Source organism: Aquarana catesbeiana, linkage group LG03 (assembly GCF_042186555.1).
Source record: "Aquarana catesbeiana isolate 2022-GZ linkage group LG03, ASM4218655v1, whole genome shotgun sequence".
NCBI classification, from domain to species: Eukaryota; Metazoa; Chordata; class Amphibia; order Anura; family Ranidae; genus Aquarana; species Aquarana catesbeiana.
In genome coordinates, this window is record NC_133326.1 from 545,685,422 (window position 1) to 545,757,510 (window position 72,089).

The following is a 72,089-nucleotide window of genomic DNA, read 5'->3' on the forward strand; positions in this document are numbered from 1 at the left end:
TTACTGTGACACTTTCCCTCTGTGTAGGAGGTTCTTGTAATAAAGACCGGTCACTGCAGCTCTCTCTCCTTGTGCAGGGTGACTGGACTTGTCTCCGCCCCCCAGTAGTTTTCTGCAGGCAGCCTGTAGTGGGCAGAGCTTTCCGTGTCCCTCCCATATCTCTTCTCTCTGCACAAGTTATGTACATCACAGTGATGATGTCACTGCTACTTTTAGGCCCATTGCACATATGGCTGTCCAGCTGTAGTGCATCCCTTATAGCGGTTTAATGCATGCAGACAAGATCCCCAAACACTGATGCCGCGTACACACGATCGGAATTTCCGACAACAAATGTTTGATGTGAGCCTGTTGTCGGAAATTCTGACCGTGTGTAGGCTCCATCGAGCATTTTTTGTCGGACCAACAAAATTTGAGAGCTGGTTCTCAAATTTTCTGACAACAAAATCCGTTGTCGTAAATTCCGATCGTGTGTTCATAATTCCGACACACAAAATTCCACGCATGCTCGGAATCAAGCAGAAGAGCCGCACTGGCTATTGAACTTCCTTTTTCTAGTCCTGTCATACGTGTTGTATGTCATAGCGTTCTTGGCGTTTGGAATTTCCGACATTTGTGTGACCGTGTGTATGCAAGACAAGTTTCAGCCAACACCCGTCGGAAATAAATCCATGGTTTGGTTGTCGGAAATTCTGTTCGTCTGTACGCAGCATAAGAGTTCTAAATGCTGGTAACACTCAGTACAGTGTTCAGCCCTGACCAGCCCCAGCCTACCAAAGACTTATGGCCTGTGCACACTATAACAAAATCAGGCAAACATTTTTGTCCGAGGAACGATCATACGATTTTTTGATAGTGTGTACACAATTTTTGACAGCCGACTCCAACATTCCGAATGAAAATTTTGGAAGGGACAAATGCCCAAATTGTTCTCGTACGGGAACAGAATGAAGAATTTTTGTTTAATGTGTACAATTTCCGTAGGAGAAATAGCAGATACGAAAGACTGCGCATGATCAGACACAACAAATAACAAAAAAAAGCCTTTGCCGTATGAGAATTTTCGTACATCACTTCTATCCTCTGTTCTGACTTGCTGTGAAACATCAGGGAAAACTGGCCGATCATTCGTCCGATTTTCTCATAGTGCTCTACCTGCAGCAGAGCTGGACACTGCACCTGTCCCTTCCAGGCACATTAACTGCTTAAGGACCGCCCCACATACATTTACTGCGGCAGGGCGGCCCTTAAAGTGGAGTTCCACCCACTTTTACAACTCTTCAGCATGCCTCACTAAACTGTGCACTGTAAACAAATTGGATATTTTTTTATTTTTTTTCTCAGCACCTACTGTATATCTGCTGTATTAATTTTTCACTTCCTCCTCCCTGGCCGCGGCCCATCGCATCATTTCCTGTTTGCAATGCCTTCTGGGAAGGGGCGGCAACTTCCTCTGAAACTGCCGTTGCTATGGAAACCTGACCTGCAACCTATTACACTGCTTGTGCTGCACTGAGCATGTGCGAGATCTACAAGGATGAGATCCAGGAAGAAATACAGTCTGGCTTCAGATGCCCACACTTAAGATGGCCACGGCCTGCTGTAAGTTTATAAAATAACAAACTACTGCTACAAACTAACATAACAGACCTTAGTTTACAGACTAACTTTACTAGAATACATTATGCTTGTGTATTATTGGGGTATTTTTATTTAAAAAGTATAATTTCGGCCGGAACACCACTTTAAGCGCAAAATCATGTACCCGTACTTGATTTTTTTCAAGGGCTCTGGGTCGTGATTGGACACAGCCAGAGCCAATTAGCGGGTCCAGCGGACCCGATGTCCGCCGGAAACCTGGCGATTGTTCAGATAGAGACAGAACTGTGGTCTGCCTATGTAAACAAGGCAGTTTACAGTTCTGCTAGTAAGGAAGATGGAGATCTTGTGTTCCTGCTAAGGAGGAACATGGATCTCTGTCTTCCTACAGTGCAACCATCCCCCACACAGTTAAAAAGCACTCTCAGGGAACACATTAAACCCTTTTGATCGCCCCTGGTGTTAACCCCTTCCCTGCCAGTGTCATTAGTACAGTGACAGTGCATTTTTTTTAGTACTGATCACTGTATTGGTGTCACTGGTCCCCAAAAAGTGTCACGTAGTGTCAGATTTGTCTGCTGCAATGTCGCAGTCTCACTAAAAATTGCTGATTACTGCCATTACTAGTAAAAAAAGAATTGTCGAAATTGTCGATCAAAACGCAGAGGTGATCAAATACCACGAAATGAAAGCTCTATTTGTGGGAAAAAAAGGGCATCAATTTTATTTGGGTACAGCATCGGACCACCGCACAATTGTCAGTTAAAGCGACGCAGTGCCGTATCACAGAAAATGGCCTGGTCAGGAAGGGGACTGAAGTGGTTTAAACACAGGGACTTTACAAGGTAAAACCCAGGTTTACAATAAACATAATATGTAACTTTTAAATGTCACTACTTCTATTGAGGAATAACTACAATATATTCTTTTTTCAAAATATCCCAACCATCAGCCAGCTTCTATACAGTATTTCACAAGAGTGAGTACACCCCTCACATTTTTGTAAATATTTTATTATATCTTTTCATGTGACAACACTGAAGAAATGACACTTTGTTACAATGTAAAGTAGTCAGTGTACAGCTTGTATAACAGTGTAAATTTTCTGTCCCCTCAAAATAACTCAACACACAGCCATTAATGTCTAAACCGCTGGCAACAAAAGTGAGTACACCCCTAAGTGAAAATGTCCAAATTAGGCCTAATTAGCCATTTTCCCTCCCCGGTGTCATGTGACTCGTTAGTGTTACAAGGTCTCAGGTGTGAATGGGGAGCAGGTGTGTTAAATTTGGTGTTATCGCTCTCACTCTCTCATACTGGTCACTGGAGGTTCAATATGGCACCTCATGGCAAAGAACTCTCTGAGGATCTAAAAAAAAGAATTGTTGCTCTACATAAAGATGGCCTAGGGCTAGGCTAATAGGAGATTGCCAAGACCCTGAAACTGAGCTGCAGCATGGAGGCCAAAACAATACAGCAGTTTAACAGGACAGGTTTTACTCAGAATAGGCCTCACCATGGTCGACCAAAGAAGTTGAGTGCATGTGCTCAGCATCATATCCAGAGGTTGTCTTTGGGAAATAGACGTATGAGTGCTGCCAGCATTGCTGCAGAGGTTGAAGGGGTGGAGGGTCAGCCTGTCAGTGCTCAGACCATACGCCACACACTGCATTAAATTGGTCTGCATGGCTGTCTTTCCAGAAGGAAGCCTCTTCTAAAGATGATGCACAAGAAAGTACGCTAACAGTTTGCTGAAGACAAGCAGACTAAGGACATGGATTACTGGAACCATGGTCTGTTGAGACCAAGATAAACTTATATGGTTCAGATGGTGTCAAGCCTGTGTGGCGGCAACCAGGTGTGGAGTACAAAGACAAGTGTGTCTTGTCTACAGTCAAGCATGGTGGTGGGAGTGTCATGGTCTGGGGCTGCATGAGTGCTGCCGGCACTGGGGAGCTACAGTTCATTGAGGGAACCATGAATGCCAACATGTACTGTGACATACTGAAGCAGAGCATGATCCCCTCCCTTCAGAGACTGGGCTGCGGGGCAGTATTCCAACATGATAATGACCCCAAACACACCTCCAAGATGACCACTGCCTTGCTAACGAAGCTGAGGATAAAGGTGATGGACTGGCCAAACATGTCTCCAGACCTAAACCCTATTGAGCATCTGTGAAGCATCTGCAAATGTAAGGTGGAGGAACGCAAGGCCTCTAACATCCACCAGCTCCGTGATGTCGTCATGGAGGAGTGGAAGAGGACTCCAGTGGCAACCTGTGAAGCTCTGGTGAACTCCATGCCCAAGAGGGTTAAGGCAGTGCTGGAAAATAATGGTGGCCACACAAAATATTGACACTTTGGGCCCAATTTGGACATTTTCACTTAGGGGTGTACTCAATTTTGTTGCCAGCAATTTTGACATTGATGGCTGTGTGTTGAGGTATTTTGAGGGGACAGCAAATGTACACTGTTATACAAGCTGTACACTCACTAATTTACATTGTAGCAAAGTGTCATTTCTGCTGTGTTGTCACATGAAAAGGTATAATAAAATATTTACAAAAATGTGAGGGGTGTACTCAGTTTTGTGAGATACTTGACATGATTTACAAAACGTTTGCGCCATGAGTTGAGGCGCACGGCAAGTCGCAATGCACATTTTCATATTTACGAAACGTTTGTGCCGGTAACAGAGCGCTAATCCCCATTTACTATAGCGATCTCCGTGCACAAGAGAATGCAATCTGTGCACCACTATGGACATGGTGCACAGCATCTTCAATTCAATATTAACAGATGATGGCGGTGCCAATATTATGGGAAGTATAGTGACAACTGTCTAAGTAACAAATATGCCCAAAGTAGAATGAGAAAGTAACTTTTTCTGAACAAGCCTGCTGTGCCTGCTAGAACTGCGTGAGATCAATTTAAGCAGTGCGCATGCGCAAGCGGCTTTTGCGCTTGTTCAAATGCGTTTGTTCACTGCGCGGCCAAAATCTTAGTGAATGTCAAGCAACGCAAATGCAATTGCATTGGTTGAATGGGTTGAAAGGGCGCAACTCTAAATTTGACAATTTTTTGTTTACGCTGGTTCACCTTTGTATGTTTGGATGTATTTTTTTAATGATATTTGCACACAGGTCATGTTATCATGTTATGTTGCCAACATGTGACATGCACCTTGTTCAAATTATGTAAAAAGACTCTCGCTCCTCCTGAAAGGGCATTTAACCTTTCCCCTCTAATGCATATGATTTCTTGGGCTAACTTTTTCTTTTAAAGGGGAACTCCACACTCCATTCTCCAATGCTCTTGTCTCCCTCTAACCCCTTGGATTTCCATGGGCTAACTTTTGCTTTTAAGGGGGAACTCCACACTCCACTCCATTCTCCAAATGCTGTGAGCTGTCTTCACCAATCCAAACCACATCTTTTTTCAGAGCAAACAGGGCCAGCTAGGAAAGGGGCGAGCAGAGCGATCGCCCAACCCCCTCCTGAACCATACAAGGCCATATGCACCCAACATAGCTGGCTGCCTTTGTAGCAACCTTGCACCTTGTACCCACTAGTTTAAAGGGGCTTTCCATATTCCGTAAAGCCCCCTGTCTGCAGTCCCCCACAACCCCAACCCAGGGTTGTGTGGAGGAGGCCCTTGGCCCCTGAATATGGGAACAAGGTGGTTGACTTTTGCAGTGCCCGAGCCCTTCCTGCCCCCATGCATCCACCTTTCATGGGCTGGCTTGCTGTGTGTTTGGCTAGGGGTTTGTTATGCCCTGTACACACGATCGGATATTCCGACAACAAAATCCTGGATTTATTTCCGACGGATGTTGGCTCAAACTTGTCTTGCATACACACGGTCGCACAAATGTTGTCGGAAATTTCAGAACGCCAAGAACGTGGTGACGCACAACACGTATGACAAGCCGAGAAAAATGAAGTTCAATAGCCAGTGCAGCTCTTCTGCTTGATTCCGAGCATGCGTCGAATTTTGTGCGTTGGAATTGTGTACACACGATCGGAATTTCCGACAACGGATTTTGTTGTCGGAAAATTTGAGGACCATCTCTCAAATTTTTCTTGTTGGAAATTCCGACAACAAATGTCCGATAGAGCCTACACACAGTCAGAAATTCCAATAGTGTGTGGGAGGAGCACAATATTTTTTTAGTTTGGGGTGGTATTTTTCACGTGGGGGTTCTCATTTTAAGCCTTAACAGACCCAAATGGCCTTGTATGTATTGGGGGGGGGGGGTCAGGCTATTTTTTGTTTTGGGTTAAAATCTTGCAGCTGCAATGTAGATTAGGATGTTTTCTCTAAAGCCGTACATCGTTAAAGCAGCATTTTGGATACATTCTACAGATGCACCACTTTACAGGCAGTGTAACCCCCCCAAGTTACTAGCTTTAGGGCTAGTTCACTCTATAGAAACACATTCCAGATGCTTTTCTTTTTCTTTATGATACGTTTTTGTTGCATTTTTGATGCAGTCCAGTACTTTTTTTTCCACCTTCTTTTCTCTTAACCTTAAAAAAGGACATGCTGGATGATGTGCTTAATTTTGGACAGGGGGTGGCTTATTTTGTGCTAGCTGCATTTGGGTTGGTCTGGGCATGCTCAGGGACTTCGTTTTTTTTGTGTGTGTGAACAGCACTTGGATGTTTCTGGGCATGCTCAGAGAGTGTTTCGGCTTCACAGGTGGTTCCCTACTGCGCATGCATGAAGCGCGCTGCTCTTTCTAATGGATCCGGCGGCGGAGGAAGGAGGAGGGGGGCCACGGCCCTGTCTCCTGAAAGTGGGGAATGTTACCTGTCAGAAACAGGTACCTGTTCCCCCCTCCCCCCTGAAAGGTGCCAAATGAGGCCCCGAAAGGGGGGAGGAGATGGATAAGCAGAAGTTCCACTTTTGAGTCCAACTCCTTAATCACTCGGCCATCCTGGTCAGGTTAAAATGGAGCTGTTTCTATATATGCACTGATTTTTTTTTAATCCAATGTACGCAGATCTCAGGCTGGGAAAGACAGGGACAGGACTTAGGGCCAATCAGGTCTCCTGTATTTATGTGCTGACAATAGGATAGAGCAAAGAGATAGCTTTTTCAGTCTGCTGCTGCTCTTCCACTGACCTGTCACTGGCTGAGGGCAAGGAGGTGACCCCGATGTGCTACTTAACTGCAACAGAGAAAAGTCTGCTTTGTGGCAGAAGTTGCGTGGGTCTCAGGACTGGTTGGAAAGTAATATAAAATCTTTGACAGGTAAAACAGCTACCATAGATTTCATCTGTATATTTAGCTGTTTGCTTTAAGCCTTAGGGTGAGATTTTTAGTAAAATTATGCCTAAGCGCAATCATACACACTACAATCTGATTGTACAATCTCTGAAAAATGTCCTTTGAATTTACCAAAGCTATGTAATGTGAGGACGCTAACAATCCATGCAATATGTATCCAGTCACACAGACCATAATATTAAATAGTTGATAATAGATCTAATGGAAATTGGACAATCAGATTGCAAAGTTTATGCTCAGTGTGCAAGCAGACAGCATGGAGTTAAATGTGGAACTTGCATGTCATGTTCTGTGACTAATGACTATACAAACACAGCAGAGAAGCTTCTGGGAAATCTTGTGGCTGATCACATGATCGTGGTGTAGGGGCGGGCCTGCAAGGACGCGCAGCTGTGGACTCAAACCAATAAGAAAGAGGATCCCCAGACTGTACAATTGTGAGCTTGGGAACGGATTGGTGCAGCACTGACAGCCCTGGTAAGGACATGGATCTGAGGGGTGACTGAGGATCAGAGATGGGGGGGGGATTTTCTGAAAGATCATTCGACTTCTCAATTCACTCTGTGTCACTTACTGGATAGAATTCTATCTGCTTGTATTCTTTATGTATGGATTGTACTGTGACATTTTTTCCGTACTGTACACTGGGTGTAATTCTTAGTATCTCTGCTTATTCAGCATGTATAGATGCTACACAGTACCACTTCTCCTGTCCTCTATACTGGGTGTAATTCTCAGGATTTAATCTTATTCTATGGACACTACACAGTACAACTTCTCCTGTCCTCTATACTGGGTGTAATTCTCAGGATCTGATCTTATTCTATATGTATGGACACTACACAGTACAACTTCTACTGTCCTCTATACTGGGTGTAATTCTCAGGATCTGATCTTATTCTATATGTATGGACACTACACAGTACCACTTCTCCTGTCCTCTATACTGGGTGTAATTCTCAGGATTTAATCTTATTCTATGGACACTACACAGTACAACTTCTCCTGTCCTCTATACTGGGTGTAATTCTCAGGATCTGATCTTATTCTATATGTATGGACACTACACAGTACAACTTCTACTGTCCTCTATACTGGGTGTAATTCTCAGGATCTGATCTTATTCTATATGTATGGACACTACACAGTACCACTTCTTCTGTCCTCCATACTGGGTGTAATTCTCAGGATCTGATCTTATTCTATATGTATGGACACTACACAGTACCACTTCTCCTGTCCTCTATACTGGGTGTAATTCTCAGGATCTGATCTTATTCTATGGACACTACACAGTACAACTTCTCCTGTCCTCTATACTGGGTGTAATTCTCAGGATCTGATCTTATTCTATGGACACTACACAGTACCACTTCTCCTGTCCTTTATACTGGGTGTAATTCTCAGGATCTGATCTTATTCTATATGTATGGACACTACACAGTACCACTTCTCCTGTCCTCTATACTGGGTGTAATTCCCAGGATCTGATCTTATTCTATGGACACTACACAGTACCACTTCTTCTGTCCTCTATACTGGGTGTAATTCTCAGGATCTGATCTTATTCTATATGTATGGACACTACACAGTACCACTTCTCCTGTCCTCTATACTGGGTGTAATTCTCAGGATCTGATCTTATTCTATATGTATGGACACTACACAGTACCACTTCTTCTGTCCTCTATACTGGGTGTAATTCTCAGGATCTGATCTTATTCTATATGTATGGACACTACACAGTACCACTTCTCCTGTCCTCTATACTGGGTGTAATTCTCAGGATCTGATCTTATTCTATATGTATGGACACTACACAGTACCACTTCTTCTGTCCTCTATACTGGGTGTAATTCTCAGGATCTGATCTTATTCTATGGACACTACACAGTACAACTTCTCCTGTCCTCTATACTGGGTGTAATTCTCAGGATCTGATCTTATTCTATGGACACTACACAGTACCACTTCTCCTGTCCTTTATACTGGGTGTAATTCTCAGGATCTGATCTTATTCTATATGTATGGACACTACACAGTACCACTTCTCCTGTCCTCTATACTGGGTGTAATTCCCAGGATCTGATCTTATTCTATGGACACTACACAGTACCACTTCTTCTGTCCTCTATACTGGGTGTAATTCTCAGGATCTGATCTTATTCTATATGTATGGACACTACACAGTACCACTTCTCCTGTCCTTTATACTGGGTGTAATTCTCAGTATCTGATCTTATTCTATATGTATAGACACTACACAGTACCACTTCTCCTGTCCTCTATACTGGGTGTAATTCTCAGGATCTGATCTTATTCTATATGTATGGACACTACACAGTACCACTTCTCCTGTCCTCTATACTGGGTGTAATTCCCAGGATCTGATCTTATTCTATGGACACTATACAGTACCACTTCTCCTGTCCTCTATACTGGGTGTAATTCTCAGGATCTGATCTTATTCTATATGTATGGACACTACACAGTACAACTTCTCCTGTCCTCTATACTGGGTGTAATTCTCAGGATCTGATCTTATTCTATATGTATGGACACTACACAGTACAACTTCTCATGTCCTCTATGCTGGGTGTAATTCTCAGGATCTGATCTTATTCTATGGACACTGCAAAGTACCACTTCTCTTATTTTGTGTTCTGGGTGTAATTCTCAGTATGTTTTTATTCTGTTTGTGCGAACATTGAGCAATCTCACTTCTCTTGTCCTGTATGCTGAATGTAAGTCTCAGTATTTGTTCTTCTGTATCATAGGCGTGTGTGGGGGTGTATCCTGGATGTGCCTGGGCACACCCTAATCACCCCATGCACATTATCACTATCACTCTGTGTGCTGGCGGGGAAATGGGAAATCTCTCCCTCTGACCAATTCTGCCATTAATGAAGTGCTACCATCATAGGTGTGCATGGGGGGGGGGGGGGAGGGGGTGCCTGGGCCCTAATCACAAAGTGTGGTGCAGATTCCCCTTACTGCCCAGGCTGCCCTCACCCGCCCTACCCGGCAGTGCTTCCGGCTTCCCTCTTCTCCTCCCAGCTGCTGTGGGGGATGTTTCAGAATAGAAAGCAGGGGAAGGGGCTAGTGAATATGTCATTTACCGACCCCTTCCTTTTCTAAATGAACACACTCACTGTGTTCTTTCATAACAGAATAAACTGTGTTTACTATGCTTCGGTTTGTGAATAAACAGGAAGCCTCTCAGCACAGAGCACTTCCCATTCATTCACTATCCAGTGTAGCTGAGGCTGCAGAGAAAGGCATGTGTGTTTGATCTTTGGGGTACATAACCAAATGTAATAGGCTGCGCACACCTATGTTCTGTATGGATGCTGCACAGTACCACTTCTCTTGTTCAGTATATTGGGTGTATATCTGTTCATATTCAGTATGTAGGAATGCTGCACAGTTCCACTTCTCTTGCTTTGTATGTTGGGTATAATTCTCAGTATCTGTTCCTATTCTGTATGTATAGAATCTGCACAGTACAATTTCTCTTGTGTATGCCGGGAGTAATTTTCAGTATCTGTTCCTATTCTGTATGTATAGAATCTGCACAGTACTACTTCTCTTGTGTATGCTGGGAGTAATTTTCAGTATCTGTTCCTATTCTGTATGTATAGAATCTGCACAGTACTACTTCTCTTGCTTTGTATGTTGGGTGTAATTTTCAGTATCTGTTCCTGGTCTGTATGTATAGAATCTGCACAGTACCACTTCTCTGGCCTCCTGTACAGGCCCGGTGCCACCATAAGGCATCCTAAGCAGCTGCCTTAGAGCGCCGGTAAAATCCGGATCCCTAACTACTTGCTAGGGATTCCCCCCCCCCCCCCCCCCCCCCCCAGCGGGCAAAAACACTTCCACATAGAAACAAAATTGAAGCGATATCAATAAATCAAATCAAATAATCCATACAAGTCCACATAAAGTGCAGTGCTAAAGAGTCAAATTATTGGTAAAAAGATCAAAATAGTCCATAAAAGTGCAGTGCTCCTTTAAATGCTCCCAAATAGAAGAAATGGCCACTCACCAGATGAAGATGCTGTTTCAATCAAGAGAGCAACCCACACACTTTATGCAATACAATGCAGATGTACTTCTTCATATAAGCTCCCGTCTGGTGTCCAAAGTTGTCACTTCCTGCAGATCATATGCAATCAAATCCAACCATTATAAATAAAAAAATCTTATAGTGTAGTATTTAGTAAATATTCGGTGGAACAATGAAATAAACCACCCGTGATGATGACAAACTGATGAATCTGTGTGTCACTCTACCTTCACCACATAGACTGCAAACTCACCAGAAGGATTGTATAGCCATGCAGTATGCAGCCCATTTATGGTCATCAAATGTGTATGTAAGGATCCAGGCAGTGCCTGCAATCTCCTCTAAATCCAGGACTCTCAATCAGTTAACTTTTAGGGGACACTCAGCCGCTCACACCACCAAATAATACAAGCATATGTGTATCGGAGGGGAAAAAAAGGGGAGGGCTTCACTGGTGTGCTTCTGGGAGATGCCATTGCAATGATGGTGGGCAGTTTCCAGGTGCATGCAGGATGGGGGTGGGGTCCCACTGTCAGCCAAGCTCAGGGATGGTGGTGTGCGCACCTGGATATGCAGGGTAGAGGAGGCTCCACGCTCTTTGCTGCAGTTGCCGATGCCGCCTGGGTTCCTGGTGGAGATCTTCTCCTGACTGCCCGGGACACAACTAATCTTCCTGGCCCTGGATGCCATCTAGAGGAGCTGCAGGAATGGTGATATCTGGGGGAGATTGGTAAACCCAAGGTGTGTGTGTCATGGGGGAGGAGGGTATTTGGGGGGGTGATCAGAATGGAGGGATCTGGGGGTGGGAGGGGGCGGGGATTTGATTGGCAGTATGTGGGGGTGTGTGATCAGGTTGGGGGTATGTGGGGGAGGGGAGGGTGATAAGGTTTGGGGTATGGGTGGGGATGGATCGGAGAGGGGGTGTGGGATCAGGTTAGCGGTATAGGGGGGGGGGTGATCAGAGTGGATGTATGTGGGGGGGTGATCAGGTTGGGGGGATGTGATCAGGGTGGCGGTACGTGGGGGTGTGTGATCATGATCAGGGTGGCGGTATGCAGGGGTGTGTGGTCAGGTTGGCTGTATGTGGGGGGGTGATCAGAGTGGGTGAGGGTTATCTGGGCGTGTGATCAGGGTGGGGTTATCTGGGGTGGTGTGATCAAAGTGAGGAGCATCTGGGGGGGGGGGTGATTTGGGATTTTGTTTATGGAGGGGTGTGTGGGTTGATCAGGGGGTATTTTAGGGAGATGGGATGCGAGCAGAAGAGCATGCACTGGGGTATGTGTATGGGGTAGATTCCTCCAGGGTAGCGGGAGGATAAACTGTAGAATATGTGTATTGGAATGGAGGGTATCCAGGGCCAGTGTCAGCATGGATTCATGTACACTACAGCTCCTAAACTTGAGTTAAGGAGCCTTAGGCAGGCCATACATGGGTCGAATTTTGAAATAATTTTCTTTAGAAAATCTTATCTAAGAATTTTTGTTCGAATTTCGCACCATTAGTGGGCTGCAGCAACAGCCAATTTTCATGCGGCCATCAAACTTGAGTAGTCGGACATGTTGGAAAAACAAATGATTTTCTAATAAATGATGGGAGAATCGTGCCAAAAGTGAAATTGAAGCCTTGGTTTGCCAAATTTTGAAATCCATGGTGGTACCATCGGATCACAAAACGCACAAAATTTCTGATTTTCAAAAGAAAATTCTTTTGAAATTGGACCATGTATGGCCAGCCTTAGGCATTTTTTTGCTAAAGCTCCTAAACTCAACTCCATAAAAGCCTATGTGCCAATGGACACATAGGCTTTTACCAGAGTTTAGGAGCTGCTGCGGTTAGCGGAGTTTCAACCTCCCTCTCCTGAATGCGGAAGAATCTCAAACAACGGCAAAATCGTGGCAATATTGTGGCATGATTTTGCCACGTTTTGCTTTTTACGGCGGTCAAAGTAGGCTGTGTGTACATGAAGCCTAAGGCTGCTTAGGATGCCAGATTGGGGGGAGGGGGTGGTAAAATCTAAATCCCCAGCCACTTGTTGGGGGATTTGATTTTTTTTAAAATACCTGTCTTATGTTCCCTAACACTGCGCCCTCTCTCCTACCGGCACATGGAAGTTTTAACTTGCCTCATCTGCCTGTAGGGAAGGGAAGTGGGAAATGCGTAACTCTGCCACCTCATTACACACTGCCGCTTAGTAGCAGTTAAGCACAGCTCAATGTTCAGTGCTGTGTGACATCCTTCACGCTGCGCACATCACAGGCGCAATGTGAAGAAGGTACCAGCATGACTGTGGAGGGTAGAAAGTGGTGGGAGAACGGGGGTGGGGGGCAGCAAAATGGACCCTCGCCTAAGTAGACAACATTTCTTGCATCAGCCCTGCTCCTGGAAGTGATTCTTGTTCGCTAAGTGCACTGTACACTTTTCCATTTCTGACGGCCTTTAATCTGGCCATACACTGTTAGAATTTGGACTGATTTAGAGGAATCAGTTCGCTGAGCCCTGTGCTCACTCCTGATTCCATTTCTACCTTATTATTTATCTCTGGTGATTCTGGACTCAGGCGACTTCAGCCTTGTTTCGGGCATATTATTGGCATTATTGCTGATATGGCGGCTTGTCCATTGTTATGTGCTGAATTGTTCTAAACTTTAATAAAAAGATTGATACAGCTTACCTGACAGAACTCCATAATTTCCCTATCGCCCAATTTGCATCCCACTGATATCCATAGTGCTCCACCTTTGATTGACCTTGAATAACTTTACCCAACTTCTGTGCCCACATGTATTCTGCCTCCTCGTCACCCTATTTTGTTTAGTCGGTGACACCTTCATTTCTGCTTATCAGCTGACATCACTCCACCTCTAAAGCTTCATGCACATGGGTGCATGAGGCTAAACAACCTAAATTGTGGGTGTATTTTCACACTCAGGAGACAAAGCTGAAACGTACAGTCACCTATTGTAATGAATGGCTGTATACTTATGTACACAAGTATATGCATGTGTGAGTTTACTCATATTCCACATATACCTGCGTACGGCTAGCATAAAGCTATTCACTACTACGGGCTGAGTTTTCTCCTGAGCGTGGAAATATGCTTGCAGTTTACAATGTATAGCCTCATGTTCCTGTTTGCATGAGGTCTAAACCTTCTAAGTAATGATGGGCTCGGGCATGTTCGGGTCGTACCCGCCAGGAAGCCATCACTGCACATCACCAATCATAAGCAGCGTGTGTATGTGCAGCTGCGGGTCGGGAAATGCCTCACTGCCTATGATTGGCGGTGTGCAGTGACGGCTTCCTGGCGGGTACGATCCGAACATGCCTGAGCCCATCCCTACACCTAAGTATGCTTCCCTTTCAGCTAAAATTTCCATAAGTGGCTCCATTTATACTGCATCCTGCTCATGTCACCCTGCTTGTAGTCAACCATTGGCTACTTACATTCCAATACCACATAATCTCCATGTCTCTCTTCTTTTAGCAAACATTTGTCTTCACATCTTTTCATCACTATTCCAAAAACGAAGATTAAATAACCCTGGTTAAGACTCAACCTCCTCCTCTGTGCACTCCTGAATTAAAGAAAAATGTACAGAGGGTATACTGAACACCATAAATCAGTACTCCACTTGGTCCAAGCACATTACAAATCTACTTTATTTAATACAAATATGATTAAAATCATAACACAACCAATTGTATAGCTTAAAACACTGAAAAAATTGCCCCCTCTCACTCAATGATACCATGGGAAGCTGTGTATAGTGCCCATGTTTCTGTATAAACCAATCAATAGCTGCATAGGACATCTACGGTGCTAAAGTACCCCAATGTGCAAATACCAAAGTCCTTTCAACTATGAAGAGTCGTGGGCTAGCAAGATGTTATATAGCGCAAGGGGCTACAAGATGGCAGAGAAGCATTCAGCGGAGTATTCAAAATGGCTCATTGATTATATTTCCACGAACAAGAGTTCCCTCTGGAAGTGTGTATCCACATAGTCCATCCTCTGATTGGCTCTTATTAGTGTACAACTCCAACGTCAGCCCATAGTGCCCTCAAATGCAATGTCAGGCACAGTGGTCCAGAGGAGGATAAATGAAAGTGCTGTCAGAGTCCAACTGACTGAAGATCGTCATCAGCTTATTGCTATTATATTGTGTGATATAGGGTAGTCAATGTTGAACCTCCCTTGCATTCCATAGAACCTATAAGGGCTATGAGGTGAGGGGCTTGATACAGAAATCATGTTCAGTCCAAAGATAAGATCTCCATATGTAGCCCAATAAAATTTGCACATGTCCTCCAGGCAGAAGATGTAGTACAAAAGAAATAATATGTAACAGTGCCCATGTATACATCCCATAGAGAATCAGGGAAATATAAGAGTCATGCCTGACCGGAATCTCTATTCCACCTTCCTTTTCTTGCCTAACTTTTTAGCCTTCTTCGATGTCAGTTCTGTTCTACTTCATGTTACCCCACTTTCATTTTGCATTTCATGCCATGTCAGTGCAGGCTTCTTGGCTTATTCAGTTCTGCCGGGCAAACACCACTGCTGCTCGCTCCCCTCTCCTGACATTTTTTTTGGTCATCCTAAGGGAAACGGACAGCACCAGCTGATCCCAATGTGCATCTGACTGAGTGATGCCCCCTGGTGTCTTCAACCAGGAGCTGCTGTTTTTATCGGGCTCCCTTGCTGACACAATGGGGCTCAGTACAGGAGGGCTGCCAGTTCACCCCCCCCCCGTCCGTCCGTTCGTCCATCCCTCTGTCCATCTGTCGGCAGCCATAATAGGGGTTATCGCAAATAGGCAGGGGGCCGTTGAGAAGAGTAACTTTGCGTATTCTCCTGAGAACCCCATTCTGTAGGCACAATGATACTACCTGCTCTAGAAGAGGGGGCATTGTTTCTTTGTAAGGGGCGGTGTCACTGCTCTTGATGGGAAGGAGTCACTACTCTGGAGAAGTAGGAGTCACTGCATTTGAGGGGGAGGGATCACTGATCTGGAGGGGTAGAAGTCACTGCATGTTTGTGAATTTCAGCTTGAGATGCTGAGCACTGTTAACAGCATTACAAATAGTAAGTAAGGAATGGCACAAAAAAGGGATAAGTTACCAGGAGCTACCTGCATATTAGCATAAACAATTTATTATTTCATCTTTATCTGACAAAAAAAAAGCAAAAAAAAAAAAGGGAAATTTGTGTTTTAGTGCTGACTCAAAAAACAAGCAAAGAAAATATATACAAAACCATTATATGTTCTCTAGCAAACCTCAATATTGCTTGTATTAATTCACACACGAGCTGTTTCTGTCAAAGATTTTTTTAACATAAAAATAATTACTTGTCTCCAAATAGAATCATTTATTTGTGTGATATCCTATTAGGTATGATCTGTGTCTCTCTGTATAACTAAGGTCGGCCATAGGAGACTCCTCCGCTGTCAGAATACAGTACACAGAACAGTGCTGCAGCCACTAACTGAATACAAATTTCTAACAAGCAGGAATGTCCATAGATGACTCAAAATTCTGTCGGTCCTTGCTAAACCAACTAAATTTCGATCCATCTATGGCCAGCTTAATCCAATGACTACAAAATGAGTCACAATCTTGGCTTCGCCTCATCCAAGCTTGTGTAAACAAACCCACTACGCTCTGTGTGTTAAAGGCTTTTTATATTAACTCCCTCTTCTGCTTTCAGCAATGGCGTCTTCTGATCTCTCTCTGAGAGAGGAGCTGAAATGTCCTGTCTGTTGGGGAATTTATATAGATCCTGTAAGCCTGAAATGTGGACACAGCTTCTGCCAGGATTGTATCATTCGTCAGCTGATCACACAGAAGGGATCCGGGTGTTATTCCTGTCCTCAATGCAAAGAAGAGTCCCAGGAGTGGCCTACACTACACAAGAACATTGCTCTACGGAACATATCAGAGCACTTCTTATCTAAACCATCCCTAGAGAGCCAACAATGCTCAGTCCACAAACTGGACCTGAAGTATTACTGTGTTCAGGACGCTGCCTGTATCTGTGAAAAGTGCTCAGAGGATGAACATCAGGGGCACCAAATGGAGTCCTTGGATGAAGCCTCCAAGAAGAAGAAGGAAAAACTCAAGTATGTTCACCAAAAACTTATGACAGAGAGAGAGGATACGGAGAACAGAGCTCAGAGTCTGCAGGAACGAAGAAGAAAAGTAGACGAAAAAGCAGCTGGTGAAAAAGAGAGGGTCACTGCCCTGTTCAGAGACCTCAGAAGACAGCTAGATGACTTGGAAAAGAAGGTCCTGAGTCAGATTACTATAGAGGCAGAGCAGCTATCTGTCTTAGTCTCCAATCTGATTGATCAGCTGGTGATAAAAAAGGGGGAGCTGTCAAGAAAGATGTGTGACATTGACCGAGAGCTGTGTAACATAACCGATTTAGTGACTGTCCTACAGGAATCAGACACAGGTGACTTGTGTAATATCGAGGATGGAGACAATGAGGAAAGAGGGAGACAGGACGCAAGTGATCTGGATGTGGCTGGCATCTCCCACACATTACACACAGGTGTATCCCATATAACAGGGGTAACCATGTGTTTCTATTTGCAGAAACCTGAAGATATATTACTGGATGTGAACACATCTCATAATGATCTACATATATCAGATGACATGAAAGCTGCATCCTATTCACCAAACCAAAATCGCCCTAAAGCACCAGAAAGGTTTCAGGAGTATACTCAGGTGATAAGTAGTCAGAGTTTCTCATCAGGCCAACATTACTGGGAAGTGGATGTCACAGGATCCGAGTATTGGGGTATCGGGATGTGTTACCCTAGTATAGACCGGGTAGGATACCAGTCCCAGATTGACTGTACTGAGAAGGCCTGGTGTTTGCGCAGGATTGCCGATCGGTATTTTGTGATACATGACAGTACCAGTAGCCGGGTACCTGACATTATATCTGCTGACAGAGTCAGGATATATCTGGATTATGAGGCTGGATTGGTCTCATTTTATGCCTTGTGTGACTCAATCCAACACCTCCACACTTTCACCGCCACCTTCACTGAGCCCCTCCTTGCGGCATTACGTATATGGAATGGTTGTATAAAGATATCAGAAAGGAATTTGGAAACATGAGAAATTGTCAGAATATGAGAATATTACAGAGAGACCTCACAACAGAAAAGGGAGTAATCTAATGGAATATTCAGCCAATAGGATGAGGCAGTGGGCAGGGACTGCTGCCATTGTTCTGCCTGGTCTTGTATTAAAGTGGAACTACGCCCTCCTATGCTTTACAGCCAAGTAAACTGCCTTCTTGGACACTGTTTGATCTACAGTGCTGTAGATGTGATCAGTTGTCATACCCGCCATTTCTTGTTTGACAGTTCGGTTGAGAGCATAAGTAAATGTGACAGTTAGCATTAATAGCATGTCTTGAAAATAACTTTTTCTCCAAAACAGTTCATTTTGATAGCTTTAGTTCCACTTTAAACACTTGTATTTGGGGTTATTGGCTCTCATAATATTATGGTGACTATACACTATATAATCTGATTGTACAATCCCTGTAAAATCTGCCTTAGGCCCCTTTCACACGAGCTGTCCGATCAGGCCTGTCTGTCAGTTTTTAAAGCGGACCTGATCGGAGCCTCCAGTCTCCCCTATGGAGCAGCTGATGTCAGCAGTGACATGTCCGCTAACATCCATCGCTATCCGATCTGATCCTGTCTGCAAAATCCAGACAAGATGGTGGTCCTATTTTCCATCCATCTGGTGGATCGGAACGGATGTAAACAGACAGGTGGTTCGTTTTCACCCGATTTTCCCATAGAGGAGAGTGGTACTGTGTCCGTGTCCACTCTGCACAGTGAGCGGAAATGGACCTGAAATCTGCCTGCTCAGCGGGGATCAGCAGAGCAATAATCCGCTGAGCAAGCAGAATCTGTATAGTGGAAGAGCCCATGTGAAAGGGGCCTTAGATTTACCAAAACCCCTAATCTATCCAACCAATCTGCATCCAGTCTGGCAGACCCTTGCACTACATAGTTGATGGTAGATCTAAAGCAGATAGTACACAATCAGATTGTACAATGCAGGGGTCTCCAAACTTTCTAAACCAAGGGCCAGTTTACTGTCCTTTAAACTTTAGGGGGGCTGGACTGTGGCCAGTGGGAGTAGAAAATGACCAGGTGTCAGTGGGAGTACACAGTTCCTCATCTTTGGTATTGGGGGGAGGAATAGTGACCCATCATTGGTGTCATTGGCAGGAGCTATGGCCCACTGTTGCTGACAGTGGGGGAAATAATGCACCAAGGGCCAGATAAAAGCAAGCAAAGGGCCACATCTGGCCCATGGGCCGCAGTTTAGAGACCACTGGTATAGTGTACAGTGAGCTTAAAGTGGCGTTTCACCCGGTTCTGTGTTTATTAAAAGTCAGCAGCTACAAAAAGTGTAGCTGCTGACTTTTAATAAACACACACTTACTTATTCCATGGTCCAGCGATGCGGGCACCCGGTGCCTCGCTCCTCTACCCCCGCCTGTCCGCAGCCACGGAATTAATACTGTGGATACCTGATTGTGACAGCTTGAGGCTTCACAGCCAGGTCGCGCTGCTGAGTCACGCTGCGCAACGTGAATGGCCGCGCAATCTTCTGACGTGGCCCAGAAGATTGCAGGGAGGGAGGGGCCACCTAGGGCAAGAGGAGGAGTCGCCTAGGCGGCCCGGAGCAGGAGTTGGAGCTGGGTACCTGTCAAAACCAGGTACCCGCTCCCCCCCCAAAAAAATGACATGCCAAATGTGGCATGTCAGGAGGTAAGACGTACTTAAAGCGGAAGTTCCACTTTTGGGTGGAACTCCGCTTTAACCACTTGCCTATTGGGCATGTTCACCCTCTCCCTGACCATGCCAATTTTCATCTTTCAGTGCTGTCACACTTTGAATGACAATTACTCAGTCATGCAACACTGTAGCCATATGAAATTGTTATAATTTTTCACACAAATAGAGATTTCTTTTGGAGGTATTTAATCACTAATGTTTTTTTTTATTTTTTGTTTAACAAATGAAAAAAGACCAAAAACTTTTTTCATAGTTTGTTACAAAATTTAGCAAACAGATAATTTTTCTCCTTCACTAATGTGCGCTTATGGGAGGCACTGGTGGGCACTGATCAGGCTGCACTGATAGGTGGCACTGATGAGCACTGGTAGGCAGCACTAATGGGCACTGACAAGCAGCACTTATAGGTGACATTGGTGAGGAGGCACTGATGAGCACTGGCAAATTAAGCTTGTGCTGTAGCCGTCTTTCAACTATAGCATGGGTGAGAAGGGGTTAAAGTGGTATTCCAGTTAAAATTAAAAATGTACCCTTTATTTCTTAGAAAACTATAAAAACTTTTCTGTTAACCATTTATTGGATTGTTAAATGTTTGATTAGAAACAACCGTTTAATATAGATATTCAGCAACCCTGCTATCTTTCACTGACAACGGTTGCCCTGTGCAGCGAATGTCTCTGCTCACAGGAACTTTCTAGTACTATTGTTAATGTCCTTTCAAAAACCCCGCCAAGCCCACCCCCATCCGTGACATCACATTCTTTCTCATGAATGTGGGTGCTCTGAGAGGGGAACCTATGATGCAGCTTCCATGATGACTCCACATACAGACACACCCCACCAGCCACTCTCCGCATGGAAGGGGGGGTGGGGGGGTTGTGGTTACATGATAGGCAATGAATGCTGCTAAAAAAAGGTTAAAAAAGGCTATTTTTGCATTTTGGGGTATAACGATTAATTTTATTTACATGAAGGTTTTCGGGCTTTCATCAGTTTTTTGTAGCAAACAACGTGACTGAACTGATGAAGCCTCTGTGAAAGGACCCTTATGCCCCGTACACGCGGTCGGATTTTCCGACGGAAAATGTGTGATAGGACCTTGTTGTCGGAAATTCCGACCGTGTGTGGGCTCCATCACACATTTTCCATCGGATTTTCCGACACACAAAGTTTGAGAGCAGGATATAAAATTTTCCGACAACAAAATCCGTTGTCGGAATTTCCGATCGTGTGTACACAAATCCGACACACAAAGTGCCACGCATGCTCAGAATAAATAAAGAGATGAAAGCTATTGGCCACTGCCCCGTTTATAGTCACAACGTACATGTTTTACATCACCGCGTTCAGAATGATCGGATTTTCCGACAACATTTGTGTGACCGTGTGTATGCAAGACAAGTTTGAGCCAACATCCATCGGAAAAAATCCTAGGATTTTGTTGTCGGAATGTCCGATCAATGCCTGACCGTGTGTACGGGGCATTACTCTTCTATTGCTTGGATGACAGCTAGCCTTCTTCCTATTACCAAAGAGGGTGAATCTGAAAATCCCCTTCTGCTGGTAGCTGCCATTATCACTGCTGTAATATGTAGAACTCTGTGCTACAATTCCTAGCATGCCTTAATCATCTATACTGAAAAATAAATGGAAATTACAGAATATAAGAGGTTTGTGTCATTGTTCAGTTTCATTTTTTTTTCAGTCTCAGCACAGTTGTGTGATTTGTTTATGAATGGAAGCATGTGATGGTAACAATATGAATATAACATAGTATGAATCATTAAAGCGTGTGTTACACTAGGTTCAGATCTATGCGGCTGCGGTTGATGTGTTTTTCCAGCGCGTTTTGTGTTTTTAAACCCACGTTTTTGATGCGTTATTGCATTCAGTTTGCATTTATATTTTTCTCTGTACCAAACTGAATAGCTGGTTGTTAAGGAGCAGGCCGGGAAGTCGGCCGCCGTGTCCTTAGCAACCAATGAGGTATTAACCACTTCAGCCCCGGAAGATTTGGCTGCTCAATGACCAGGCCATTTTTTGCGATACGGCACTGCGTCGATTTAACTGACAATTGCGTGGTCGTGCAACGCTGTACCCAAACAAAATTTACTTCCTTTTTTTTCCCCCACAAATAAAGCTTTCTTTTGGTGCGGCTTTTATTTTTTGCGCTATAAACAAAAGAAGAGTAACAATTTTGAAAAAAAAAAAACTATCATTTTTATTTTTTGCTATAATAAATATCCCAAATTAAAAAAAAAAAATGTCCTCAGTTTAGGCTGATATTTATTCTTCTACATATTTTTGGTAAAAAAAACGCAATATATTGATTGGTTTGCGCAAAAGTTATAGCGTCTACAAAATAGGGGATAGATTTATGGCATTTTTATTAAATTTTTTTTTCCTAGTAATGGCGGTGATCAGCAAAAATTGTATTTTTATTTTTTTTCGGGACTGCGATATTGCTGCGGACAAATCAGACACTTTTGACATATTTTTGCTATAAAAATGCAGTGATTACTGTATAAATGACACTGGCAGGGAAGGGGTTAACACTAGGGGACGATCAAGGGGCTAACTATGCTTCCTAGGTGTGTTCTAACTGTAGGGGGGATGAGACTGTCTAGGAGGAGAGAGAGATCGGTGTTCATACTTAGTATGAACACACGATCTGTCTCTACTCCCTGAAAGAACCGGGATGTATGTGTTTACACGCACATCCCCGTTCTTGTTCTGTAACAAGCAATCGCGAGTGCCCGGCGGTCATCGCAGTCATACCCATTCACCAAAAAAAAGGCACAACACAAGTTTTTGACAAGTCCTTTATTAAAAAAAAAAAATAATGCCCCCCCCCCCCCCGGTGTAGATTCACTGTCAATCACAAAGCCCGCCGTCACCGCTGACCCCAACAAAAAAAAAATTCTCCGCTCCCGCCATCTGCCTGCTTCGCTGCCTGACAGTTCTTAAATAGCTAAGAGGCGGGGCCACCTTGAGACCCGCACTCTGTGATGTCACCGACCCAGTATGCACCGGTCGATAAGGTCACAGGGGGGGCGGTGTCACTAGGTGAAGTCGCCGGGTGCCCTCGCCCCTTGCCTATTTAAGAACTGTCAGACAGTGGTGGGATTGACGATGGATCTACACTATCATTTTTAACACTAAACCCTTCTTTTTTTTTTTTTTTTCTTTTTTTTTGTGAATGAGTAGGAATAGGCCCCACGCCGTTTTCTTTTTTTTTTTTTTTTAACGATTTTCTTTATTCCCGGCAATTCTTGTTTTTACATTCAGCTGTCAGCGGGGAAGCCTGCTGACAGCTGATGACTCATCAGTTGTTAACGACACGGCGGCCAGCTTCCCCGCCCGCTCCTTAACAACCAGCTATTCACAGTTTGGTAAAGAGAAAAAAAAAACGTTTAAAAACACAAAACGCACTGCAAAAAAATGCATCAACCCGCAGCTGCATTGATGTGAACCTGGTGTAACGCACACTTTAATGATTCATACTATGATATATCAATAGTGATGATCATCGGTTGTTAAGGATGCATCGATCAGCTCCCCGGCCTGCTCCTTAACAACCAGCCATACACAGTTTGTTATGGAGGGGAAAAAAAATGCATGTAAAAAAGGGTCCGTTTGAGTCTATTACCCGCAAACTGCAAAACGCAATAAAAAAACGCATAGATGTTAACCTAGGGTTAAAACTAAAAGTGGTTGGTCTTTTACATTTGCTGTATTAAGGTTAAAAAAAATTGCACTACCTGTTTCCCCCTTCCTAACACTTGCCTGAGTCCTCTATTGATCTAGTGCTGTGCCCAGCTGCAGGTCTTCTCTCCTCTCTTCCTGGTCTTACAGGCTTTGCTGAGATGATCCGGAGCCATTTGCTCCTGCAGCTGTCAATCCAATCCAGTGAGGGGGGAGCAGGGGGTAGGCCGAGCCGCACTGTGTGTGTCTCTGGGCGCATGCAGCCTGACTCTGGAGCACGCCTGCATGTGTGCCCCCATAACAAGTGGCTTCTTATAGGGGCACACGCAGAAGAGGTGGAGTGGACAGAGCCAGCGGGGGACCCCAGAGGAGGAGGTAAGGGGCCATTCTGTACACTATCACCGCACAGAGCAGGTATAAAACATTTTATTTTATTAAAAAAAAATGATTGTCTTTACAATCACTTGAAGTTAATTCTGCTTATGTTTTGCTTTTCCCAGTTCTTTCTTTGCCCCTTCATCAACACAATACAGTAATTTAAGCTTTTGGATAAAATGTTTTACATACCTTATTTCATACCCTGTAGTGTCATCACTGGGTCTCTGTGCTTCTCTATGCAATGCAAGCAGATCATGGTTAGTGGAAGGGATGTCATCAACATGCTAATATAAGTATAACTTAACTGCAGCTCACAGTGTGCACTGAAATCAGAATATCCAATTTCAGTACAGGAGAAGAGTATGTACACCTGTGCAAGAAGGCTGGAGTTCAGCCTTTCCTCCAGGACTTTAAATGATGGAAAAACCAACATTTTTGGGTTGTCGCCAGAACAGAAAGTAAAGGGAAATATTCCAATGGGGACACCTGCTCTGGTGACACCTGCTTATAATAGATTGCCCCCTCACTTTGAAGATTTTCCTCTTACTTCTTGTTGTGTCTCTAGAACAGGAAGAGAAGGCAAGTCTCCCCAATGGGGCACAGTGAGGATGATTCACTAAAGAGAGCGCGACTGCAGAAATCTGACTAATTACTGCGCCTACTGATACCAGTTAGGGGTGCTGCAGTAAAGAACACGTTGCAATATGAAAAGCACAGTTGCGCTTGCAGAAATGATAGTATTTAATACAATTTCAGGAGGGCTGGAATTAGCTGGTATCATGGCCTGGTGCTCTTTGTTAATTAGCTTCCTTTAGGGCCAGTTCACACCATAGAAACGCAGTCCTTATGTGTTCTGGAGGCTTTTCTACATGCTTGTTTTTTATGCGTTACAGTGCGTTTTTTTATGCAGTCCAGTGCATTTTTTTTCCCCCCTCTTTATTCTTAACCTTAAATAAGGACATGTGTGTTCCAGTGCCTTTTTGGTGCGTTCTGGTGCATTTTTGATGCATTTTGCTGTGTTCCAGTACAGTCCAGGGCAGAAAAAATGCAGCATGTTCTACTTTTTTTTTTTTTTTCTGGAACTGGAACGCACTGGAACTAGAGCTGCACAATTAATAGTTAAAAAATCGTGATCTCGATTCGACCCCCCCCCCCCCCCCCGACGATCTCTATTGCAGAGTTTGCCGATTCTTTCATATAACAAATGGAGAGACTTATCTGCTCACTCAGCGGTCAAAAGAAAACATCTGGGCAGTCTGCCAAGTTTTTAAACAAGGTGTAAATGCAGGAAGTTTAACCACCTAAAGTCTAAATCTTTTTCTGACACTTGTTTCTTAAGTTAAAATCAATATTTATTGCTAGAAAATTACTTGGAACCCCCAAACATTATATATATTTTAGCAAAGACCCTAGGGAATAAAATGTCAATTGCTGCAATATTTTATGTCACACTGGGGGTTATTTACTAAAGGCAAATCTACTTTGCACTACAAGTGCACTGAAAGTGCACTTGGAAGTAAAGTCGCTGTAGATCCGAGGGGGACATACAAGGGAAATAAAAAACAGCATTTTAGCTTGCACACGATTGGATGATAAAATCAGCAGAGTTTCCCCTCATTTCAGATCTACCCCTCACATTTACAGTGACTGCACTTCCAAGTACACTTTCAGTGCACTTGCAGTGCAAAATGGATTTGCCTTTCGTAAATAACCCCCACTGTATTTGCCCAGCGGTCTTTCAAATGCAATTTTTTGGGGAAAAAATACACTTCAATGAATAAAAAAAAACGAAACTGTAAAGTTAGCCCAATTTTTTTATTTATTTTTTTGTTTTAATGTGAAAGATGATATTACGCCACGAGAATCGTGAGAGAATTGTGATCTATCTTCTAAGCAAAAAAAAACGTGATTCTTATTTTAGCCAGAATCGTACAGCTCTAACTGGAACTGACCACACTGGTGTAAACTATGCCATCAAAAACACATGGCGAGTAGGTTTAATGGTTTTCAATGGCATAGCTCAATGATGGTGAACCTTGGCACCCCAGATGTTTTGGAACTACATTTCCCATGATGCTCAACTACACTGCAGAGTGCATGAGCATCATGGGAAATGTAGTTCCAAAACATCTGGGGTGCCAAGGTTCGCCATCACTGGCATAACTGTTCAAGTTCCAGAAAAAAAAAGTAGAACATGCTGCATTTTTCCTGCACTGGACTGTACTGGAACACTGGAAATTGCACTGGAATGCACCTAAATGCACCAAAAACTCACTGGAACACACTTGTCCTTATTTAAGGATAAGAAAATAGAGGGGGGGATGCACTGGACTGCATCAAAAACGCACTGGAACGCATCAAAACGCGTTGAAAACACTTTCTTTCAGTAAAGCAGCAAGAATGCATCCGGACTGTTTCTTTGGTGTGAACTGGCCCTTAAAGAAAATGACAATATTAACCTTATTGATGTTTATCATGTTTTTTTTTTTTTTTTTCTAGGCTTGCCAAAACATGCTATTTTAAATGATTAGTTAAGACTAATAAATAAAAATAACAATAATAGTAATTGTAATAATATGTTCCAGCAGTGGACCTGCAATTTACGTGAAATCATCCATACTCTCGCATACAAATGCGCACTTTTTCTGAACATACAAAACTATGTCGTGCCGAGATTGGTTAGCATTGGGTCAACATTTCTCAATAAACTAGTCCATAGGACTGTGTATTTTTCTGAACATACAGAACTACTATATGTTGTGCCCAGATTGCACAATCCGATTGGGTAGTGTACGGATAATATTTTTTTGTGTACACTTTAGCTAAATTGAGGTAAATTCTTCAGTACGTTACAATGGACAAGGAAGCATTCAGACAAATCAAATTAGTGAACACAATTACCCAAACCCATGAAGTTAAATATAGATGTGACATCGCCTACTTGTATGTTCAAACAATTTTTCTTTTATACAAAACACATGAGATAACAACAGATTTTACGAAATACGTGGCCAAACATAAAGACAAGCTTCTCCATTATTGCTAGAACCTCCATATCCCTCTTGGGGATGGAGTTCACCAGAGCTTCACAGGTTGCCACTGGAGTCCTCTTCCACTCCTCCATGATGACATCACAGAGCTGGTGGATATTAGAGACCTTGCTTTCATCCACCTTCTGTTTGAGGATGCCCCACAAATGCTCAATAGGGTTTTGGTCTGGAGACATGCTTGGCCAGTCCATCACCTTTACCCTCAGCTTCTTTAGCAAAGCAGTGGTCATCTTGGAGGTGTTTTTGGGGTAGGGATGCACCGAATCGGTTTTTTGGTGCCGAAACCGATACCAAAAATGAAAAATACACTAGGCCGGAAACCGATACCGAAACAGCACAGATACCGAAAGTGACTGTTTTTTTTAAATATTTTTATACAGGAGATTGTCAGAGACCAGGGACATGGTACAGGAGATTGTCAGTGACTGCAGACACATTACAGGAGATGGTCAGAGACTGGGGACATGGTAGAGGAGATGGTCAGAGACTGCAGACATGATACAGGAGATGGTCAGAGACTGCAGACATAGTACAGGAGAGGGTCCAAGACTGCAGACATGATACAACAGATCAATGCATCCTCACCAGTGCCCGTCATGCATCCTCACCAGTGCCCGTCATGCAGCCTCACCAGTGCCCGTCATGCAGCCTCACCTGTGCCCGTCATGCAGCCTCACCAGTGCCTGTCATGCAGCCCGCATTTGCCCCTCAGATGCAGCCCACATGTGCCCATAAGATGCAGCCTCACCTGTGCCCGTCATGCAGCTTGCCCGTGCCCGTCATGCAGCTTGCCAGTTCCTGAATCAGAGCAGCGATCTCCTTGTGTCACGGAGCTGCATTTGAATTGCCCAGGTCGCAGTAACAATGTCCCGCCTCCTGTAATCCCATGTCCCACCATTGGATCAGTGTGCCGACTGTCACAGGAGGTGGGACATTGTTACTGCGGTCTGTGTAGTTAAGCTCCGTGACACAACGGAGATTGCGGCGAGGAGGGAGGGAGGAGAAGAGAGGAGAGGACTGCGGCGCGCTGCGCCAGAAGGACACCCCCGTAATGGGCGGAACCAGGGATGGGGCCCCGCCCCCATTTTCGGTGGCATTATCGGCGAGATTTCCTTTTCGCATTTTCGGCCGATATGTTTCGCTATGCATCACTAGTTTGGGGTCATTGTCATGTTGGAATACTGCCCTGTCTCCAAAGGGAGGGGATCCTGCTGTGCTTTATATGTTGACATTCATGGCTCCCTCAATGAACTGTAGCTCCCCAGTGCCGGCAGCATCATGCAGCCCCAGACCATGACACTCCCAAGTGAACATGTCCAAATTGGGCCCAATTAGCCATTTTTCCTCCCTGGTGTCATGTGACTCCTTAGTGTTACAAGGTCTCAGGTATGAATGGGGAGCAAGTGTGTTAAATTTGGTGTTAACCCTCTCACTCTCTCATACTGGTCACTGAAAGTTCAACGTGGCACCTCATGGCAAAGGTAAAAAAGGCAGTGCAGCGCAAAACATACAATAACAACATATTAAATAATGAAAGAGTCCATAATGTTCACATAAAGATGAATAATACACACCACAACGTGTCCAAATGAATGCTTCTATGGATGAGATACAAGGTGATCACGTGACACCTTCCACCAGCGATATTCCTAGCAGCTCACCTCAATGAATAGACTCCTGAGTAAATCAGACTGGTCACACAGGCAGTTCCCTCACAAGGGGTATAACGGCTGGATCACTGGTTATGCTGAACGCTGGAGAGGAGTGTAGTCTAATGATAATTAAATCCCTTGTGCTCTGACCATAAGCTCCGGTTCACTTGTACATGAAATAGAATTCAGTAGTCTCCATCCTACAAGGAGGAGAGCTTCTGGCATCAATCAACATCAAGGATGCATAACTGCATGTACCTATCTTCCCCGCTCATCAGAAATATCTGTGTTTCGAAGTGAAAAACCTTAATTTTCAGTTTGTAGCTCTGCCTTTTTCGGTCTAGCTCAGTGTTTCTCAACTCCAGTCCTCAGGACCCACCAACAGGTCAGGTTTGCAAGATAGCTGAAATACATCACAGGTGATATCACTTGCTGCTCAGTAATCGCAGTATTCTAGTCTGCATCTCCCCCAAGGTAATACTTAAAATCTGGCCTGTTGGTGGGTCCCGAGGACTGGAGTTGAGAACCACTGGTCTAGCTCCTGCACCTCGGGTCTGGCCAGATTAAGGGCCCAAGGTATAATGATTATAGCTTACCTAGACGACCTGCTCTTGATAGATCGGTCGGTAGCCTGCTTAGACCAAAGCATGGTCACCACAGTCAACTACCTGCAATACCTAAGTTGAGTCCTCAACCTAGAGAAATCTTCTTTAAAGCCAGTAAGAAGACTAGAGTACTTGGGTCTGGTTATAGATACAACCCAGAAGAGGGTGTTTTTACCCCAGGCAAAGATCAGCGCTATAAAGGAGCTGTTTCAGGTAGTCAGGTCGAAGAAGGATCCTTCTATTCACCTTTGCATGAGATTGTTGGGAAAGATGGTGGCTTCATTCAAAGCGGTTCCCTATGCTGAGTTTCATTCAAGACTGCTGCAAAACAGTATCCTGTCTGCCCGGAACAAGAAGGTCCAGTCGCTAGATTTTTCAATGCGTTTGTTGCCAAAAACGCGCCAGAGCCTCAGTTGGTGGTTGATACCTGAGAAAAGGGGAAATCCTTTTTACCAGTTACCTGCAAGGTGGTAACAACAGATGCCAGCCTTTCAAGGTTGGGGAGCAGTCCTGGAGGAGACAACTGTCCAAGGGAAATTGTCCAGAACCGAGAGGACCTTGCCCATCAACATTCTAGAGCAGGGGTCTCAAACTCAAATTGCCTGAGGGCCACATGACAAGTTTTCATATCCCATGGGGGGCCGCATGCAAACTTTTAAAACTTCAAAAGCAATGAACTATACCAGCAATAATATACTATACTATACCCAGCACTGGTGTCAGCAAACGCATTATACCCAGTACTGGTGTCCGTAAGCGCATTATTAACCCAGCATTGGTGTCAGCAAACGCATTATTAACTACCCAGCATTACCCCTCCCACACTGCACAAATAGCCACACACTGCACAAATAGCCCCACACTCCATAAAATACCCCCCACACTCCATAAAATACCCCCCACACTCCATAAAATACCCCCCACACTCCATAAAATACCCCCACACTACACAATTACCCCCCACACTGCACAATCACCCTCCACACTGCATAAAATACCCCCCACACTGCACAAATTTCTACCCCAGTCACCCCACTAAGGACTTTGCCTCAGTGTGATGGCTCACTCACCTCTCCTGGCAGTCAGGATCATCTGCCTCCCAAATCCTCTCCTCCTGGCTTCCATACAGGCCTAGTGACAGGGGACCCAGAGAACACAATCTCCCGCCCTGAGGTGGCAGCAGGACCCTGGTTTGGAGCTCTGGTCGATCGTCAATGCCTAGGTGGGCGGATCGATGAGCGGATCCTTCCTCCGCTCCATTCTCAGCTCTGTTCTCTCTCTGGGCTGCAGCAGCGTGCAGCGGAGAGGACAGAAGAGATGGAGAGGTAAAGCCGATGGCCGATATATGATGACAATTTTTGTGGCCGATATTTTAGGCCGATTTGAAAAAAAAAAAACCTCACCCACTCCACTCCTCCCTGCTTGCTCCTGTCACTCTACCAAACACTTGATGTCCTCAGTACAGATGGCACTGGTTGGCTTAGGCAGGTGGCACTGGCAGGTGACACTGTCTGTCACTGGCAGGTGGCACTGGCAGGTGGCACGTTGCACTGTTTGGAGGGTGCACTGATTGGCACTGACAGATGGCACTGGCAGGTGGCACTGATTGGCAATGGCACTGGCAGGTGGCACTTATTGGCAGTGGCACTGGTTGGCACTGGAAGGTGGCACTGGCAGGCATTGGCAAGTGGCACTGGTTTGAAACTGGCAGGTGGCACTGGTTTGGAACTGGCAGGTGGCACTATTGGCACTGACAGGTGGCACTGATTGGCGTGGCACTGGCAGGTGGCACTGATTGGCGTGGCACTGGCAGGTGGCACTGATTGGCGTGGCACTGGCAGGTGGTGGCAGGTGGCACTGGCAAGCACTGGTTGGCACTGGCAGGTGGCACTGATTGGCGTGGCACTTGCAGGTGGCGGAAGGTGGCACTGGCAGGTGGCTTTGATTGGCAGGGGCACTGGTTGGCGGTGGCACTGGCAGGCACTGGTTGGTGGTGGCACTGATTGGCGGTGGCAGGTGGCACTGGCAGGTGGTACTGGTTGGAGGTGGCAGGTGGCAATGGCAGACTGGTTGGCACTGGCAGGTGGCACTGATTGGCAGTGGCACTGGCAGCTGGCACTGACAGATGGCACTGACAGATGGCACTGATTGGCACAGGCAGGTGCCACTGGCAGGTTTCACAGTGAGCGGAGTGTAACAGTGTGTGAAACTGACAAGGAGCTGTCCACACTCAGCGCTTGATGCTTGTGTGAAGCTGACACGTAGCACAGAGGAGAGAGACAGAGGGATCTGTCAGAATTGAGGTTGATGTCGGGGTGGGCGGGACCCGGCCGAGGTGGGCGGGGCCAGCAGCTGTCAAACACCAGCCAATGATTGGGCTGCTTAAGAAAAGGGGCGGGCCACATACACGTAGCTGCCCGCCCAGATCCCATTGGCTGGTGTTTGATATTGGCCGGGTCCCGCCCACCCCCGACATCAACCTCAAATCTGACAGATCCCTCTGTCTCTCTCCTCCTGTTACGTGTCAGTTTCACACAAGCATCAAGCGCTGAGTGTGGAGAAGGAAGGAAGAGCAGCGGCCAGTGCTATATATCGACCTAATGGCCAAATATCGGTCGACCTCTAGTCCTTTATCAGCCCTGCCTGCGGGCCATTTTTAACCGGTCCGCGGGCCGCAAATGGCCCGCGGGCCGGTACTTTGAGACCCCTGTTCTAGAGAATGCCTGGACATTCAGGTTGCGGAATTGTCCTGTTAGGATCCAATCCGACAATGCCACAGTAGTGGCTTATATCAATCACCAAGGGGGCACCAGAAGTCATGCAGCCCAGGGAGAGGTAAACAATATCCTAGCCTGGGCAGAAAAGCATGTCCTGTGCATATCGCCAATCTTAATTCCAGGGGTAGAGAATTGGCAGGTGGACTTTTTAAGTCACCAGCAGTTGTTTCCAGGGGAATGGTCTCTTCACCCCGACTTCTTCCGGGATATATGCCAGAGATGAGATCCCGGATGTAGATCTGTTTGTATCCAGGTTCAACAACAAAGTTGACAACTTTGTGTCAAGAACAAGGGATCCACTCGCATACTGAACAGATGCATTGGTGACTCTGTGGGATCAGTTCTCACTGATTTATGCATTCCCTCCTATTCTGCTGCTACCCCGACTTCTTCGCAGGATCAAGCAGGAAAGGAAGTCGGTAGTTCTTGTGGCCCCAGCATGGCCCAGAAGATCTTGGTATGGAGAGATTGCAAAAATGGCGGTAGGGGCCCCATGGCCCCTACCACCATATACAGACCTGCTATTACAGAGACCAGTTTTCCATCCTACCTTACAAACGCTAAATTTAACGGTTTGGCTATTGAAACCCACATTCTGAAGAATCGTGGGCTTTCAGGCTCAGTGATATCTACCGTGATTAATGCAAGGAAGCCAGCTTCCAGAGTCATTTATTATAGAGTCACATTTTTTGAGGCCCTGGCACACCAGGACAGTAGAAACACCTACAAAATGACCACATTTTTGGAAGCAAACACCCCCAAAGTATTTTCTAAGAGGCATGGCGAGTGTTTTTAATACTTAATTTTTTGCCAGAAGTTTACAAAGTCGTCAAATGTATTAAGATATTTCCCACACACAACATGGACATACTTATAAATACACTTCAAAGCACATTCTGCTACTTCTCCCGAGTGTGGCATTAACACGTGTGAGACTTTCAATGTCTGGATTGATTATGTACTGGACATTGTATCTTGTGTATCACAAATCAGCCAATTGTATCAAAACCAATGTACTGTAATGGTCACCCGTGTACAAGTATAAAAAAACTAAATTGCAGCGCTAATAGTGAATTAAAACAAAAAGTCCAAGGTAAAGACCAAATAAAGTGCAATGCTCCTTTGTTAGGCAATAATAATCATATGGAAAATCAATAAAGTCCATTAAAGTGCAGTACTCCTTTAAATATGCAGGAATGGAAGAAATGACATCTCACTAGACAAAGATGCTGTCTCAATCAAGAGAACAGCACACACGCTTTTTACAATAAAATGAAGATGTGATTCTTCATCTAGATCCGCTTATGATGTCTAATGTCACTTTCAGAGGGAATATATAACCAAGCAGTATGCAGCCCACTGTGCTCAACAGGGAAGGATGGATGGATCCAAACAATCCCTCCAATATCCTCCTTATCCAGGATTCTCAGTCAGATAGTTTTAGGGGACACTCAGCCGCTCACACCACCACATGACACCAGTAAGCAAAAAAACAAGGTGTAGTCATTTTTATTAGCTTATAAAACAGCAATATAGCAGCCAGACAAAAAGTTGGTATATATGATTAAAATGCTTCTGCGGGGTCCAACGGGTTAAAGCAGGTGGTGAGGAGGTGTTACACTACCTCTTTACTGGCTGTCAAATTGTCTCTGAAGAACAATCCGAAAATGGATGGTTCTTCAGAGAGCATCGCACATGTAAACAAGTCCTTATGGTAACACTATGGCTGCTGTAAGGATGATCAGAGACACTATATCTGGTGTGGCAGTAATCGGAGACACTTGGGACTGGTGTGGCAGTGATTAGGGACAATATGACTGGTGTGGCAGTGATAAGGGACACTGGGACTGGTGTGGCAATGATAACAGACACTGGAACTGGTGTGGTGGAGATCAGGGGCAACATAACTGGTGTGGAAGTGATCAGGGACACTGTAACTGGTGTGGCTGTGATTATGGACAGTATGACTGGTGTGGTGGTGATCTCTGATATTGTATCTGGTGTGGCGGTGACTAGGAACAATATGGCTGGTTCAGCAGTGATATGGGACACTAAAGCCGCATACACACGAGCGGAATGTCCGACAGAAAAAGTCAGACGGAAGCTTTTCATCGTCTATTCCGATCGTGTGTATGCCTCATCGGACTTTTTTTAAAAAAAATTCTGACGGACCTACAAGTGGAACTGTTCAAAATATTTCCGTCGGAACCAATTCCTATCGGGAAAACCGATCATCTGTATGTTGTTCTGACGGACCAAAAACGATGCATGCTCTGAAGCAAGTACGAGACGGAAGCTATTGGCTACTGGCTATTGAACTTCCTTTTTCTAGGCCCTTCGTAAATGTTCTTGTACGTCACCGCGTTCTGGACGGTCGGACTTTGGTTTGACCGTGTGTAGGCAAGACCGCTTGAATGGAATTCCGTCTGAGAAACCTTCGGAGTTTATATACATATATGTGAACCTGGCATACTGATCTCAATGCCAGTGTCTTGCAGAGAAAGTTCCCCCGGCGGATAAGGACCCCCCTGTACTGCGCAGGCGCAGCGCTTGCGCAGTACAAACGACTAGGAGCCGCCGAAAATTGCCGAAGATGAAAAACTTCAATCGGCTGTACACGGCGCCTGCGCCCTGGGTCCAGGTTGAAGCCCCACCATCAAAGTGGACCTAGAGGGAGAATAAAAAAGTGCAGAGCGAAGCGAGGCCGTGCCTGAAGCGTGGCGAGCGAAGCGAGCCCGCAAGGGGCCCTCTTACAGGCGCCGTGTACAGCTGATTTCTATTCTATTCGGCTTCGGCTGTTTCCGCCGGCTCCTACTGCACAAGCGCTGCGCCTGCGCAGTAGAGGGGGGTCCTTATCCGCCGAGGGGAACTTTCTCGGCAGAACACCGGCACAGTGAAAGAAGTGTGTGAACACATCTCTTATGGCAGGGCCGTTAAGAGGGAGATCTTATCCATCATCCTGGCTGCACACAGAGCAATAATGCTAATGTGCATGGGGTGAGTATGGTGTGCGCATGCCTATGATTACATGGTACAAGGCCGCTGTGATTGGCCCTGATACCATGTGATCACTGTGTCCGATCAGAGAGATCACACATTAGTAAAAATGGCATTATGAATGACAGCCTTCTTTACAATAAAAATATATATTTTTATCTTAAAATAGAGACATAGTTTAAAAATATACTTAAAGTGAGTGTAAAGGATCGTTTGTTATTTCTTTTAAATAACAAACATGTCATACTTACCTCCACTGTGCAGTTCATTTTGCACAGAGTGGCCCCGGACATCCTCTTCTGGGGTCCCCTGTGGCTCTCGTAGCTCCTCCTCGCATCGGATAACCCCCTAGGAGAAGCGCTCTCCTGAAGGGGGTTACTTTACGGGCGCGCTCCCAAGTCCAGCATTTGCGCCCACAGACGTGAATGCCGGACTCGGCACCCGCGTCATTGGATTTGATTGACAACAGCGGGAGCCAATGACTGCGCTGCTATCAATCTATCCAATCAAGAGCCGGGACCCAGTGGAGAGAGGAAGAGCTCGTCCCCGTCGAAGAGATGAAGAGGCTCAGGTAAGTAAAACGGTGGGGCCGGGGGGCTGGTGACTGCCAGGTGTTTTTTCACTTTAATACATAGGATGTATTAAGGTGAAAAAACACAAGGGTTTACAACCCCTTTAAGGGTAAATCCACTTTTGTGTGTTAGGCTAAAAATAGCGCCTGCATAGCGCCTGTAAAGAGCCTCTCCTGTCTCCAGTGTGAAAGCCCCGAGTGCTTTCACACTGGAGCGGTGTGCTTGCAGGACGGTAAAAAAAGTCCTGCAAGCCGCATCTTTGCAGCGCCTGTAGGAGCGGTGCATTCACTGCTCCTAAAGCGCCCTGCCTATTGAAAACAATGGGGCAGCGCCACCAAACAGCCGGTGCAGCGACACTTTGGGGGCGGTTTTAACCCTTTTTCGGCCGCTAGCGGGGGTTTAAACCGCCCCGATAGCGGGCGAATAAAAACGTCCCGCCCCAGTGTGAAAGTAGCCTTAAGTATATTAAGATTAAATAAATAATTAATATAGACACATGCCAGATTTACATTCAATGTTATTTAAAATAACCATTCCTTTTCAAACTGCCGCTGCTGTCATTTTCTGCAGAGTCCATGCAGTATGGCTCTTGGATGCATTTTGCATACACAGCTGGTGAACACAACTGGTAAGTTATTCTATTGGTCAATCCACACTGGTCATTCCTCAAGCGTGATGATGCACTTCCGGTAATCGTAGTGCAATCGAAATCTTGTGCGCTCCATTTGGGTGTGTCCTGCGGTTCAGCCTGCATGTGTGAACCATCTTGGCCCCTTTTTTTATTGCAGTCCAGATTTTGCTAAATCAATTTGATATTACTTTTTAAAATTTTAACTAGTGTAATTTTGTTTTTTGGCTACTCTTCTACATTATTTTGATGTGCCTTTTGCGTAACATGAGCTAGTAGTTGATGAACAGTTGTATCATTTTTTTTTTTTGTATTATTTTTCACAGATTTTTGGTTGATATTCTGTCTCTATCATTTAAAATACACCTATGATAACAATTGTAGACCCTTCATTTCTTTGTAAGTGGGCAAACTTACAAAATCTGCAAAATAATTATTTTCTCCACTCTACATGAGTCACAGCCTTGAGCTATGAAGATCAGAATAAGCATTGCTCTCCCTATGCAGCATGCAATCAGACTGAATGTAATAAAGATAAGATGTGTTTTTTACTGGCTGCAATATTTAGAGACCTTTTTAGATTGTGATTCAGAAACAATAAATGATTGCCCTTTGGAACTAGTTACAGTGCAATAATAAACAAATATGTCTATACAATCATTTAATTCATCCTTGAGAAGCAATTGATCAAAATCATATTGATAGCTGTACAGGGCGGTACAGCAGGATCTAGGGGGAACTCAGTTCCACCACCTCTGGCTCAGGTCTTCTGCTCCCTGCTCACCACTATCACTTGGTAACACTGAAGTCCAGCTTCTGCATTTACAAGTGATAGCTCATCTCCCAGTAGCTCCTACAGGTCAGATCTCCTGCACAGATCCCACTAAGTGCCGGACAGGGACAAGGGAGATACAGAACAGGTGCCCAGGGTTCAGTGCAGTGATGGGCAGGAGAGGGTGCATGGTAGGCCGCACCCTCTGTGGTCTCCATTTTTTCCCTGGTGACCAGTTGATGCTCCTACTGCATAATCTCCCTTGCAAGTGACTGTAGTATTGTATAGTATGCTGGGAGGTACTACAGCCGGATAGGTGCTTCAGCTTAGTATTGCAACAAAGGTAAGATATACAGTATGACAGATGGTGGAGCTTTTAAGGAGGGGGGAGAAAATGAGGGCAGTGGAGGGAGGGGGTTGTATGCAGAGGGAAAAGCTACTATTTGATGCCATTTGGCAGGTATGGTTGAGTTCCTGCACCTATTCTCTGAGAAAAAAGCCCTGTGGACAAATCTATTTATTATTATTATTATTATTATTATTAAGCTGTATTAACTAGTAACTAGGGGACATGTAGTGTCCAGTCAGTGATACTTTTACAATGTTATCTTATTTGTTTTCTTTCATCGTGCTTTGTGTCATGTCTTGTGCTTGGAAGATGCTATTGTGCAACCTAGAATAGCATAATGGTAGGAATTATACAATGCTGTAGGCGGGGGTGATGCCAACTTGGTCAATTTTTCTAATGGTAGATCTGTAGGTAGGTGATCAGGTTTTAACATTTTGACTGAATTTTATTCATATCATTTTAGTAGTTCAATAGATTATTAAAGTGGTTCTAAAGCCCAAATATTTTTAACCTTACTGCATTCCCTGCAGTAAGGTAAAAAAAAATTTGGTAACAGTATCGCCCCTCACCCCCCTTATACTTGACTAAGTCCTCACTCAATCCTGTGCTGTGTCGGTCTGTAGCAGCTCTATCCTCTCACTTCTGATCTCACAAGCTTTGCTTTTGCCATTGACTTTCGCTGCTGTCAGTTAAATCCTGTGACACGGGAGTGGGGAATGAAGCCGAGCCACTCTGTCTGTGTCTATGGATGCAGGCAGCGTGGCTCGGGATCGAGCTAGCAGGTGTGCCATAATGGGAAAGGGCTTACAATGATTCCGCACCAAGAAGAGGAGCCATGAGCGCCGGGGGGGGGGGGGGGGCGCGGTGGACCCTTTTAAAAAGAAGGATCAGGGCCATTCCATTGCACAGGGCAGATAAGTACAGCATGTTTGTTATTCAAAAAAATAATAATTTTAAATCACTTTGTGTATGTCTAGACGAGATGGGTGGAAAACATAAAACATCTCTGAAATACATGAACATTTTTGTCTATTTATAAATGCTGCAAGTGCATAGCTCCCAACTGTACATCATTTTGAGGATTTGCCCCTTCAAATAAAATTCCTCTTTCAGCCTCAGTTGTCCGTCTTTTTGGTCTAGAGGTGACCTTGTTAAATAATGTATTATTTAACTACCAAAACTATTATACTTTGTCAATCCTTTCATCCATTCTCTAAGTTCCTACGTTTTGTTGTTTTGAACAATCAGTATAAAGGATATTAGTGGTAAAAAAAAGAACTTGTGGGTTTACCCAATCATTTTCTGCATATTCATCCTTTACGATCTGCAGAACTGGGGTGGGGGGGGCTTGTCCTTTGCCTTCATACGTTGCAGTGAAAGGTGTCCCTCTTTTCTATCTCAGAAAGTTGAGAGGTATGCAGGTACAGTAAAACGCTTATTCATCTGCCTAAAATCCCACGAACTTCTAACATCTCCCCTGCTGAAATACACCCCTCCTCCTCATCTCCATAATCTAAGCAGGAGGTGTTTTTAGTCCAGCAGTAAAGAATTGGGTAAGGCTGACATTTTATTTTCCAAGCATAAGAATGCTATTGCATTAATTCACAAGAGACTTCCCACACACTGTGTGTGGGGAAAGGGCTCTTGGGAGATGTATTTTTGGTGGGTGTGCCTTTGTCAGTAGGAAAGACCTAGTTTTTCCTGCTAATCCTTTCTCCCAGCAGTTGCCTCTGCAACAATTTTAGAAGTCTGGGAATGACAACATAGGAAGAGGGAAGAGGTAGGAAAGTAAGGAAATTTGGCAAATGCCTATACCAATCCTTTGGCCTTATTGACACGGTTGATGGTCCTAATGTTATAGGCATGTGGATGAGCATGTGGACAGGGCTTAGCACCCGATGTGGGTATCCTCGACTATACTCGCTAATGAGCTAGGAACATAGGCATGGGGCTCTGGTCATGCAGACATCAGCATTGAGGCGACACCCCAACTTAGGAGTGACCATTCTACTTGGTAGACCTAAACATTTTACAGTTTAAGTGGACCTTCAGTAATTTTTTCTTCTTTTATTCAATTAAACCTTAAGCCCTTGTACAATCATTGAGAATCAAAAATATAATTTGATTGAAGTAAATACCTTTTCTTTCTGTTCTTTCTCTTTCCTTGCGTGTAAATCGCCTAGGCTAGTGACGTAGTTTCCTGCATTTGCACTGACTCCCGGGAGATAAATGTCAGATCTCCCAGCAGTTCTCCCTTTTTTTTTTCTTTTCTTCCCACTCTCGTGAGAGTTTACTTAGAGGGGAGGGGGTGGGGAGGATGGAGCAGGACTAGGGGCGAGTGGAGTGGAGCAGGCCTGTGTTCCACTCACCAGCACAGCCATACTTGTGACCTCACCCCCAGTTGTTGTAATATGTTGGCCAATTTATAATGTATAATATTGGCCAATGTATAATATTGTATTGGAGTATGGGTTGAGCAGAAATTGCCCAAGCCAACTCAATTTTAAGATAACAGTTGAAGATCCTTTGATGTGCAAGTCTCATGCAAGTCTACCCAGGGGTGTGAGGTATGGGCTGTTAACCTAATTGAACATTTCAAAGGGTACATTGTTTAAAGGACCATAGAAGAAATATTTATTGATGGTAATTAGACCTGAGGGGGTAACAATGGGATCAGGGAGTGTTTTGGGTTGGCCTAGCGGAGGCTCCCTCCTGTGGGGCTAATATATCAGGGGGGCTTGTTGATATGCAGGAATGTAGGTATTCCAAGGGCTCAAAAGGGTGTTCTGTTTATCTAATTAATATATCTAAAGAGGACTTGTTGATGTTGATATGCTAATCAAAGTCCTAAATTGAAAGGCCAATCAAATTGCTCAGCCATTCAATGCCTGGTGAATATAACACGGCATTCAGTCTATAGGTTTAGTAAGTGAGGCTTGTGTGTGTAAGTTAGGCTTGTCTGTATGGGGGAGAGGCTTGTCTGTGTATGCACACTCAGACCTAAGAACATGGGACTTTGAATTATATCTCCTCTGTCGGATTTCTTTGTCATCTGTGGACTTTGGACTTTGTGCTGTGTTGGAAGTCAATAAAGTGCATCTCTCTGGAAGAATTGGGTTGCTGCGGAAGAGTACTTACATCATCATCATTATAATAATACTTACTTATTAATTATCTATACACCCAATATATATTAATATACCCGATCACTACACCAGTGACAGTCCGAGTTCCCGCCATTCTCTCAGCGCAGATCTCTGTTGCTATGAGCTTTAACGTTTTACTTTCACGTGGGTCTTAATGATAGTGTCCTCTATGATTAAGCCCCACATGGGTGAAATGTAATGGGAAGGTTCTTCTATGGGTGAAGAACAGAGCTTTAAGCCTTGTACACACTACTAGTTTTTTTTTACATTCAACCCAGCGGACTGAATGAAAAAAAATTCACAGCTCAGGTCAGAGCCGCTGTACTGACTATGCAATGTTAGTACATCATTCTCCCCTGCTGTTCTATTGTGTTCTGACAGGGGGATGGCCAGAACACTCCAGTCAGCACTCTCTACGCTTGGCTGAGAGTGCTGATCGGGAGCGGATTGGCAGACCTTTTTTGGTCATGCTCCTTCGACAGAAGCCACCCGAACGGCCAGCTTCTGTTGGACCAGCTGCAGTATACATGGGCCGATGCCACCAGACATTCACCCCTTTGTACTAGACTTTACAGGAGGAGAAACACTTCACTTCATGGGAGCTGCCTTCAAGTGCTTACTCACAGACTCCATGGACTACTATTAGTCAAAATATTTCAATATTGTTGTTTCTCTTGCTCCATCCAGGCGTGCTATTAGCCAGGTGGATCACTTCCCAGTTGATGTATGTTAAGCGCCAACCTTTTTCCCATTTGTATACTAGACTTTACAGTCTGCTGCTCCTGAGTGTAGCCGGGCGCCATTTTCCTGTAGTCTAAGCTACAATATTTTACACACACATATATAGTTCCATAATAGGTATGGTCAGGGCTTTTTTTTTCAGTGAGAACGTGGGGGAACGCAGTTCTGGCACCTCCAGCACTAACTGTATGTAGCAGGCATGTTGTAATGTAATTTCTCCTTTTGGCCACAAGATGGAGACAGAGAGATGCTGACTTGTCCTTCCAGAAAACCCAGAGACACAGAGGACACTGAAAAAAGGAGAGTTTCAGGAAGTGCTGACAGGAGAGGGAAGTACTGAGGTGATTGAAAGAGAGAGAGACAGGTTTTCCACACAGCACTACAGAGAGAATGCTGGTAGACTGCAGAGAGGGAAGGCTGAGGTGATTGAAATAGATAGAGACAGATTTCCACACAGAACTGCAGAGAGAGAGTGATGTCTGCAGAAGAAGAGAGAATGGAGGAGAGTTGATAGGACTGTGTGTTGAAACTCCATCTGAAAGAAGAAGAAAGAGCCACACTGTGTAGCGCCACCTGCTAGCCACGCTGTTCCTGAGACTACTTTGAGAGTGCTGACAGAAGGCTGAGGGGAGCCAGGAACAGTGACAACTACACGGTTCGCCACCGTTCAGCCCAGGCACCCTGCTCAGCAACCCAGTGCCACCCAGCAGAGACAATTCACACCGCTTCAGGGATCGCAATATCCATCCAGGTGTTCAGCCGGCCACCGTCCGGTCACCTTGCCAGTTTAGCTACCAGCCATCCTGATCGGCCGACAGGAGGTGATCCAGTGCCTTGCAGCATTGCTAGGAGCCTGAACCAGCATTTGGAATTTCCATTGTGTCATTGCACAGAGGATTAGTGAGCGAGTGAAAACACAAAACGTCCTTCTTAACATAGTACAGACACTGCATGCTGACACCTATTCCCTTTTTTAGTGTCAGAGGATGCTTGTTTGGTACTACCACTTTTAGCCATTCTAATCTTACCAACCACTACCCAACGGTATTTCCTAGAGAATTACTGTCTCACTTTGCTTGATTAAACCCACTCTCTTTTCAAAGGGCCCCAACGTTTGCTAGTAGAAGATATTAGTACTCTTCAACCCAGGACCCCCTTACGGAATTGTGATTACTGTACCTGTTAACCCATTTCTTCTTTTTGTGTTGTTACTTTCGATGGTGCTTGTGGCCCAGAAGGAGCTGAGAAGTTGACAAATCTTCTCTCCTCCCTCTCAGCGTCTGTGTTATGGGCATATAGACTACTGCCCTTTTCTAAATCTACAGTTGCTAAGTATTGAAGGTAGTCTTTTCTAATGTATTCTTTGGAGAAACGTTTAACAGTGTTGTAAGCTTCCATAAGCTTTTGCCGATCAGCCGCGGCAGTTTTACTGCGGCAGAATGGCACGGCTGGGTGAAACGACATGCCTTACATCGCTTCGCCTTTTGGCCACTAGGGGCGCACACGCCCGCAGCGTGTGCCCGGAGCCGATGTGAGTGCCCAGCGGGCGCAATGACTGCCGGGCTCCTACGATCGCTTGCGACAGAGCCAGAACCGAGATCTGTGAGTAAACACACAGATCACGTTTTTTTCAGGGGAGTAGAGACAGATCGTGTGTTTATACTATGTATGAACACCGATCTCTCTCTCTCTCTCCTCCTAGACAGTCCCATCCCCCCTATAGTTAGAACACACCTAGGGAACACAGTTAACCCCTTGATCGCCCCCTAGTGTTGACCCCATCCCTGCCAGTGACATTTATACAGTAATTAGTGCATTTTTATAGCACTGATCACTGTATAATTGTCAATGGTCCCAAAAATGTGTCAAAAGTGTCCAATTTGTCTGCCACAATATCGCAGGCCCAATAAAAAATCTCAGCTCACCGCCATTACTAGTAAAATAAAAAATAATAATAAAAATGCCATAAATCTATCCCCTATTTTGTAGACGCTATAACTTTTGCGCAAACCAATCAATATACGCTTATTGCGATTTTTTTTTTTTTACCAAAAATATGTAGAAGAATACATATCGGCCTAAACTGAGGAAACAATTTTTTGTTTTTTTTTATTAAAAATTTGGGATATTAACTATAGCAAAAACTAAAAGATATTGTGTTTTTTTTTCAAAATTGTTGCTCTTCTTTTGTTTATAGCGCAAGCTAGTTAAAGCGACGCAGTGCCGTATCGCAAAAAATGGCCTGGTCATTGAGCAGCCAAATCTTCTGGGGCTAAAGTGATAATCCACAGCCAGGATAACAGTTTTTTCCACATGCGTCCTTAAATGTGTTTGCAGTAATTTTATTTAACCAGGTGTGCCAGAGGGGCTGAGGTCATTCTTGGAGTTGAGGTGGAGATCAGAGAATTCAAATTCACCAAGCGGCTCCTTTGGGGGTGGCGCTACATGTATATAATAGCAAGGGGTGCGGGGGTGTGCTGGAGGGTATATTGAGGCTAGCTGCTAGGAGATTTATTGTCACTGGTGGGGATCTGTTTTTGTGTGAGGGTATATTGTTGCTGGTGGGGGATCTATTGTTGCGGGGGTCTTATGTTGCTGGTAGGGATCTACTATTAAGGGAGAGGTCTATTGTTGCTGGCTTATGAATGGTCTATTGATGCTCGCTGCTGGGAGATCTGTTGTTTCTGCCGTGGGGGTCTAATGTTGCTGGGGTGAACCTTTTGTTGCTGGAGGTGGTATTTTGTTGTGGGTGGTCCATTGCTGCTGTGTGTGTGTGTGTGTGTGTGGGGGGGGGGGGGTCTATTGTTGCTGGGAAACCTATTGTTCCTGGGGTGGTGTCCATTGTTGCTTATAGGATCTATTGTTGCTGGAGTGGGGTCCATTATTGCTGGGGGAGTCATTTGTTGTGTGAGGGCTCTATTGTTGCTGGGGTGGGGTCTACTGGTATCTATTGTTGCTGGCTCCATGGGATCTATTTAACTGCTTTTCTGGTTATTAGGCAAGAACAAATTCAATACAAATTATTTAGCACCACAAAATGATACTTGGGGCAGTACTGGGAGGTGGGTAAGGGGTGGAACCAAGGGATGTGTCGGAGGAGGGTAAAAACGGGTGCGGAGACGAGAGGGGACTTAGAAGGGGGGATTTCCTGCACCTATTCTCAGAGAAAAAAAGCCCTGGGTGTGGTTCAATAAACACCAGTCCATCAAGTTCACCTTAAGAACGTACACATTCTTTGTGTGACTTTATTTATTAAAGTGGCAATAGTAATTTTTTTAGATACTTATATAACTTATATGCAATAGCTGTTTTTTTTTCTATAAATTTCCTTATTTCAGTCTACTTTTTAAACTGTCCTCCAGTTGCGCTGATGCGCACCCACCCTATTTGTTCTCCCTGTGCCTCTGGGGCCTATTGAGCCTCATAGGAGTCTCCTCTACATGTGCACTCCTGCTGTGTAGTAGAGCTGTACATACAGCTGTTCAGAGTGCCACACACATGGGCAGAACAGAGCCGCTGTCAATTACTGCTGTGGAGGAGGAGGGAAAGGCATGGCTTTTGCTCTGTGTGTCCCTGAAAGGTGCTCTGAAGTTGTAGTTCATAGCAGCAGCATGTGGGTGGGGCTTCGGCGCCCTAGTGGGGAAACTGCGCCCGCCAATGCCTGCAGCACAGGCCCAGAGCTGCTTTTATGTGAAATCAACATTAAGGCGGAAATCCAACTGGGAAGCAGGCAGCACTTGCACAGTTAACTCTCTCTTGTTCCATGGCTGTTATACTTGACACTTCCCCTCTTTTAGAGTACACCACCCCTAGGTGTGCAGCATTTAGGAGCAGGTATTACTGAGCCTGTACCGGTTTCCACCAATCCAGCAGTTCATGTCACCTCTTTCCCAGTGACTAATCCCATGGTTACTATGTGATACAGGAAATGCTCTTTCTCTCCAACCTTCCTGCTTGCTCTGTCTTCTGGGGCCCCTCTGCATCTCTTCTTCCTCTGTGACCTCAGGCTGGGTCACACAATGTGCCAGGGGTCTGGTCCCAAAGACTGCTAGTTGAGGTACCAATCGCTTAACCCCCTTCACTACCAGAGTGGCCTTGGCCTCTGCAATGTCACTCGTCTCCTGGCTGATTGGCTGCTTTGCATGTGACACAACACTCTAGTCCTTGGCAACAAGACAGCTTCTTCTGGACAGCACTCTGTGTGTTAGGCCCATGTACTCTCTTCCTCTAACTCAGTACCCTTGTGTGTTGCAAGCCCTGTTCTTTTCATACGCTGTGCATGCACCCCTTTAAGAGACCTCAGACCAGGGAAAGCAAGTGAACAAATAAAGATCCTATACTGAGACAGTTGCTGATAACAGTACAGTGCTCAAAAGACATTCCCAACACAGTTCCTACACAAAGCTCTTCTAGTGCCCCATAATGTGTGCGTACCTTAGGCAGAAGCTAGGTCAATAAGGCAATCCCTTTTTATCGCAAGAGTCTCTTTAGCGTAGGCAATAATCCACAAGAGGTAGTGCAAGTCCCTTAGCGTCTATGATTGGTAGGAACCTATTAAGGCAGTAAGTCCATGATTAACCGCTACAAGTCAATGGGGTCTCCAGACTCAAGACCCTCACCAGGAACCCCAATTGGGCTCCCATCACCCCCCAAAAGGGTGATCACTCTAGAAGAGTAACAGGCTACATTTTGGCAGTATTTCAGGAGGCTACAGCCCCTTTTTATGTGGGTTGACCTGTAGGAGGTGGTAACCTTGCAAAAAATGGCGAGAAAACGTTAAGCCTTACAGCCTGATTACCCCAGCTCACAGGTCAACCTAAGGACACAGTGCAACATCAAGACACTGTAACTTTTTGCACCTGGCTGGCTCAGGTAACATGAGTGCACCAGCACAGACAAGGAACACAGGAAGACATGTTAAAGTGATGCTAAAGTCTTGATTTTTTTTTGTTTAAAAATAACAAACATGTTTATACTTGCCTGCTCTGTGTAGTGGTTTTGCACAGAGCAGCCCAGATCCTCCTCTTCTCGGGTCTCTCGCCGGCCCTCCTGGCCCCCAGTGTTAATTTTGGCAGCAAATTTCGATTTAGTTTTAGTCTTAGGACTAAAATGGCATTTTAGTTTTAGTCCCACTTAAGTCTTCTGCAATTGTTTTAGATTTAGTCGACTAAATCTCCAGTACATTTTAGTCAACTAAAATGTCCTACCTTTTAGTCGACTAAAATCTCCAGTACATTTTAGTCGACTAAAACTCATTTTAGTCATCTGAAATTGAATGGGTGTAATTAAATTGTAATGCATTAGTTAACATTTCTCTACAATTTCCAAATTCATTATATACTGCTGGAGTAAAAAATCTCATGTGTTATTATTTAAAGAGGGAGTCCCGCAAAATTTTTTTTTTTTTAAAGTCAGCAGCTACAAATACTGCAGCTGCTGACTTTTAAAACATGTACACTTACCTGTCACAGGGTCCAGCGATGTCGGCACCCAAGGCCGAACCATCCCTCAGTCATCGGATGCTGCCACCGCCATCTTCGGTATGGGTACCAGGAAATGAAGCCTTGCGGCTTCACTTCCCGGTTCCCTACAGCGCATACGCGAGTCACACAGTGCAATCTGAATGGTCCGAGCTATCTCTGAGACCCGTGTGTGTCCCAGTAGACAGCGCGGCGGGAGGGGAAGAGGTATAGACTCCCGACGGGAAGAGGTATAGACCCCCTATGTCTTAGACAGGTATCTGCACCCCCCTTCCCCCTGAAAGGTGCCAAATGTGACACCGGAGGGGGGGAGGGTTCCGAAAAGCGGAGGTTCAATTTTTGTGTGAACCTCCGCTTTAAGGTATTGAGGTATGAATATGCACTAAAGACCAATGTTTTGCAGTCAAATTTCAATTTAGTTTTAGTCTTAGTCTTTTGACTAAAATGCCATTTTAATTTTAGTCCCATTTTAATCTTTTGACTAAAATGCCATTTTAGTTTTAGTCGTATTTTAGTCATCTCAATTGTTTAATCGACTAAAATAGTATTCATTTAGTCGACTAAAATGTTTTAGTCATTTTAGTCGACAAAATTAACACTGCTGACCCCTCCCTCCTGCTGAGTGTCCCCACAGCAAGCAGCTTGCTATTGGTTCACCTGAGCCGAGCTGCTGCTCTGTGTGTCCATTCAGACAGGGAGCCCCCTCTCTTTCATTGGCTCACTCACTTTGACAGCAGCGGGAGCCAATGGTGTCCTTCTGCTGTCTCAGCCAATGAGGAGAGGGAGGGAGTCCCGGATAGCAAGCCTCTTGTGCAACATTGCTGGTTTGAGATGGGTTCAGGTAAGTATTAGGGGGGCTGAGGGGGGCCGCTGCACACAGAAGGTTTTTTTATCCTAATGCATAGAATGCATTAAAGTGGTTGGAAAGGCAGGTTTTTTTATCTTAATGCATTGTATGCATTAAGATAAAAAACCTACGGTGTGTAGCAGCCCCCCTAATACTTACCTGAGCCCCAGCTCTATCCAGCGATGTGCACGAGTGCCTCGGCCATCTGGGACTCCCGTTCTGATTGGCTGAGACATAGCAGTATCGCCATTGGCTCTCGCTGCTGTCATTCAAAGTCAGTTAGCCAATCGGGAAAGAGAGGGGACGGGCCGAACCTCTGCTCTATGTCTGAATGGACACACTGAGCTGTGGCTTGGCTCGACAGGAGGGAGGGGGCAGGAGCACCGAAGAGGGACCTGAGAAGAGGAAGATCCAGGCTGCTCTGTGCAAAACCATTACACAGAGCAGGTAAGTATGACATGTTTGTTATTTACAAAGAAAAAAAAAGCAAGACTTTAGTCTCTCTTTAAGATAAAAAAACCCTCTGCCTTTACAACCATTTTAACCTCTAATAGGCATCTGCCCACGGGTGTGCATTCTTACAGGACTTTATAGGTCCTGCCAGCACAGGGAGCACAAATAAAATAGGTGTGTGTGTCAGTATGGCCGGGGCACAGTTTAAAAAGTAAGCTCCCAGGAGGAAATTTTATAGAAAAAAAATCAGCTACTACATATATGTTATTATATTAGTGTCTGTTTTAATAAAAATTAGTTATGCAAATAGGAAATGCTTGTTACAAATGTATCAAATCTTAATGGCATTACCTTTTATTCTTTATCTAAACAGGCAGCTTTGACAGCGGGATACACTTATCAAGGTTTCCTTTATGTAAATAATCCTGTGAATGCTGCATATGCTGCATGAGTCACAGCCCCAGCCTCACCCTGAATACAAAAAACGCAGCCTCTGCAATCTAAAACTTGAAACCTCATCTTCCCTCTGCTGTCAGGGATGGCGTCTGCTGATCTGCGAAAGCTGCTGGAATGTTCTGGTTGTCAGAACATTTACACCGATCCTGTTATGCTAAATTGTGGACATAACTTCTGCCGGGTCTGTATTGATCGTGTATTGGATACACAGGGGGAATCTGGAGCTTATTCCTGTCCTGAATGCAGAGAGAAGTTCCAGGAGCGGCCTGCACTGCACCAGAACATAACACTGTGTAACATCGTCGAAAATGTCCTGTCTACTCTGCCAGATCAGGAGTGTGGTATTCCCTGTACTTACTGTATTCATTTTGCTGTGCCTGCTGTCAAATTCTGTCTGCTGTGTGAAGCTTCTCTGTGCAGTAATCACTTGAAGGTCCACAGCAAGTCACAAGAACACGTCTTATCTGACCCCACAACCTCTCCGGAGGACAGAAAAAGCTCCCTCCATAAGAAGGTCCTGGAATATAAATCCACTGAGCATTCTGAATCTGTTCGTGTGTCCTGCTGTCTGATCACAATACAAAAAGGTGACCAGGTCGAGTCACTAAATGAAATCTCTGAGAAGATGAAGAAGATGAGAAATATTCAGCAGAAACTGATGACAAAGAAAGAGGAGATGGAGAAAAGAGTGCAAAATCTGCAGGAACACCAGAGGAAAGTAAAGAAAAAAGCGGACGTCGAAATAAAAAGAGTAATTGACTTGTTTACGGAACTCAGGAGACAACAGGACGACCTGGAGAGCAGAGTCCTGGGTGAAATCTCCAGGCAGGAAAATCAGCATTCTCTTTTAATTTCAGATATGGTCCAGCAGATAGAAACAAAGAAGGACGAGTTAACTAGGAGGATGAATCGAATTGAAGAACTGTGTACCGTGACGGATCCACTGAGTATCCCACAGGAATTGGACACAGGTGACTTGTGTGATACTGGGGATGAAGATAATAAGGACACAGAGACATTTGCTGAACAACTACAAACCGATGGTGACCTGAATGTGACCCAGATCTCGCACATATTACACAAAGGTTTAGCTGATGTAATAACAGGCATTATTGGGGGGATCTATATACAGGAAGCTATAGACATTTTGCTGGATGTAAACTCTGCTACCCATAATGTTCATATATCAGATGATATGAAAACTGCAACCTTGATGGGAAACCAAAATCGTCCAGAAACACCAGAGGCATTTCAGTATTATCCTCAGGTTATAAGCAGAGGGACCTTCAACTCAGGGAGACATTACTGGGAGGTGGACATCAGGGGATCCCATTATTGGAAAATTGGTGTCTGCTATCCTAGTATACAAAGAAAAGGAGGAAAAAGGGGTGAAGGAGGCCTGTCTGGTCTTCAGGAAATTGGATATAATGACAAGTCTTGGGTAATGGAGAGGTGGAATACAGACTATTTTATGATACACGATCACAGCAGGTTCCAGTTACCTGATATTATCACAGGTGATAAGATTAGGGTATTACTGGATTACGAGGCTGGGCAGATCTCATTTTATGATCTGGGTGACCCAATCCGCCTCGTGCACACCTACATTGCCACCTTCACTGAGCCCCTCCATGCTGCTCTTCTAATTTGGGATGATTATGGTTTTTTAAAAATATGTAGTGGCAATTGACATTTCCATTTGAAACTGGTAACCTCATAGGAAAAGGGGATTGAATTTACAGCCAATGGAAACATTGGCACTTCGGGAGTCGTAAAAACGTGCTGTTAGGTCAATCTTAACCAACTCCTGTGGCCAAGAGCCAATACTTGTGATGGGGGCCCAATCACAGAAGCTGGCTGAGATTTATACAATAGAGGAACTCAGATTTCAGGGCTCCCTAGGTGTTCAGCAAGAGACCCCCTAGGCAAATGCAAATAAGATATGTTGGGCTGGTGGCTCCATTCAGACCTTGATTATAACGGGACCCACAATCAATGACAGCTGTTGGGTATTCTAGATACCTGTTTTCCAGCACCAATTTAGTTAGCGGCTTTAAGATTTCATGTGGCCAAATGTGGAGAACCATAAAGAAAGATACTGCCATTGCATTTGATCGCAGTCCAATCTCACTGACCCTCTGTCCTCCACTTTCCAGCCACACTCCTTTTACCACTTCCTCCACAATTCAGTCTTATTACTTCTTTATTTCTATCTTTTATCATCTGTTCCCACTGCCCCCATATATTAGTTCATGCCCTCCTGATCTATGCTCTTAAAGTGTATATATAGTGAAAACTTCTTACTTTTTTTTTATTTTTTACTTTCGCATAGAGTAGGGAAGGGTACCATCACCTGGTAGGTTATGTATTGTTGTCTGTGCCCCACTGGGGAGATTTCCTAATTTGCTTCCTGTCCTGGAAACGCAACAGGAAATTAAAAAAAAAAAAAGGAATACAAAAAAGGGAAAATGAAAGGGAATTCCCATCTTAGGTTGGCTACATATACAATTTTCTTATTCATTTTCTTTAGATTTACCTTTAACTATGTAGTACAAGAGCCTGCCTGATTGCATACCATTTGAAAGTGTTTGGGTTTGACCTCATATTATGTGGTTTTGGTAAATCTAAAGGAAGATTTTACAAGAAAATAGTATAATGTGTAGCCAGCTTAGGACAATTGTTCCCCCCCACCTCCTACTCTAGTGACAGCTGTAAAAATTGGGATTTCCCATCACTCTCTAGTCATCAGGATAAGCCAGGAGGGTGTGTAAAATGTGTACATTGCATTTTGTGTAATCAGTTATGCATTTATATACAGTATATTTAAATGAAAATGATTTGAAATAAAACTTAACAGACGATCTATTCCTCCTCTAACCAATTAAAAACTGGAAAAAAAAATATTTCTTTACATACACTTTAATATATAAAATGAACTGAAATGGCAGAGTTATTCTGAGCTGATGTGATCTAAGATATTTGTTAATTAATTATTATCTGTTCACAAATACATACAAATGGGCTACTGCACAAGAGACTCGGATTTCCTGTATGACTGCTATCGGAGCGCCCGTCTCCCTGTACGGCCAGATTACAGACATTAAAAGTTGTTGAAGATGCTTTTTTTTTTAATTTCTTGTGAAATGTGAATTGAATAATAAAGAAAATACAGATATATGCAGGTAAGTGGCATTCATTTTACATTTTAATCCTAAAATTTGTAGGCTTATTCAATATATTAGCACAAGAGAAAACTCTTGTGCTAATACTATATTTATAATACACGAAGCATGGTAGCCATAGAAATTGATAGGAACTTTTAACTAGTTTGATCTCAGTCAAGCAAATTCTCATGGAATAGCCTGTATCTGTATTGCTGAGATTTCTTATTTAAAATTAAACATAAAGAGTATGTCAGGGCAAAAAAAAAAATGCTATACATGCATTTTATGTTTTATGTCTTAAAAAACCCTACAAGTACAGAGAAATACTTGTTGATCTGCCAGAAATGCACTCAGTACTGAAGTCCTGTTTGTGGGCTGACAACACACAGCATTTTTGTGGACTGAGTGGTGTCAGCCCTACCAAGTGTCTTTTGCTAAACTACTGAATCCCCCTTTCCTTCTCCATATCTGCATCGCCTAAAAAGTCATTGGGGTCAATTCATTAGGCTTTATCGAATGCGGTAAGGGTATCATGTTACTCATTTGCATAAATTATTGCATGCGGTAAATAGAGTTCAATTCGTTTAAAAAAAAAAAGAAATAAAACAAGATCCCCAGGTGGCGGACTTTTAAGGCACGAAATGGTAAAAAGGTATATTCTAATATGAAAAGTATTTATTGAAATATGAAAAATACACAACATTTAATAAAAAACATGTTGAGAATAAACATTCCAGTGCTGTCATACAAATCAGAATACATATAATGGACTAGTGTTTCCTGTACCCAACGTGTTTCGGAGTGAAAATGTAATCCTCCTTCTTCAGGGGTATAGTTTAAAGAAGAAACTCAGTATTATAGACTGGAAGTCACAATTGTTTGAAAACATAGAGGTGCCAAGAGGAGTTGTTTCCAAATTGCTTGAGCCACAGAGTTCAATATGCAGGCATACCTCAAGAACATGAAAATGCCTGGCCCCATATGTGCTGGTCCAGCTCTCCCACACAACACCAACCCAGAGGAGGGGAAGCAGAGGACCCACTGGGGCTGAAAAGCAGGAAGGAATCCTGCACAGTGGTGCGTGAAAATGACTTGGCTGCGTTGCTATTTGTGTGGTAAGAAAAACGCAACAAGAGGAGAGGCTGTCTGCGAATGCCACAGCTGTGGGAATAATGTGACCATTCGCTCCAGCACCCAGCCCAGAACACAGACAGCAGACAGCCTCTCCTCTTTTTTATTTTTTGCGCTATAAACAAAAAAGAGCAGAATTTTTGAATAAAAAACAATATTCTTTACATTCCGCTATAAAACATTCCCAATAAAAAAAATTTCTTCATCAGTTTTGGCCAATATGTATTCTGTTACATATTTATGGTAAAAAAAAATCCCAATAAGTGTTTATTGATTGGTTTGCGCAAAAGTTATCCCATCAAACTATGGGTTAGATTTATGGCATTTTTCATTTAATTCTATTTTCTACTAGTAATTGGGTGATCAGTGATTTTTATCGGGACTGCGACATTGTGGTGGACAAATCTGACCCTAAGACCCCTTTTACACTGAGGCGTTTTTCAGGCGCTAAAAGTAGCGCCTGAAAAAAGCCTCAGCTGCAAACCCAGTGTGAAAGCCTAAGTGCTTTCACACTGGGGCGCTGCGCTGGTAGGGTGTCACAAAAAGTCCTGCCAGCAGCTTCTTTGCAGTGGTGGAGGAGCGGTGAATACACCGCTCCTCCCCATTGAAAACAATGGGGCAGCGCTGCTATACCGCCGGCAAAGTGCCGCTGCAGCGGCATTTTGCGGGCGGATTTAACCCCTTTTCGGCCGCTAGCGGGGTGGTCTTAATAGCACAGCTAAAACGACTGTAAAGCGGCACTATAAATAGCGCCGCTTTACCGCTGATGCCCGGGGTGGCTCAGTGTGAATGAGTTCTTAGTGACACTTTTTGGGGACTAGAGACACCAATACTGTGATCAGTGCTAAAAAAAAATGCACTGATTCCTGTATAAATAAATAACACTGGCAGGGAAGGGGTTAAGTGTGTCCTAAGAAGGTGCTTTCTAACTGGGGGGGGGGGGGGGTGGAGAGTGTTACACTGGAGGAAAACAGAGATCATCTTTCAGCTTAGCTGAAACAGAGGATCTCTCACCTCTCACTTTTCCTCACTGACAGATCGGCGGTGTGCTTTGTTTACATGCCGCCCTGCCGCAGTATATGTACAGTGGGTGGTCCGGAAGTGGTGAAAGTAAACATTGTTTACAAAAGTGCAGCAATGAAGTATGTCAAGTTGTCAACCATGTTACTCCAGCTAGGAGTGACCTCTTGAAGTGGCCACTGTAATACTTTTGGTTATATACACCAAGTTAAACTTGGATAGGAACAATAAAAATGTTTAAAATTAAAAAAAAAAATAGTTATCTTTAGTTTCCACAATATAAACATATTCAGCAGCACAAAATTGGGCCAAAAACATAGAACAATCTAGCAAAGAGCGCTTTCAACAGCTCTAGTAGGCCATATATTTACAAAAAAACCCAATTTTTTTATGAATGTATGACATGATGGATTTAGTAAATGAGCGCAACACTGACTGACTAGAACCAACTGACAAAGCACGCTAGTCGTGTGAAACACGTCACCTGCTTCCCCCTGCCTGTATACCTTTGTATGCTGTTGATTTTATATTTGGAATAAATCGCTATTGCATCGTGTATGGGAGTGCTGTCATCCTTTGTTCTCTCCTACATGCGCTGCATTATGGCTGTTGCTACCTGATTGTCATAATTCTGCTCTGAGTCTCAGACATTACCGGCTACAGCCCCGCACTCAATCTGCCCTCAGGGCTTACTACCACCATTGCTACTGCCGCCTCCTGGGTCCCTCTGATGGAATTGATGGAACCCAAGGAAATATTATGGACTAACTTTTATTTACTCCATGTGCACAGTGTGTTTTAGGGACCTTGGGACCCATGTGCCCTGCACCCATGGATGATACACCACTGACGAAAGTGGAACTTTCACTTATAAAGAAAATGCTGTATCATACTAATTCCCCCCTCCCTGCAACAGACACATATCAATTTATTTTTTTTGGGTGGGGGAACACTTTTTTTTGGTGTTTTTTTCTTGCAGGTGATTGCTTCTAATTCCTCGTTCCTCACCTAGGTGAAGATGACATAGCCCTTAGCCCACCTGCCCTGCACACAGCTTCCTGGGATCTGGGATACACATCACACATTCCCAGAAGGCTTCAAGATATTCTCAATGTAGACTATGATCTCACATATGCGCAGTGGGGCTAGGTGACCAAGTAGTAACAGCTGGCTCTGGAATGCAAGAAATCCCTGAAGATTACCCAGGACTGTATAAGTATTTGCCCTTTTATTTTATTGCACCTGTTGTGCCTTGACATGGTCCTCTATTTCTCTATATTTTTTATTTTCTTCCCCTGAAGGGGATGTATTCCTGATTTCTTAGGTTTCATTACCCCATTACTGTACTGAGCCTGACATGTAATGTGTATCAACGCCACTAGATGGCACCGGATATTTATTCATCCATTCACTTGTCTTTTTCTTTACCATTCAACTGTTGCACTATACTGCTCCTTGCTCCATTTTTTTTCTGAGTGGAACTTTCTGGAAGTCACTGGAACATTCAATTGATCTGTCGGACACTTGAACCTTTGGTTGAACTTCTAAGTATTCTCTTTTTTGTTCATATTTGGGTCTAAAGCTACATAATGGACACTGTTTTTTTTTTTGTTCTTTTTTCTTTTATTTTTTAGTTCTGGTATAATAGCAGGGGGGTTTTGTTCTTGTTTTTATGCTGTTCCATACTCAGTTCTCAAATCCCAAAAAATACACTTTTTTTAATTAAATAAGACAAAAGTAAAGTTAGCCCAATTTTTTTTTATATTGTGAAAGATAATGTTACACCGAGTAAATTGATACCCAACATGTCACGCTTCAAAATTGCGCCCGCTCGTGGAATGGCGACAAACTTTTACCCTTAAAAATCTCTGTAGGTGACGTTTAAAAAAATCTACAGGTTGCATGTTTTAAGTTACACAGGAGGTCTAGGGCTAGAATTATTGCTCTTGCTCGATATCGGTCGCGGCGATATCTCACATGTGTGGTTTGAACACCATTTTCATATATGGGCGCTACTCACGTATGCGTTCGCTTCTGCGCGCAAAGTCGTCGGGACGGGGCGCATTTAAATTTTTTATTTTTTTTTAAGTTACAGAGGAGGTCTAGGACTAGGATTATTGCTCTTGCTCTATCGATAGCGGCGATACCTCACGTGTGCTTTGAACACCGTTTTCATATGCGGGCGCTAGTCACGTATGCATTCGCTTCTGCATGCAAGCTCGTCGTGACGGGGCGCGTTTAAAATTTTTTTTTTTTTAGGGAAGGGAACCGCGGGAGGCCAAAGTCTCTGACATTTAGGGGGGGATTATCCTTTTCAGCACCTGGTTGCGACAAGGGATAGATTGATCCCCTTTAAATTTTTGCATAAAATTTATTACACACCTGCTCGGCTGGCAATCATATATCATTCTGTTCCGGCAGATTGCTGGAGATGTTCCTTCTCGCCGGAAGCTGCTGATCATATCTTCTGGAGTTGTCCTCAGATCCAGCAATTTTGGACTGCGGTTACCTCCTGTATATCAGAGGTCTTAATGGTCCCCGTCCCTTTGACGATCAGAGTGTGTCTCCTGGGCTTGGTGGAGGAGGTAGTCCCGTCTCGGGCTCACAGAACCCTACTTAAAGTGTAAGTAAACCCCCCTATTGTTTTTAGCCAAGGAAGCTGCCATCTTTGCCTCTGTTTAATTTATAACTGTCATGATGCTGTACATGTGATCAGTTATGACACCAGCCATTGGATGGTTTGACAGTTTGGTTGAGAGCACAACCAATGGGAGTGTTACATTTCTGGCACGTGCTACACTGGAGGAAGACGGAGGCCCCTGATGTGCAAATCTGAAAAGGGCTAGTTAACTCAATGATGCCATATTATAAAGCAACATACTTGTCTAGAGGATGTGGGAAGAAATTTGAGAAGGTGTGGCAGGCATGGTATAACTCTGATCTAACAGTGCGTTAGAAACGTATGTTGCGATTGACAGCTATGACGAATGCGTCACGTCAACATCTGGGTAGGAGTTAGGAGATACTCGTGATCAAGTGAATACTGGAGTTGAATATACCTCAAGGAGTTTTTTGCCCTAATTGAAGTTGAGCTCCCTACTGGAGATAAATGGACACTACACCAAAAATCCTTGAGGCATTACACTGAGTTGCAGTTGCACTTTATCCGGGGATATATGTGTAGAAGTGAAGAGTGAGAGAACTGAGTATTTGGGTTGTTGTGTGGAGGGGGTAGAAAGGTTGTTACTGGAATGTTTTAGTTAGTGCTACTGTTAGCTAGTCTGAATCTCTGTTGTACCTGTTGGCCGTATGACTGTCTCGGTGTTGTGCCTTTCTCTAATGTATGTCATTTCTCTAATGTATGCCTTCTTTAAAACTTAATAAAAAGAAACTTACAAAAAATAATTTACAAAAAAGAAAGAAGCCTGCTTTTCACTGTTTCTACTACAAAGCCAAGTCCACAGTTTGCTATTGCAAGGACTTCTGCTTCAGATTTTCAGAAAGTAGTTTACTCTCCTTAACCTATACATAGTTCTAATTTTTTGGAGTATCCCACTAAATTCCATCAACCCTAACCCAGTTACTCCATAAATAAAACCACCAAATAAGTGTATTTTAAGATTGGATAATGATAATGATTATGCGATCTTCCCCTTATCATAAAGGAAATATGTCATCCAAACATGTACCCCTTATTGGTGGAAAATAATTAATAACACCCATCTCATCCTTTGCACTTAAGATTAAACACAGTCTTTGCTCTCTTCAGTTCAGTTTCAGTATCTGTCTTTGATTGGGCAGGACTTCCAGGGCCCTGTAGCCAAGGCTAAAAGGTAAGACGGAGACCAATGGTAGAATTTAACCCCTACAGTTCAGTGGTGTCGGTTAAGTGGAATAGGTAGAGTCAGAATAGGAGTATTTTTGGGTGTGCGACTTGCAACTTTAAGCTGTAGTTGAAAAGTTTTTGACGGCAATATTTTAGTGCCAGTTTTTCTGCGCATAATATGGTTGCATTGTCAAAGATATACGTGTTTGCTCACATATTTGTTTTCAGCTTAAAGTATGAAAAGGAGGAAGTGTTTTTTTTTAGCAATGAAAACTAGCCATACATTGTATTGTTAGCTAAAATATTATGTTTACGAAAATAAACAGCCAAAAGAGAAGTTAACAATATTACAGATGAATAGTACATTTAGTTATAAATATAAGTCTCAGTCTATGGCTATGGCTTCTAAACCAGGGTTGAGAATATTTATGTTTTTACTGATTTAAAAGAGTCAAAAGAGAAAATAAAAAGCGTACAGTTTAAGGCCTCTTTCACGCGGACTGTCCGTTCAGGTCCGCCTGTCAGTTTTTTAGGCGGACCTGAACGGACGCTCCATAGACCTCTATGGAGTGTCGGATGTCAGCGGTGACATGTCCGCTGACATCCGACCCGCTCTGATCCAGAAATGCACTGATCACTATATAAATGGCACTGGCAGGGAAGGGGTTAACACTAGGGGTGATCAAAGGGTTAAGTGTTCCCTAGGGAGGTGCTTTCTAACTGTCACTGTTCCTGATCACTAGGAACAGCTGATCTCTCTCTCCTCCCCTGTCAGAACGGGGATCTGCCTTGTTTACATAGGCAGATCCCCATTCTGCCTCTCTTCACTGTGATCGCGCACACCCGCAGTACCACATGCAGGTACGTCGGTTTGCGCAGCCAAGCCTCCTTCCGCAGTATATATGCGGAAAGCGGTCGGCAAGTGGTTAAAGGAACCTATTAGAAGCATTAAGTCAGGGGTCCTCACTGTCCCTCAGACTGTTCGGGGACCAGACTATAGCTTAAAAAATTTAATGCATTCCTATGCACACTGCACATATCTTATTATGCAGAATGCAGGGTTCTGGAGTGTGTTACGCTCAGAATGCAGGGTTCTGGAGTGTGTTACGCTCAAAATGCAGGGTTCTGGAGTGTGTTACGCTCAGAATGCAGGGTTCAGGAGTGTGTTAGGCTCAGAATGCAGGGTTCAGGAGTGTATTAGGCTCAGAATGCAAGGTTCAGGAGTGTGTTAGGCTAAGAATGCAGGGATAAGGAGTGCGTTAGGCTCAGAATGCAGGGATCAGGAGTGCATTGGCCTAAGAATGCAGGGATCGGGAATGTGTTACACTCAGAATGCAGGGATCAGGAGTGCATTAGCCTAAGAATGCAGGGATCAGGAATGTGTTACACTCGAATGCAGGGTTCAGGAGTGCGTTAGGCTCAGAGCGCAGAGATCAGGAGTGCGTTAGGCTCCGAGCACAGAGATCAGGAGTGAGTGAGGCTCAGAAAGCAGAGATCAGGAGTGAGTTAGGCTCAGAGCGCAGAGTAGAGGTCGACCGATATATCGGCCGATATTTGGCCATTTTTGATAAATCGGCATCAGCCGATTATTATCAAAATTAGGCTGATATTTAACATTACCCGCCGTTCCTCCACCCTTCTCCACACTCAGCGCGGCATTTTATGCTTGCCAGAGCCGCTGAGTGTGTGAAGCTGGTACGTAACAGAGAGGAGAGAGAGAGGGATCTGTCAGAATTGAGGTTGATGTCGGGGGTGGGCAGGACCCGGCCCGGGGTGGGTGTGACCCAGCCGCTATCAAACACTAGCCAATGGGATGGGATCTGGGTGGGCTGCTATGTGTATGTGGCCCGCCCCTTTTCTTAAGCAGCCCAATCATTGGCTGCTGTTTGATAGCTGCTGGGTCCCGCCCGCCCCGGCTGGGTCCCGCCCACCCCGACATTAATCTCAATTCTGACATCTCTCTGTTGTCAGTTTCACATACAGTTACTCAGCTTAGTGTGAAACCTGCCAGTGCCAATCAGTGCCATCTGTCAGTGCCACCTGCCACCAAGTGCCACCTACCAGTGCCAACCAGTGCCACCGCCAATCAGTGCCACCTGCCAGTGCCAACCAGTGCCTGCCAGTGCCACCTCCAACCAGTGCCATGCCAAGCAGTGCCACCTGCCAGTGCCAAGTGTGCCACCTGCCAGTTCCAAACCAGTGCCACCTGCCAATGCCTGCCAGTGCCAACCAGTGCCACCTTCCAGTGCCAACCAGTGCCACCTTCCAGTGCCAGTGCCAACCAGTGCCACTGCCAATCAGTGCCACCTGCCAATCAGTGCCACGTGCCAGTGCCAACCAGTGCCACCTGCCAGTGTCAACCAGTGCCAATCAGTGCCACCTGCCAGTGCCATCTGTCAGTGCCAGCCAGTGCCACCTGCCAGTGCAAGCCAGTGCCACCTGCCAGTGCCAATCAGTGCCATCTGTCAGTGCCACCTGCCACCCAGTGCCACCTGCCAGTGCCAACCAGTGCCTGCCAGTGCCTGCCAGTGCCACCGCCAACCAGTGCCACCGCCAATCAGTGCCACCTGCCAGTGCCAACCAGTGCCACCGCCAATCAGTGCCACCTGCCAGAGCCAACCAGTGCCTGCCAGTGCCACCTGCCACCTCCAACCAGTGCCACCTGCCAGTGCCACGCCAATCAGTGCCACCTGCCTGTGCCAATAGTGCCACCTGCCTGTGCCAATAGTGCCACCTGCCAGTTCCAAACCAGTGCCACCTGCCAATGCCTGCCAGTGCCAACCAGTGCCACCTTCCAGTGCCAACCAGTGCCACCTTCCAGTGCCATCTGTCAGTGCCACCTACCAGTGCCAACCAGTGCCTGCCAGTGCCACCACCAAACCAGTGCCACCTGCCAATGCCTGCCAGTGCCAACCAGTGCCACCTTCCAGTGCCAACCAGTGCCAACTTCCAGTGCCACAGCCAATGAGTGCCAACCAGTGCCACTGCCAATCAGTGCCACCTGCCAATCAGTGCCACATGCCAGCGCCACCTGCCAGTGTCAAACAGTGCCACCTGCAGTGCCAACCAGTGCCATGTCAGTTCCAAACCAGTGCCACCTTCAAGTGCCAACCAGTGCCACCGCTAATCAGTGCCACCTGCCAGTGCCACCTGCCAGTGCCAATCAGTGCCACCCACCTAAGCCAACCAGTGCCACCTGCCACAGCCAGTGCCATCTGTACTGGGGACATCAAGTGTGTTGTAGAGTGATAGGAGCAAGCAGGGAGGCGTGGAGTGGCCGATTTTTTTAAATCGGCCTAAAATATCGGCCACAAAAATCGGCATCATATATATCGGCCGGCCCAATTTCTAAATATCGGTATCGACATCGGCCAGAGGAAAACCCATATCGGTCGACCTCTAATCAGGAGTGAGTTAGGCTTGGAACGCAGAGATCAGGAGTGAGTTAGGCTCAGAGAGCAGGGATCGGGGGGTAGTAAAGTGAAGGGTGGGTAGAGAACACTGCTATGGGGGTGGCCCTACCTATAACAGTGTCCTCTGCCCCTTCACATCACCCCCACACACACACACACACACACAGTGGTGTCCTCTGCCCCCATTTCCCCTATATCAGTGATCTACCTCACAGGCGAGAGCAGAAGGTAGCACAGTTCTGGACAGAGGCTGGGAGTGGGAGCCAGCAGACTGGCTTTCCATGTTTGGAAGCTTGTGATTGGTTGCCCTCTATCCTAGCAACCTGCGGTTTTACATCAAAAGTTAATTTGGGCAGCTCCTCCTCCTGCCCTCCGTCCTGAGCTAAGCTGCCTCCTGTTCGCCGCTGTTCGCTGACGACAGCGGTGGAGGAGGATTACAGAGGTTTGCGGGAGCAAGACCCATGGTAGGGCCGGCCCTAATGGGCGGGCCGGGTAAATGGCCTTGGTGGGCCGTAGTTTGAGGACCCCTGCATTAAGTGTTTAACCGCTTGCCTACCAGCCTCCACCATACTGCGGCAGGTCGGCACAATCCCGCAAGCCGTCATAGCTGTACGTTGGCTGCTTTAAGCAGGATAGCAGGCGCACGCGCGCCTGCTGCACTGCAGGGGTGCCGATGTCGGCCACGTGCGATCGAGGACACAAGAGGCAGAACATGGACATGTGTGTGTAATATAAACAAAAAAGAAAAAAGGAGGGCCTAAATATATGTGCGGTAACACACTAATATATCCTCAAAACATTGTGTACCCAGTGTGGGTAGTGTCACTCTAGTCAACAAATACTGCATATATATAAAAAAAACGGGTTGTCTTTATCGAGACCGAAAGGCACCAGAAGACCAAATAAGTGACACAGCATACAATGTATAGGAAAATAGTAAATAATTTGAAGTATATTAATATATAAAAATCATTATAAAACTCTTCAATGAGAGATCATGATGGGGGATACTGAAAACTTGACAAATAAATAATCATCCGGACACCAAGAATCTATATATGGATGAGCATGCCACGACAATATCCTATAAGGTTAAACACAAATTTGTGTAAATAATAAGGCATGGGCATCCATATAGGGGTCCCTGGAATGCTCGAGCCCACGGAATGAATGGGAAAGGAGGGAAAAAGGGGGGGGGGGAGGGAAGGGAAAGAAAGGGGAAAAAAGGCTGAGCCCCGAGAGTGAACTGACTATGATAAAGGGGAACCTCGATAGAGTCAATGTCTGCTGATGGTGGAAAAAAGGATAGATGAAAAAATAGTTGGACCACAAAAAACGTTGCCACTGGAATGTAGAGAGAAGAGACCGTAATTATTCCTAATGGGTGGCCAAAGACAAAGTCCTATGTAAAGATGATGGGGATAACACCCCTATCATGGCCAGAGGAATAAGATCGGGCCCGGACCATGATACACCTGATTATAAAGGATGTTTTAGCAGTCTGTAAATACAGTCACTTCCTGGTATTCTCCTACAATGAGGTATAACCTTGATACTAATCCTATAAACCGGTGTATAATGTAGACACATAAAGATCTCAAGTATCTATTAGCAGCGATCTCCTTTGTTTTTCACAATGTCACAGGCAAGTTGGAACATGGTGATCAAGCATACGATACCCTTCTTTGGTGATGCGGTTCATATTAAGTTTGCATCCAAGGTACTGCTTAATGTGTGTCATCTATGGTGCCTGAAAACATTGCGCAATGCACGGTGCAGACACTATCTGATATGTGCTTCTCCTCCGAGGGTAGACAGCCTTTTCGTTTGAACGGCAGCTATCGGGTTCCCCCAGCCTCCTTGTGCTCGCCGTGGGTTTGCTTCCAAGGACACGGTGGAAGGGAGGCGTCACGTGAGCATTCCAGGGCCCCCTATATGGATGCCCATGCCTTATTATTTACACAAATTTGTGTTTAACCTTATACGATATTGTCGTGGCATGCTCATCCATATATAGATTCTTGGTGTCCGGACGATTGTTTATTTGTATTTTATTGTTGTGTGCCCTGTCCTTGTCCTGTGCTGTCTGTGGCTACACCCAGAGATGACTTGATGTTGGCATCTCTGGTTGTTTGTCAAGTTTTCGGTATCCCCATCAAGATCTCTCATTGAGGAGTTTTATAACGATTTTTATATATTAATAAACTTCAAATTATTTACTATTTTCCTATACATTGTATGCTGTGTCACTTATTTGGTCTTCTGGTTCCTTTCAGTCTCGATAAGGACAACCCTTTTTTTATACATGTGTTGTAAACACACAAATCCCTGTTCTGTGAGGAGAGGAGAGGCAGATTGTGAGTTCCTACTAGCTAGGAACCACGATCTGTCTCCTATAGTCAGTCCCCTCCCCCCACAGTTAGAACACACACTAGGGAACACAGTTAACCCCTTCATCGCCCTCTAGTGTTAATCCCTTCCCTGCCAGTGATATTTACACAGTAATCAGTGCATTTTTATAGCACTGATCGCTGTATAATTGTCAATCGTCCCAAAAATGTGTCAAAAGTGTAAGATGTGTCTGCCGCAATATCGCAGTCCAGATAAAAATTGCAGATTGTCTCCATTACTAGTAGAAAAAAAAAATAATAATAAAAATGCCATAAATCTATCACCTATTTCGTAGCTCATAACTTTTGCGCAAAGCAATCAATATACGCGATATATCGATTGCGATTTTTATTACCAAAAATATGTAGAAGAATACATATCGGCCTAAAATGAGGAAAAAAATTAGCTTTTTTAAAAAAATTGGGGATATTTATTATAGCAAAAAGTACAAAATATTGTGTTTTTTTCAAAATTGTCGCTCCTTTTTTGTTTAAAACCACAGAGGTGATCAAATACCACCAAAAGAAAGCTCTATTTGTGGGAAAAAAGGACGTCAATTTTGTTTGGGTACAGCGTCGCAGGACCGCACAGTTGTCAGTTAAAGCGGCGCAGTGCCGTATCGCAAAAAATGGCCTGGTCATTGAGTAGCCAAATCTTCCAGGGCTGAAGTGGTTAAATTTTGTTGCTAACCTATACCATTGTAAAGTGGATAGCGTTAATACAATTGATGCAATATTGGTGATAAAAAAAGGGGGATTTGTCATATAAATATAGAGAAAAATATGGAAGAATGCATTCTAAATGAATGAATGGAAGGGCCAGTGATTGAGAATGAAGGAACTGGAAGGTGTTTTATGCATCAAGGAAAAAATAATTATGGTTTATGGATTCATGTTTAATCTTGGGATTTGTACAAAATTAGGGGTTTAAAAAGAGGGGTCTACCTATGGTATTCATGGAGAAAAGTTGGATATTACAGCTGAATTCCGCCTGGGAAAAAAAAATTAAATGTCAGCAGCTACAAATACTGTAGCTGCTGACTTTTAATAAAAGGACACTTACCTGTCCAGGGAGCCCACTATGTCAGCACCCAAGCCGACCCATCCCTCGGCTCCGGGTGCGGGCGCCAGCATCCTTTCTAAGGGAAAGAGGAAGTGAAGCCTTGCGGCTCTACAGCCTGTTTCCTGCTGCGCATGCGCAAGTCACGCTGCACTTTCTGCATGGTCCCTGCTGTCTTCTGAGACCTGTATGTCTTCCAGAAGGCAGCGGGGGGGGGGGAGTAGGAGGGGCTGGACATTGCGTAGTTCGCCGCACAGATTGCGGTGATCTTTCCCTCGGAAGTGGGAGCAGATACCTGGATTTTATAGGTATCCGCTCCCCCCTGAAAGGTGGCAAATGTGGCACCGGAAAGGGGGGGGGGGGGGGGATCCGATCCGCGGAAGTTCCATTTCTGGGTGGAACTCCGCTTTAAGCCTGATATCCTGATATGGGATTTTGGTAAAAAGAAGGGTAAAAGGGTGAAGGGTGAATACTTTAGGAAATTGAGAAGCTAAGCAATCAGGAGCAAAATAAAGTGTTACATATATTGAATCCCTGAAATGCTAACGTTTTCTGGGAAAGTTTGTTTGAATAACAGTCTTAAAGTGACTTTTTTTATATATTACTTTTTGAACTCCCAGAATTTCAACTGTAAAGTGCTAAGGATGTAATATTACTTACTCATTACTGTTTTATTTTGTTTATGATAGTCAGATACATTTACAAAGTTAGGAAACTAACTTCTGAGTCAGCATATGTGCTTGAGTAAAAAATTGTTCGAAGACCCTCGACCTTTCAGTTGAATATATATATATTGAATCTATATAATGAAAACTGTTGCTAAAACATTTTATTTCTGCCTGCCTAATGGACTTTGAATTAAAGCAAAACTCTGGGTAAAAGCTTTTTCCATGTTCTTGCTGCTGATCTCCTACCTTCACAAACTATGTCATCCATGTTCTTCTGAGCTCTGTAGTTGCTCTGCAATAGCCTGCTGATCTTGCTGAAAAAGTGTTATTGTCTGGTGATTTCCTGTTTGTAAGACCGCTGGCTGCTATTTCTTCTGTATCCTCAGCCAGCGGTTTTGGCACGCCCACCTGTAGTTCTCTGAAAGTGAGCAGGGACATGTACTTCTGCCCTGTGCATTGTGGGCGGGGGAGATCTTGCAGCCCCCGGTCTGTGCCGCCCATAGAGGTGGTGTCCTCCTCCTCTGCTCCCTCCCCCTCCCTGCCAGCACTCTGCCTTGGTGTCCCCCCCCGCTGCTACCGCCTGCCCACCATCTCTGTGTAGAGCGGGGATAGTTACAGATCATCCAGATGACAGAGTGGTTCTCGGGCTGACAGGTGTTGTATATGAGAACGCCGCTGGCCATACAGCCCTGCCTTCCTGTACCGGCATTGGAACAGTGCGCTCTGCGCTGTCTATCACAATGCCGGTGTGACGAGGCTGTACGGCGAGCTGCGTTCTCACATACAACACCTGTCAGCCCGAGATCCGCTCTGTCATCCAGATGATCTGTAACTATTCCTGCTCTGCACTCAGGAGCACTGATAAGCTGCACTGGTGAGACCGCACTGATAAGCGGCACTGGTGAGACCACACTAATGGGCACTGGTAAGCTGCACTGATGATCACTGATAAGGCTGCACTGATAAGCTGCACTGATGGGCAGTGATAAGGCTGCACTGATGAGCACTGATAAGCTGCACTGATGGGCACTGATAAGCTGCACTGATGATCACTGATAAGGCTGCACTGATGGGCACTGATAAGCTGCACTGGTAAGGCAGCGCGGATGGGCACTGATGAGACCACACTGATGAGCTGCGCTGATGAGACCACACTGATGGGCACTGATGCAAATGCATACAAGGTAACGCTCCTCAATACCTTTGAGAGAAAATAAAACACTACACACCTAATTGCAATCTGCGATCATCTAACCAAAACCTCCTCCTCATTTCCAAATACCGCTACAAAGCAAAGGGAGAACGAAGATTCGCAGTCCAAGGACCTCGGCTATGGAACACTCTTCTGACTCACATCCGCATGGAAGAAAATCATCTGGCCTTCAGGAAAAAACTCAAGACCTTCCTCTTCTAAGAAGCTGACAACACAAAATGCATTTAGCGCCTTGAGGAGATTCAGTTCGCATTTGCAGCGCTTTACAAATCATTCATTCATTCATTCACTGATAAGCTGCACTGGTGGGCACAGATGAGACCGCACTGATGGGCACTGATAAGCTGCACTGGTGGGCACAGATGAGACCGCACTTATGGGCACTAATAAACTGCACTGAGGCGGCACTGATGAGGCTGCACTGATAAACTGCACAAATGGGCACTAAGGCTGCACTTATGGGCACTGAAAAGCTGTACTGATAAGGCAGCACTGATATGCTGCACGGATGAGGCTACACATATGGGCACTGATAGGCTACACTGATAAGCAGTGGACACCGTCCACTGCTTTGCTGACACTGTCCACTGCCAAATATCTGTACAAGAGTTTTCCATCCCTGCAAAGTTTGCAGTCATTTATTTATTTTTTTTTTCCTATTTTCAGTCTGATGTGTATTATATGTGACAATACATATCACTGAGACTGGTATTGTGGTGATATTGAAGCTTACTGAGATTTCCATACATTAGAGGGTTCCACAATTATTGTGTTATTGATTAGTAAGTTAGCTCTGCACTTTTTTGATTTTTTTCTCATGCTGACATTTACTTGTGTCACACGCTGATGTAAAACAGCATGGCCCAGCTCTTTCTGTGGCTAGGGATGTTCTCATACACCATTCCAGCATTGATTACTATTAGAAAGATCTCAAAGCTTCATGAGGAGGAATATTTCTAATACTGAATTACAGCAGAGTACAGTGTGTATAATATATCATTATGGGATGTATATACAGTTCAGCAATGATTACATAAAGCAAATAAGGGCAATATGTTTATCTGCTGCTGTGACTGGAGGATGAGAGCACATGCATGCTTTACAGTTGTAAGAATTTCCCCTCACTGTCTGTGTTGTGCTCAGTATTGTGGCTACAGAACGAGGAGTGTGATTTATGTTGAAGTGGGCTTGTTCACATTTACATGTACAGGCCTAGTGTCCCTCCCACATTCAGTGCAAAAAAAATGTGTAAAGCATGAAGGGAAATGTAGATTAATAACAGTGTAAAGAGAGGAGAGAGGATATGATGTCACTGTTCTAACACTTCCTCCTTGGCAGAATACATGCTGCATTTTTTGAACTACAGAGCTGAGTTCCTGAAAATGAAATTCAACGTTTCTCTTGATTGGTAAGGAATTTCACAAATGTAATAACTGTTTAGTGTTTTGTGTGTGTGCATGGGGGTATACTAATGGGAGATTTTTTGTCGATCCCGGAGTTCTGCTTTAATGAAAGAATCTTTTTAACACCTCCAATGGGTAAGGAAGGCTTTAGCTAATAATTCAGGTCGGCAATTCTATGGTTATTCATGTTGGAAGGAGAAAATTCACGTGAGGAAATGACCCCCCCCCCCCCCCAATTCATGCCTCTACCAAGATGCCCGCTACATGAAGAAATGGCTACATCTTTTGCATGGAAATCTTTGTAGTTCTAATGCCACAGGAGGTCCTGGGATGAGTAAAGGGGAATGACACCTAGAGGGGGATGCCATGATGTAAACCCAGGGCCTGAGAGTTCCAGTGAACACCGCGAGAGAGAGATCTGAGGTGCCAGCCCGAAGACCCAAGCCTAGCCCAAATGCATCAGTTCCAGTCTGTCTGTGGATGTCAAGTTCTGTCCTTACAAAGTGCCAGGTTTTTATGGGGTGAAGAATCTTCTGATTGCATGGATGAGTACAGAATCAAATCCTTGGAGGTATTTTCAGTGTTTAGGAAATGAAATTAAGGAGTGAAATAATGTGGACTTTTTTGTATACTGGAAATGTTATGGACATTTACAAGTCATACAAGAGAGACTCTTTTTGTGTTCTTTTATAGGACTATTTTTCATTAACCTAAAGACTTTCACGCCCCCTTTCCCTTATTTTCCATGGACATTTGCTATACAGTTGAGATAACGGTTTAAATTACCTTCATTTATGTATCATGGTCTTATGATAAATACATCCCTGGGATTTACAGACCAGTTAGCCTAACATCAATAGTATGTAAACTCTTGGAGGGGATGATAAGGGACTATATACAAGATTTTAGTAATAAGAACGGTATCATTAGCAGTAATCAGCATGGATTCATGAAGAATCGTTCTTGCCAAACCAATCTATTAACCTTCTATGAAGAGGTGAGTTGCCATCTAGATAAAGGAAGGCCCGTAGACGTGGTGTATCTGGATTTTGCAAAAGCATTTGACACAGTTCCCCATAAACGTTTACTGTACAAAATAAGGTCCGTTGGCATGGACCATAGGGTGAGTACATGGATTGAAAACTGGCTACAAGGGCGAGTTCAGAGGGTGGTGATAAATGGGGAGTACTCGGAATGGTCAGGGGTGGGTAGTGGGGTTCCCCAGGGTTCTGTGCTGGGACCAATCCTATTTAATTTGTTCATAAACAACCTGGAGGATGGGGTAAACAGTTCAATCTCTGTATTTGCAGACGATACTAAGCTAAGCAGGGCAATAACTTCTCCGCAGGATGTGGAAACCTTGCAAAAAGACCTGAACAAATTAATGGGATGGGCGACTACATGGCAAATGAGGTTCAATGTAGAAAAATGTAAAATAATGCATTTGGGTGGCAAAAATATGAATGCAATCTATACACTGGGGGGAGAACCTCTGGGGGAATCTAGGATGGAAAAGGGCCTGGGGGTCCTAGTAGATGATAGGCTCAGCAATGGCATGCAATGCCAAGCTGCTGCTAACAAAGCAAACAGAATATTGGCATGCATTAAAAGGGGGATCAACTCCAGAGATAAAACGATAATTCTCCCACTCTACAAGGCTCTGGTCCGGCCGCACCTAGAGTATGCTGTCCAGTTCTGGGCACCAGTCCTCAGGAAGGATGTACTGGAAATGGAGCGAGTACAAAGAAGGGCAACAAAGCTAATAAAGGATCTGGAGGATCTTAGTTATGAGGAAAGGTTGCGAGCACTGAACTTATTCTCACTGGAGAAGAGACGCTTGAGAGGGGATATGATTTCAATTTACAAATACTGTACTGGTGACCCCACAATAGGGATAAAACTTTTTCGCAGAAGAGAGTTTAATAAGACTCGTGGCCACGCATTACAATTAGAAGAAAAGAGGCTTAACCTTAAACTACGTAGAGGGTTCTTTACTGTAATGCCCCGTACACACGGTCGGATTTTCCGATGGAAAATGTCCGATCGGAGCGTGTTGTCGGAAATTCCGACCGTGTGTGGGCTCCATCGGACATTTTCCATCGGATTTTCCGACACACAAAGTTGGACAGCAGGAGATAAAATTTTCCGACAACAAAATCCGATCGCGTCAATTCCGACCGTGTGTGGCCTGTTCCGACGCACAAAGTGCCACGCATGCTCAGAAGAAATTCCGAGACGGGACAGCTCGTTCTGGTAAACTTAGCGTTCGCAATGGATACAGCACTTTCGTCACGCTGCAATGTTCAAAATGGTTTAATACAGCGCACTCTCTTCTTCTTTATAATGTGACAAGAATTAAGTCGTTTTGCTGCTCATATTCACACACACTTCTCACAAACTTTTATTTGTGTTTTTTTAGTGGGATTCCCTGAATATATTGTTATTAGTTGTCACATCTGACAGTTTTATATTATTTTTTTTTTTTTTTTTTTTTTTGGATTTTCTGCCTTTTTTTTTCTTTAATGTTTTGATTTTTTCCAAGGCTGATCTTTGTTCAATGTTATTTTTATTTTTACTCCAGAATATTTTTGGGTGTGTTTTGTGTGTCAAGTTACCCCAACACCATTGATATCTTTTATTATTTAATCTCAAGGAGATTGTTTGTTGTTGGTGTCCCTTGTTCATTTCACATTGTATATTTGAAATGTACCTGAATCCTCACAAACTAACTGTCCTTTTTGAAGTAAAACACATAGGAGAGTATAAATCAAAACAAAAATCCTTTATTAAGGGCTCAGAACCAAACAAAGAGGAAGGCAACACTGGATCAACAGGAGAAATTAGCGAAGCCTGGGACCCCCACGGCAGACATCAATTCTTGAACATCAAAATTGGTGGCCTGAGGAGTCCATATGTAAGGGAGGGCAGTCTGGTCCAGAATTCGCAGAGATCCGGATAGCAGCAGATGACATCTGTGTCCCCAGGCTGTGGTACCACAAGAGGCTGCATCTTTTGGCCGACCAGACTGAACCCAGGGCAATCACTGTCTGGTCTTCCTTCCACGCTTCCTTCCGGGCTGTGGCTGTGCAGTTGGAGATGTGGCAGGAGGAGGAGGAGGACCTGGAGGAGGACTGGGAGGACCTGGAGGAGGACTGGGAGGACCCGGAGGAGGACTGGGGGGACCTGGAGGAGAAGGAGGAGGAGGAGGAGGACCTGCAGGAGGAGGAGGAGGACCATCCCAAAGGTGTGTCTGAGGTGTCATTTGGCCCCTCATACCTTTCTCAAGAGCCTCCAATATGAGTGCCTCACACATGACTTGTTGGCCCTCCTCCATCCTCTGCATTTTATATGCAATGAAGGCAGCAATGTTCTCCTCCATGGTGTGGGGTGCTCCCAGGACCTCTGTAGCCCTCCAAAAGAATCCTATAGCAGCCTCCTCTAGGGCACTCCTCCTACTGCCACTTTCTCTTTTCAGGGGGGGTGGAGGGACCTGCAGATCAGCCAGCCGGCTTGGCCCGGCCACCTCCTGGCTGAGTCTCCCCTGTGTATGAAAAAGGGACATGGTTGTAATGTTTTGCATCATCAATCACAATCCTAAATTAGTACTCCCAACTAACATCTAGTTAACATCATTGATTGAACAAGCAGAAATATTTAGAGGAATGCTATACCTGGCTCAATCTGGGCTCCTCCACATGTGGCCTGGAAGGCCCAGGTTGGGCGTCAGAAGCCTCAGCCGGGGGGGAAGGAAGCGTGGAAGGAAGACTGGAGAGGGATGACCTGGGTTCAGTCTGGCCTGCCATAAAATGCAGCCTGTCGTAGTACAACATCCTGGGGACATAGATGTCATCTGCTGCTCCGGATCTCTGCAAATCCTGGACTTTCTTGCGCTCCCTTAGATATGTGCTCCTCAGGCAACCAATTAATATCTTTAAATATGTGATGTCTGCCGTGGGGATCACCTGCGTCACAATTTCACACAATTGCACCAGTGCTGCCTTCCTCTTTGTTTGGTTCTTGAAATGGGGGTGGTTAATCTCCCACAGACAGGGCAGCTCCCGTAACATATCTATGAATACTGACATGAAGTCATTATCTTTGAGTAGCATATCCATGTTCACTGCAAGACACAACACAAGACAAAGCCTAATGTCAGACAAAACTCTCCTAATCTTGTTACGTAAGACGCACGCGTGTTACGCTTTATACACACTGCGCATGCGTGTAACTCCGCCCGCCCCTTGACGTTCTTTCTAGTCTATTCCCCGCCCCTTTTCGTTCGGCGCAGTGGGTGAAGAGCACATGGCGGAGTTACAGCAGGTGCATGCTAATTCTAGCAACGAGGAGGAGGAGGAGGAAAGCCCGGATCCGGACACGTCCCGATCCAGAAG

At 44.7% G+C, this 72,089-nt stretch overlaps 1 protein-coding gene across 2 annotated transcripts; it reads left to right on the forward strand.

Annotated features, from left to right (window-relative positions):
• The first annotated feature begins 7,238 nt into the window (after nt 1-7,238).
• On the forward strand, nt 7,239-51,585 carry LOC141132736 (E3 ubiquitin-protein ligase TRIM21-like). Of its 2 annotated transcripts, none has more exons than XM_073621505.1 (2): nt 7,239-7,370; nt 48,328-51,585. In XM_073621505.1, exon 2 carries the CDS (start codon nt 48,493-48,495, stop codon nt 50,098-50,100), a length of 1,608 nt encoding a protein of 535 aa, XP_073477606.1. In that variant the 5' UTR covers nt 7,239-7,370; nt 48,328-48,492; the 3' UTR covers nt 50,101-51,585. The 2 variants fall into 2 exon arrangements, with proteins under 2 accessions (XP_073477606.1, XP_073477607.1); XM_073621506.1 differs by lacking the exon at nt 48,328-51,585 and adding an exon at nt 16,673-21,469.
• The last annotated feature ends 20,504 nt before the right edge of the window (nt 51,586-72,089 follow it).

Coding starts and splice junctions, on each gene's coding strand:
- LOC141132736 (XM_073621505.1), top strand. CDS start 48,493: ATGGCGTCTGCTGATCTGCGAAAGCTGCTGGAATGTTCTGGTTGTCAG.